We start from the raw sequence: 72,089 nt of genomic DNA, 5'->3' as shown, positions 1-72,089 counted from the left end.
TTGGGGTGTGACTGTCACTTCTAATTTCTCTGCAATTAAGCGGACAACAGCACATGGTTAAATAAACAGTGTGTCATTAAAACCACCCATATGCACATATGCACCAAGACAAATGTAATAGTGAACTGGAACATGCTGGTTCTTAAGAAAAAGGAAATCAGCTGTCTTAACTATCAAAGCAGTGCCAATCTTGTTTCCCTTTGTTTTTTATCTCTTCCTATACTTACTGCTTACTGCTGCTGCTGATGTGCATCTTCCTATGATGCATCCGTGTTTGGTTGCTGTAGGCTCCCTGCTCTTTCAAAGAAGAGAAGTAGCTACTATCCAAGGGCAATTCTGGCTCTGGCGGTGTCACTTGGAGTTCCTCTCTCTCTTCTTCTGTAGATGAAGACTAGAATGACCAAGTTTCCAACGTAAGGGATGTCATTTAGATAGGATGAATCTAGATGATCCTTTGTCGTATTTCATAAGAGCTAAGAGAAGAAGGACTGTTTCCCCATACTTGTTAGCGCTACCCAGCCCCTAGAGAACTGTTGCCTATTCTGTGTTTTGAACAGTTGGCAGACTGGGAAACACCAAGTATTAGGATTTTGAGAAGTTCCTTAATCTGGCTGGGAAGTTCACAGAATCACAGAATGGCAGAATCACAGGGTGGTTGAGGTTAGAAGGGACCTCTGGAGATCATCTAGTCCAACCCCCCTGCTCAAGCAGGGTCACCTAGAGCATGTTAGACAGGGTTGCATCCAGGCAGGCCTTGAAGATCTCCAGAGAAGGAGACTCCACAACCTGTGCCAGTGCTCCGTCACTCTCATAGTAAAGAAGTTCTTCCTCATATTCAGGCGGAACGTCCTGTGGTTCAGTTTGTACCTGTTGCTTCTTGTCCTGTCACTTGGCATCACTGAGAAGAGTCAGCCCCATGCTCTTGACACCCTCCCTTAAGATATTTGTAGACACTGATAAGATCCCACCTCAATCTTCTCTTCTCCAGGCTAAACAGRCCCAGCTCTCACAGCTGTTCCTCACATTAGAGATGCTCCAGTCCCCCGATCATCTTCATAGCCCCACACTGGACTATCTCCAGTAGCTTCATGTCTCTCTTGTACTGGGATACCATTTGCCTTCTTGGCTGCAAGAGCACGTTGCTGGCTCATGACCAGCTTGCTGAGAAGACACTTTGTCCCTTCAACTAGCTCACTGATAAGTAAGTTTAACAAGACTGGACCCAGTTTTAGCTATACATTAAGATTCTTTGTTTGCTTTTCAGTGGAAGTAGCTGAGAGCAAGTATCTGTGAGATGAAATAGAGTTTAGGCTACTCTCTCTCTGTGGTTAGAAAAGGAAGCCAGGTTGAAGGAGAGGCCACTGTCATCCTCATCGAGCTGACTTAGCCCCTGCTCCTGTCCTTTGCTCTGGTTAGGCAGACTGAGCCAAAATAACCCCTGGGGTGTCAAAGCCCCCAGGCTGATGAAATACCCAAAGCACTCTTCTTGACTGCTCGGTGAGTCATTTATGCAGGGAGATTAGGAGCACAAAGTGAAGGTTGACAGCAAACTAGCCAGATAAGACAGCATTTATTAACTATTTAAAATACAGAATCATAGAATAATTGAGATTGGGAGTGATCTCTGAAGACCACCTAGTCCCRCAGCCTGCTAAAAGCAAGGTCAAATTCAAAGTTAGAGCACATTGCTGATATATGGGTAAATATGGGTCTAAGTATGGATAAATGACTACAAAATATGTGGGTCAGTGGAGACTTAGCCTTAGGTTAGTTGATACCAGGCTCTTGGTCTGGGRAAAAAAAAACTTTATAAACCAACAAAGATGTTTAAAACTTTTGTGCTGAAAGTTGCCTTTCCTCTTTTCTCAGTGAAAGCTCTGTATGTCTGTTCCATGCTGGCAAAACCTGGACTTYTTTGCTACCAAAGTAACACTGCCTCCCCTAATAAAACACATCCTCAGTGACCAGGCTTCCTCTGGGATGATGCCAGTGTATGCTGCTGTCTCTGTCCTACTAACTGTCCTCCACAGTCCCCAAACACGCCTGTGTCTCTGTCAATCAGTCTGAATATAATTTTGAACTCTGCTGCACAGAAGCCACAATGTCCCAGAAGCGGCTGCTCCTGCTCTTAAAACTTGCTAATTATGGAAGCGTCCCTTTTCCATTAGCTCCCAGCCACAAGCAAAAAGCACAAAAAATTAGGCTAAAATATAAAGCAGGGGAGGGGGTGCTGGGTCCTCATGACGCCGGAGGGGAAGGAAAGGAGATAAGAGAAGTCCTGCATCACTTGAGAGGTGGAAAAGAAATGGTGCTGAGGGTCCCAGGTTTCCCACACGGCTTGGGCTCGTGTGCAGGGTGCAYAGGGATCGACTGTCCCAGATCACTCAGCCTGACAGAGAAGGTGAGAGATGCCACCAAGAAAGGCATGAGCTGGTGAGTGTATCTGCTGTACCACTYGAGGGTATGCTTAACAGCTTTTCCTCTTCTGATTTCCTTATAAGTAACTACATTTTTGGCCTCAATGTTTAATAGTCAGCATGTTATACAGGGGACTTGATGTCAGCATGTCAGCTGAGCTCAGAGGAGATATTTTAGCATTTTCACTGTAAGCCCTATGTTGAACTCAGGCTGAACATTTTTCTGATGTAAGTACAGTCTTTATCTGATTTTAAGGGCTCAGACTGTTTTAATGGCATCCTGCTGGTGACTCCTGGTCAAAAATGAAACATACACCTTGGGCAATTCTGTTGTACCCAATTTTTGTGCAGCATCACAGCAGGATGGAATCAAAACCAGGATGAAAGAGTCGCAGAAGAATTTCCTTCTCATAAAGAGAGTTTTCCATACCATAAAGAGACTCCCTTTTTGACTCAGAACAGGCAGAACAACTTTATATTCCCTTGTCACAGGGCTGCTATCACGGGTATGCAATCAGGGAGCCGAGGAGCAGCCGGGTGTGCGTCATCCCTACTATTTTTGACTGCAGAAGGATCGCTAGTGGCCCAGCATGGCTAAACCTATGTTAGAGCCGCCTGGAGACGGTGTTTGATTCAACCATCACACTGTTTTATTTAGCTGAGGGGTCCCCTCACCTTCCCCCTGTGGGGGGAGTTTGGACATCCCAAGCTCAGCCCTGATCCAGCCCAGCTGTGCAACCTTGGCTCAGGCACCCGAGGACCTCGCTAGCCTRTGAGAAAGAGCTGTGGGAAGGTCTGTGGAGTAAAAGCGAGCAAGATAAGAAAGGCAAAATTGCAGACGGAGGTAGGATTACTGAGACAGAGCTCATTAGCGCTTCAAGAGGAAAAAGGCCGACGTGGAAAGATCCTAAAGGAAGACTGGAGAGCGAGGAGATGGGAGGATCATTTGGAGAAGCAGCAGGGCCTGACCCTTCCCCACCTGCCTGACAGCAAAGGCTCTTTAAATGCCTTATTGGGGTGGTGGATGCACTAACGCCTAGCTTGGCAACTCATTAAATCCCAGCTATCTGGCAGGTATTTTGATCAAGAAATGCCTACTTTGTATATACAGAAGTTATATATATCATATTTGCCGAGCCTTTTTGCCTATGGTAGATGTTGGCTGAATAAAATGAGTCAACATGTGATGGCTGAACCCTAAAGAATGACAAATAGATTCCACAAATACACGTGAAACCAGAAATGCTTTTGCATGCCTGAGGCTCTCGGATGAGCATGAAGGCTAATGCAGAGTGAGATACAAGCCTGCCCTCTTGAGCCACCAGCAAACTGTCCCTGGTGCACAGCTGGACTTTCAAGATACAGTTAAGAGTACAAGAACTGAGATGCTCTTAAAGCCAAGGGAGAAAAGTGTTAGAAATGGAGCAATATCCATCTTGCAGTAGTTCCCAGTTTAGAGGCTGCTGATAATTCCATATTGACCATTGCTTTTAGTAGTGATGAACACTTAAAAATCCACAAACTCCTCAAAATGAGAGATTTATCCCCCATTAATTTTTTTTAGTAGTCAGGTCTGTTATCACTTTTTGAATTCATTTTATTTTGGCCTTTGTAACAATCCTTAGCACTACGTTCTGTGGTTTAATGACACACGCATGGAAAGTGCTTCCTCTGCTTTGTTTAGATCAGCTTCCTAATCACTTCACTGGGCTGCTCCAAAACTCTTGCACCGAGAGGCAATCCAAAAATTTTCTGTCTTCACCTCCTTTATACTGTTTGTGATAGCAGAACTCTCCAGTCTTCCTTCTAGCATATGCCTTAACTTTATTTTTCCAAGCAGTAGTAAAAATTCATAAAAATTCCATCTTTATAATGTCACACTGTCTAAAGAAGAAGGAAAGGATTGAAACTCATGGTTCTGCTTATATGATGATCTCCATGTAGTTTAATATGATAACTACTGCAGCTACCGCTACTGATGAGAAACCAAGATACTTCACTTAAGAAAAAGATACCTGTTTCAAATTAGGTGAAGACACTTGTAGAAGGTTTGTTGGGCAAGATACTTTATTGTAAGAAAAAGCCCCCCTACATTCCTTCCTTCCTTCCTTCCTTTATTTTGCTCTTTTTTTCTTTCGTTCTTTTTCTTTCTCTTTTGCTTTTTCTTTCTTTCTCTCACTCTCCTTTTTCTTCCTTCCTTCCTGTCCTTCCATCTGTCTTACTGTCTTTCTTAGCTTTTCTTCCACTTTTACAGTATGGAGACTTTCAGAACTGATCCTCAATGTCACAGGTCATGAGAAAACAGGAGTGGGCTTTGTACGATAAAAAGAAATGCACAACCACTAAACGTATAAAAAATGGTCCTGAAATGTGTCCAAAGAGTATTTGTATAGGCATGCAGTCTTCTCAATACAGATAAAAAACAAAGAATAGATAACAGGGCTGAACAATATTATATAATTCAAGGCCACCTCCTTGAGAATACATCGGCTGGATTCATGTAAAGTTTCAGAAAAAGAAGCAAGTCTTCCCATTCTTTAAGTTGATTAAAAAACAATGAAACAAAAATGTTGCACTGAGCAGGAATTAAAGTGCTTTCTCACGAGTTATAAGTTCCTCATGGAAAGATTAAAGACAAATTCAATTTTGCTTGTAGCTATAGACACCTTAGCACGACTTAAGCAGTTCTCTAGTGACAGAAAGAGTCTGCTAAAGTATCCAACTGAGAAACTACGGTTTCTCTTACTTTCACTTTCTCTACTGATACTATATATAAGATTAGCTGGAAGATTATGTTCCACTCCCACCTACTGGCCAATAAAATGTGCACACTATAATTCTTTTTTTTTTTTTTTTTTTTTTTTTTAAGGACTAGGTGAATTTGTGCTGCCCTTCCTAGAAATGACTGTGAGGAGAAACTGGTTTTACTGATATTTTGCTTACTGAGAGATCAGCTCTGAGGAGCTTAAAAATTAAATATCATAAAATCATAGAACTGGTAAGGTTGGAAGGGACCTCCGGAGATCATCTAGTCCAACCCCGCTGATCAGCAGGCTTACTTAGAGTATGGTAGATGGGGAAATATAAACAACTTCTAAATTAAAGTAAATCTATTTGAGTCACTGAAGACCGGAAACAAATACAGCCGTAGGTAGGCTTTTATTCTAGAAAAGAAAATGAAGACAAATTTCGGCCAGGGTTTTAAGACCTAGCTTTACTTTTTCATTTTTATAGATATGCAGTTAATAGTAGGATCACACTGTAAGATGACAGGTCATGTACACTAAAAATTGTGAGCTTTCTGTAGACGGACAGCTTTTGTTGGCTTTTAAATAGCCCATGTGGAGAGTGGCCCACTAGCAGCATCTTGTGGGATCCCAAGCTGGCCACAGCTACCAGGAGCTGTCCGGGTCCTTGCTCCACAGTCAGGTCTGGTTCAGGTCCCTGTCCCTGGAGTTTACTAGCTACCATGGGAGCAAATTCAGCTACAGCTTGGATGGGGCTGGCACAGCCCTGAAGGCACTGTGGATGTGATTTAGATCTAGGTTAAGATGCCTTAGTGTTGGCATCTCCAGTCTTCCCATTTGCCTGCAGAACTGGTAGAGATCAGTGCTGCAGAATTAGCGTATATTAAAGGCTATTATGGTTGCAAAAAAAATCTACTGGAATTGATTTCCTAGAAAGAGCCTGATGCAACTCTGAGATCAGAATTAAGAAGTATAAAGTCATGTTAATTAACTTGTTTGATTAGCCACATCATCTTGGAAGCACATCATCCTGCAATCACATGTCTGGGAGAGGCTCCAAAAGGTTGCATAGCCTATTTCTGTGCCCAAAGGCAGAATCACCTATTTCAGCAACATTCCTCGACAAGTATTAATACAGTCTGTTCTTAAATATCACAAAAGTTTGATCTTCCATGTTCCTGCTACAGTTTATTCCGGGCTTCTATATCCTCAGTGTTAGATTTTTTTTCCTAATATCCGGTCTTAATCCTCTTTGTTGCACCTAAATGCCATTTTTTCTTGTATTCCTTATACASAGCCCTGTTTCCATCTTGGAATATTCCTGGGTGCATATTGTCTTCCCCAGTCTCCTCCCCAGACTGAATAACTTCAGTTTGTTCAGTCTTCCCTCTTAGTCATGTTTTCTATACCTCTGCTAATTCTGATTGCCCACATCTGGTCTTTCTTCAATATTTTTCCTGAAAAGCAGAGTTGAAAATATAATGCTACTTCTTCTGAGAGCTAACCAGGGTGAGTAAACATGCTGGGTCGATCATTTAATATTTTCTCTGGGATATCTGATTTTTGGCAATAACATGATACTGTTGACAACTGTTCTGCTCATGACCCACTGAAGTTTCAGATCTTTTTCTGTAGACTTGCTACCTAGTCCATTATTTTCCTTCCCCTTTTCCTGCAACTGCTTGTTCCTACTCAGGCTTAGAATCTGATATTTGCTCTTGCTGAATCCTATGCTACTTTTTCTAACTATTTCTTCAGTTTATCTATTACTTTGAATTATAACCCTGTCCTAAAGCTTACTTTCCTCTTTTCATTATTTGGATATTTAATAGGAATATTCTCTTTTTCCATCACCCATTGGACTAGGTCCAGGACAGCCCCACAGAGACGTTATTTGTATTCACATTCACTGGGAGACCATGATAGTTCCTTCTTGAACAGTTTTCCAATTACTTTTGGTCTTATCCTATTCTAATTTCAAAAAGGGCAAGGAGGAGGACCCAGGGAACCACAGGCCAGTCTGCCTCACCTCAGTCGATGGAGCTCGATGGAGCAGCTCATCCTGGATGCCACCTCCAAGCATAGCAAGAGTAAGAAGGTGGCAGGTATAGTCAGCATGGATTCACAAAGAGGAAATCCTGCTTAATCGACCTCACAGCCTTCTGTGATGGAATGACTGGCTGGATAGATGAGGGGAGAGCAGTGGATGTTGTTTGCATTGACTTCAGGAAGGCTTTTGACACCGTCTCCCAGAACATCCTCCTAAGTAAGCTCAGGAAGTGTGGGATAAGTAAGTGGACAGTGAAGTGGGTGGAGAACCAGCTGAACGGCAAAGCTCAGAGGGTTGTGATCAGTGGCGCAAAGTCTAGCTGGAGGCCTGTAGCTAGTGGTGTCCCCCAGGGTCAACAGTGGGTCCAGTTTTGTGCAACTTATTCATCAGTGACCTGGAWGAAGGGATGGGGTGCACCTTCAGCAAGTGTGCAGATGACTCCAAACTGGGAGGAGTGGCTGATACACCAGAGGGCTCTGCTGCCATTCAGAGGGACCTGGACAGGCTGGAGAGCTGGGCAGAGAGGAACCTCATGAAGCTCAACAAAGGGAAGCGCAGAGGCCTGCCCCTGGGGAGGAAGAACCTCAGGCAGCAGAACAGGCTGGGGGCTACCTGCTGGGGAGCAGCTGTGCAAAGAAGGACCTTGGGGTCCTGGTGGACAACAAGTAGACTATGAATCAGCCATGTGCCCCTGTGGCCAAGAAGGCCAACAACATCCTGGGGCTGCATTGGGAAGAATGTTGCCAGCAGGTCAAGGGATGTCCATTCCAAACTCAACCCTTCCTTGATTTTGTGATTTCATCATGACTTTGTCTGTAGTTTACTTATCAGAATTGTATGTGTGTCARTGTCAACGTTTTCCAAGTCAAGGTATGTGATTATCAACTATTTCTCCTCTATGCACAGAAGGAAACTATGTCAGTTTAGGATGATTTGTGCTTGCTAAATCCACCTTYGCTGTTATTTATCTTCTTTTTTTATAGATGCTTAAATTTATTTGATTAATTGTTTCAGTTTTTTGGGGAGAGGAACTCAAGATAGCTAGCTATCATTCCATATTTAAATTTTTTGACTCCTTTTAAAGCTAAGTACCACAGCCTCCTTTCTTAGGTTATAAAGTACCTCGTCTGTCTTCCAAGTGTTCTCAAAGATTGCTACTGTCATTTTTTTTAAATCCACTAGGATAATATTCATGAGGCCTGCTGATTTGAAAAAAATGCCTAGCTGATTTAAGTGTTTTCTAATATGTCTTTTCTCTATTCTGAACTGTGAYTTTATCCCTCTGTCACTGTTTTTTCCTGTATCAGCTGACTGCTTGCTTTTTCTTGTGTAAAGACAAATACAGAAAGGGATTTGCTCTCTTCTGGTGTCATCTGTCAGTAGATTTTATTTTTAATCAAGCAACAGTTCAACATTCTTGTTGGTCATCTTCTTGTTACTTAATATTCCCACAGAAAAATTTCTTGTTACCTTTGAAATCACTCATCTCCTTGAATCTTTTTTTTTCTTTCTTTTTTTTTTTAACCTGGGCATTTCTGATTTTCCCYCTAATTCATTATGCTATTATCCTTAGACATCATAACCAATGCAACCTGGTTTCCACTGCTGTRTGCTTACTTCCTGCATCTGAAGTCATTGGGAAGCCCATTAGTCAGCCAAACTGGTTTCTCATTGCACTTTCTGTTCTTCCTCTCCCTTGGGAAAGCTACCACTTGCAAACTAGCATCTGTACTCTAACAGTGTTTCTGAAGAGCCCTTAACTATTTTTTTTTCTTTCTATTTGTGACCTGTGAGATTTTACCCACRAATTTTCTGCATATATCATAGAATTGGTAAGGTTGGAAGGGACCTCTGGAGATCATCTAGTCCAACCCCCAAACAAGTGGCCCATATGGGGATCGGACCCACGACCTTGGCATTATTAGCACCACACTCTAACCAACAGAGCTAAACCTAACCCCCATCGAAGCCCACCTTCTTGAAATCCTGTGACTTATTATGTTGCTCTCATTCTTGCCTTAAGGAACGTGAATATTGTCTTTATGCAGGTAGTCTTGTGTTCTCAATTACTTGCTGCCTCCAGTCAGGATAAAATCTCTTTCTCTAGCAGCTTCTTGTACCCTTCATTAAAAAATAAAACAAAACAAAACAAAACMAAAAATAAAACAAGACTTCTCAGGAGCTCTGCACTACTATATTCTTTTTTTGAAACAATTTTTGGCTGTTTGACACCTTCACTAGCACTGAGTCTCAAACAGTTGCAAGTAAATGGTGGTTTTCACAAAAAAATTGCATCTGGTTTGGTAACCTACAGTCACCTCACTCACAATGTCAGTGCACGTTCTTCTTCCCATTGCTTCCCACCAAGGGTTTTACAAAAAGTCTTTTTTCCTCTGCAATTTGGACTATGAGCATGATGTTCACAGGGAGCAATGCAGTCTGAAATAGACTAAAGGTATGCCCAGTCAACAGCTTTTGCAGCGCTAAAAGCACAACTTAAACAATTCTGTTATGGAACATTAGGTTCACTGGCCACCACAACTGGGTCTGACACTGAGACAGAGATTCAAAGCCAAAACAGAGGGAAATAAATTTTAATGACACATATGCAGTAATAACAGCTTGAGCTAGGTGCCTCTGAAGTGGGAACGTGTTTGAACAAATCCCTGGATAATCATACCCTTCCAGTCTWGTATCCACCCCATAGTTCTGAGTTTGGGGTCTTCCAGCTCCCAGTTGGTCCTTTCCTTGGTTTCCAGGTGTGTTCTTTACTTCTTATCTCACTTCCTTGTGGGTGTCAATGGGTCTTTTACTTCCTTATCTTGTCCCTGGAACCAGTGTTCAYGGTTAGCTCTTTCTTGCGTAGTTTTCTGGCTCTTCTACTCGCTTATCTTGTCCTCCGAATCAGTCTTGTGGTTCCTTTATTTCTTTCTTCTGTGTCCTAGGTTAAAATCCATCTCCCTGCCAGTGCTCATTAATGCTAAACTGCTTATTTCTCTCAAATTCCCACGTTCTACAATATAGTCTTCTATCCAGAATTCTGCAGCACATTAATTAAAATTTTAAGGATGTTATGACATTAATTGAAAGTAATATCGAAGATAAATAAAATGAATAGGACTGCAATAACCCTATTCATTGCTGTATTTTATGGACTAAAAGCATCTGTTCTTCTGTTCATTGAACTCGGAAGTATCTCAGATCTATTGCACCAGACTTTTGAGGGTCCAGATGCTTTGATGTACAGCTTAAGATGATTTTGCCACAAAGTACACAGACCCTGATTATAGTTTATTTTATCTAGCTTATGTTCTCAACATACCCATTGGCAAGACATTACAGACAGGACCATTCAAACAAGCAACATCTTTGAAGATACCTTTCAAAATTATATTCAGTTCCTTTTTAAAAACATTATACTGACATTTCACTTTGAAATACTTGGCTAGTGAGGTGAGAGAGAAACTTACCACGTTAGATGGATAGATGGAATTTTTAGCTTTCTTGAAAGGATGATTTGTTTTCTTGGATGCTTCTATCAATTACTTATAATATTTAAAGCTTTAGTTCAATTCTGATATCAGCTCTCAGAAAAGATAACACAAAGCATTTCTAAATAGTCATATGGGTACGCAGATAGATGTAGAATCAGTGCAGCTGAAGAGAGCATCTAAGTTTTTGCTTGGAGGCATTGACTTTCTTGTATTTTAATAGGCAAGCTGTTCGGTAAACAGAAGGGAGATCTATAATCCCTCTAGGAGCCTATGGAGAGAGTTAAGCCCTGTATATTCTGTTTACAAATACTTCTGATCACTCAGATGTGTAGTTATGTTCTTGCTTTTCTAATTACTGAAAATATGAAAGCCTGTTTTTGATGCTTAAATGCTTTCACTTCCCACAGAGTATTCTTCCCATGAAGYTATATTCTTCTTGACATCATGATTGTCTATAGTGAATATTGATGTCATTTATGAAGGATTACAATCTATTTCACCAAGAGAAGAAGGAAAAGCAGATGAATTTCTGAGTCAAATATCCAATTGTCCTCAACCAAAGTAAAAAAGAAATAAGAAAAAAGATTAAGAAAAAAGAAGAGAAAGACTTCAGTTGAAAAGACTGACTATGTTGTATCAATAGAACTGTCTACTCTTGAGCATTTGCTGAAATCTCCAGTAGGATATCAATGGATCTTTGAAAGGAAAAAGCACGTCAGTCCACTTCAGAAAAGCAGAATTGTGGAAGCTATGAACGCTCCTCTAAAAATTCATTTCATGCAGCAGCACCTTAGGGGCAAATCATTTCTCTACATGCTTTCCTAAGCTTGAGAGTCGGAGAGCACAGATTTTTTTCTGTGAAAAGTCTGCCATACCATGAGTTGTCATGCTTCAGAGCTGTTACGGTAGTTTCCCTCTTTGAGATCTGCTTTCAGTAGATGATTTACTGGTGGGTAGATTATTTTTCCTTATAGAAAGGTATTTTTCTCTGGGATTCAAGCTCTGCTGAACACCATCAGCCCTCTGCATAGTGGCAGCGAACATCTCAGCACAGAGGCATGCTCCTGGGATAGAAACCTCCAAACCTTCCCCTGGAGTCCTGGGAAGGGGATCTGAATGGTATTTTTCYTCTATCTGAAACTTCTATTATAAAAAAAGAGCAGAATTTATCTGCAGGTGAAGAGGTGTCCTAATTTATCCTAAAGTGGGAACAACAGCAACAACATGTGTCCTTCCTGGTTTCCTGTAACTTTTAGTACTGTTATTTTCAAGACAGCATATAAGAGAATGCACTTCTACTCTACATTGTTTGCATTGTGGAATAAAAAGAATATTAAATGATGAAAAGTAAGTGTGAAGTATGTTCTGTGAATACAGTAGAGATTGGTCTTCTTGATTTTCGAAAACAGATTGGGAGGTCTACCAACAACTCTTAGGAGGAAAAAAAAGTCTTTGGGTCTCATAAATGATTGAAATGATTTGTTTTACCGGTTCCCCATGTGGTCTGAATTGTGAGAGACATTTTTTAAATCATAATTTTAGTCAGAGATGATACTGAGGTCTTGAAAAAAAACATATTCTCCTAATATTTACATGTCTGCTCTGAGTGTTGAGGGATTTTAGAGTGGATTTATGAATTCACTTTTCTGTCAAACATTCAAACCTAGTATTCAGAAGTAAAATAAATCATTGAAGAAGAAAGCTAGGCTTCCAAGAGGTAAATTAAARTGGTAAATGCAAGTAGGTGCTACTCAGCTTCTCACAAATAAAGCTCCAAAACTGCACCCGTTCATTTTGGATGCTAATCCAGACACTTAAACTGGACTTTTTCAGGTATTTCTGGTTCTTCTAATAATGACTGTATTTCAGTGGTTTTTGCTTTTGGACAGTATTGAAATGGAAACAGAGAAGGCCATAACAATAGGTGATGTAAAAATGAAAATAARCGTTCTCAGCTTTCACTGTATGGATATACTACTTGAACATCAGACTTGTTGGGTTACTCACTGGTAGTCTGATCAGTCAYTTGTTGGCGACTGTTGGATCCTGAGGATGGAAAAGAAACCTTGTGCTGTCTCTATCTTCACAACAATTGAATACAGAGTTATAATGTAGCCAGAAAAAAAAAATCTTTTCCTTAGGAAAAAAATACATTTTGTTATTCCATGGAATCATTTAGCTAGTTACAGAATGTAATGAAGTGGGCTGCAGGGACACCTGGGCCGGCATTGGCCATCCTAACTCTAGACTTGCTAATGAGTCAGATTTGCGCAGACGAGTGACTGGTAATACACAGAAAGCTTCAAATGAGATACTGATCCAAGACCGAGAAACTCTTGTGGGATTATTCCATCAGACAGATAGGTGTTGAACAGAGGCTGCTTATCTAAAAGCATTTTCTGAGAGAAATCCAGAGGGATCAAGATCACAGTTACTGTGCTTATGACTGCCCATTATTTCTATATGACTGGATCCATGGATATAGCTCTACTAGTAGGTTGCATAGGGTTATTATGACCATAATTATCAATTATATGAACAAAAATTCATGACACTAGTGAGATGATGATGTGAGGTGCAATGTGAAGGTCTCAGCTGCCTCAGGGTYGGTAAGCAAATGCCACGGTGCACACAGAGAATTGTTACTTAAAATTGATGAAATTTCAAAAATCTAGATATAGGACAGCTGAAGAGAGGATGATACGGAACTATGTTAAAAAAAAGCCATTAAAGTTAAAAAAAAGACTAAAAAGAAGTTATCAGTATTTTAAATTTGTCTGTAGTATACAAATAAAACTTGCTGTTCACATACAAGTGAGGGGTATTCTTGATATAAAGGGGAATCAGAATACCCAATGTTTCATGAGTTTCCAGATCTGACTTCCCAAACTGCTTCCCAAACAGCAATAGGAAAGGGATAAAGTGGAACAGTACAAAGTAGAAGGTCATTGACTAAATAGAAATTCATATTGTGGGCCCCCAAACCTGTGAATGCATCATCTGGAAATGGCAGAAAAGTAGAAGAACTTTCTGTGTTAGTTGAATGTAGGTTATGTACGAGGGTGGTWGGAAGACAGGGAGACAGTGGAGCAGCAAATGTGATCTTGGGACCTGTAGAGCAAAGTTATTTCCAGTGGTGATAAAGCAGCCTGTGCCCCTGGTGCGGTTCCTGCAGGATCTCATCTGGACTGCTGTGCCCAACTCCTATTAACCAGGACCCATCCGACTGAATGACTTGTGTGGGATAAAGACGGCTGAAACTGCTGTCCGGACCATGATCTCCAACTTCTTAAGAAGCAATTGAGAAAACTTTGCTTGCTTAGTCTGTTTAAACAACCTGAGAGTAGGAACAAAACTGGTTTGAAAGGTTGTATTCAGAGATTATTATCCACGTTACAGTGCCAGCAGGGAAAGGTGCAGTGCTGAAACTTCGCCAGGTGCCTGTCCTTGGGGCCTTTAGACTCAGGGTTTTTATTAAAGACTTGGCTGGTGAAAGAAGATATACTTACTGCATTTGCYGATGACTGAAACTTGAGCAAAATTGCCATTGGAGAGATGATTTGAAAACAAGCCAATCTACAGAGCTATGGATTTATTTCCTATATCTGCACCTACCTTGCACATTAGGTAGATATTCAATAACTCTTTCCTTTGTACCCTGTGTCCTCCCCTCCGGATCCCTTCTCCTCTTCCTACATTTCCTCTYGGAGCTTCATGCTGCCCTGTGGCTGCATCCTCCTCGTGGTCCCCATCGCTGAGCTGGGTGAGAGGCAGCCCACGACGGGGCTCGCCCTGAGCTTCTGCTGACAGCTGACAGTCYGGACAAAATAAATGTGCTTGCACTGCAGCTCTTCCCTCTACAGAGACTATAATTTTGACATTTCTTCTCTGATGAGCTGTCTGTTTTCATAGCACTTGGAAGAACTTAACACCTTTTCAGCCAAATTAGACAGAGAGGCAAATGGAAGAAAACAGAAGGAAATGAGGAGAAGTATCAGGTAAATAGATTAAGCAACTGCCTGAATGCATGAGTTTTGTTTTCTTAGGAATAAGGTGGAAAACAGCATGTAGCTCAATTTGCATTAACTCTCTTAAGTCAGACAGAGAAGAGTCGCTGTATAGGAGCTCTTTAGAAAATGACACAGAAGCTAAAGTGGATCCCAAAGTAATCAAGATTCAGACATTCAAACATCATATTAGAACATATAAGAAAAGGAATATGGTCTTTCAAACTACTCAGCATGGTAAGGTCTTGGTTGCAGTACTGCATCCRTGCTTGGATACCACAGTTGTAAGAGTGTGGACTGGCTAGAAACAGCCCAGAAAGAGTAGATGTCTAAAATGTGGTTTATGGGAAAAGATTGAAAGAATTTATGACTTACTCCAGAGAAAAGAGGGCAAGCATACTAACAATTTTCAAAGAAAGACTGTTTTTAAACAGAAGATTTCCATGAATATTTCCATATCCATAGCAGATAGGACAAGAAGAAATGGACCTAATTTTTCAGAAGGGAAGATGCAGATTAAACATTTTTTAAAAAATAATCTAGTGGAATCTGGAATAGGCTGCTGAAGTAGTTTTTGTACTTACCATTACTGAAGGCCTTTAGTTACTGATAGGACAAACATTTGCCAAAGATAATATAGATATATGTAGTTGATCCTGCCTTGGTGCAAGGTAATGGCTTACAAGGCTATTGAATTTCCTCCAGGTTTATTATTCTAATATTCCATTGTATGTTAAAAATGAATAGAAAAGACAAATTGTTAAGAACAACATTAACAAAAGTRCCATTGAATTCAGGCTCTACACACATTAGTCTGGAAGTTAGAAGAAAGTTTTCTATAAGAAATAAAATCTAACTAGTTTTAAGCTGGAATATGATCGGTTTAAGAATGTATGCTGCATGTTTTCTTGCGATACTGGGGGACTCAGCTTGAGGATCTGGAAAGTCCCTTCCAGGAACCTTATGCACAYATCACCTTTGGATCCTGAAACCAGACAGCTGAAAGTTTAAAGCCTATGGGATTAGGCTTGTGAATAAGGCAAGTAAATGTGACTCACAATATCGTGCAAACTCGCCCTTCCCTCCTTTTCATGCACTTTTCAGTGCATTCTTTCTCAAACTTTTATTTTATCAGGTTCTACCCTCTCCTGAAATATATCAGGGCTGTTCCAGTTCAATATTCAGGGTTTTATAATCATTGCAATGACAGTATAGCATCATGAACACTGGATGGTGGCATTGCTGAATGAATCAGGCATGCAAAACAAGCAGCTTCTATTTATACATAGAGATATCCTAGTAATCAAGGAAAAGATTTGCAGAGTAAAATGTGTTGTAAAATATATTATACATAATTTGCTTTTGGCAAAGGAGCTATAACTACCACATAAGCACTCCCAGTAGCTCAGATTTTGTCTAAATAAAAAGCTGAACAATTCTGGAAAAAAATGCAGCATAATTTATAGCATTTGTTTCTCACAGAATAATTCTTGATTACTTAGCTTTAAGAATACAGCCTCTGCAATAAACAATAGAGAGCAGATAGAGAGGTTATGTGGGAGTTAATCCTGAATGGAAGAAAGGCAGAAATACATTTGTTGCAGGCTTTTTCATTTTCTTTTGTTTTATTGCAGTTGTTTTATTCAGGCTCTGCCATGATGAGAGACAACTTGGATTCCTAGATGTTCAGATGGGATACCCGTGCTCTCGGGCCTCATTTCAGCCTAGGACTAAGCATCTGGGAACAGAAAGCTATTAGTGGGATAAAAAACTGTATTTCAAGCACTGCCTTCCTGAAATATGGATCATTTTTTTTAGAATAATTTTAAATTATTTAATGCAAAGGAATCAATCGGTCCAGCTCCTGGACATTCCTATCTTTAACTAGGCAAGTTCAGGTGCAGACCTTGGATGAAGACAGCACAGAGGCAAAGAGAAAGAGAGGACATGAGTCCTGGCTTGCTTAAATTTCCCTGAAGTGAAATGTTTCCTTGTTTTGAAGATCAGTTTTGTGCCTGTCAATGAAAAAGCAGACATTATATCTGCTGCTTGAGGGATTTCTCTTTTTGGTTTAGGATGCTATTGAGAGACACTAGATGGCACCTTTTGTTTGCTGGGTGCCCCGGCCTGAAACAGGGCCCATTTGAATGCTGGTGAAAGCTGACAATTATTTTTGAAGCAACTGGTGCATCCATATGGATCCTTGCTGACGAAAGAGACAAAAATATCCCAGTGCTCCCTATCTAGAAAACAGGGAGAACAGAGCACCTTTTAACTACCTTGTTTCTTCTTTTTATGTCTTCTCTGCACTGGACTTGCATTGAAACACCCCGTTTATTTAAGGAGCAGGCTGAGAATGGTTGTGCTCAAGAAGCATTTTAAGATGATAGCTTTGGTGAAAGCCAAACATGACACAGGTGACTAGAGTGGGATTTAGGCCAATATAGTATAACATATTACTTTGTGAACGTACACGGGCGTGTGAGCGCATCGCACTGTTCAGCTGCCTTTTCCTAGGCACGTGGTGCTGTTTGGGGTGTCGTAAGAGATCCCACGTCACGTCCAGCCACTGCTCCGGACCGGCAGGGGTAATATCTGCCCAGTATCATCCGGCTACCCCAGGGCGTCTTGGGCAGTGCTGGACTGTGCGGGGCAGAGACCTGAGCTTTCATCACATGCAGTGGGAGTCTGGTCAACAGAGGCAGTGGAGCCGTGCGCCTTGCCCTAGCAGAGGTGCCCCTCAGCCCAGCTCCCTGCACCTTGCGCAGACTGTGCTGCCGAGGTTACTGCTGATCAGGCACCTGACCCCTAGGTAGATACCTCGATTTAGATGGCTGCGAACAGTGAGCAAGTGCACTCTGCTTTTCTCTCCCGCCAGTCTCAGACTCCTGTAACTTGGTGGCACAGGTGCTGTGAGCAGAGAGCATGGGATGTCCCAGCCTCTTGACTCCAACAAGKTACTGCGAGGGACTAGCCAGGGATCATGGATACGGTTTGCTAGGGACATGAAGGAGCATAAATGTAATGCTGCAATGACTCCTTTGCAGGAAGGAAATCTGGCTTGAGGCAAACCTAATTTTTTTCAGTCCGATGCTGAGAAATCTGTGACTGTTCCCCCCAACGTGTTTCTACAGGTGTATATTTTTTAGAAAGTATTTTGATTAATGGTTTTTGAAAATATTTACCCTGAGCTAATTGTCCAGTTTCTACTGGGAAGAGAAGATTGGCTCTGTGGTTATCATGGTACTCCTCATTCTCCGCTTCTGCAAACATGGTGCCTTTACTGTTTTGTAGGATTTCACAGGGAGAGAGGACCAGGAGGGACCCCCTAAATCATCAGTCCAGTGCCTTGACATCAGAAGACCCCTTGTAGTAGATGTTTGATCTGTGAGGGTAGACAGATTCTCCGTTCAACACAGAACAGATACCACAAGCAACAGAACGTTCCTTTTGCCTCTCACAAGTGAACCTAATAATTTTAATACAAAAGCTGAACATACCAGAAGTTCAAYGAAGTGTAACAAAAAACAGCAAGGAAGGATCTAGATCCAGTGACTTGGACTGCTGTAATGGGAGGTCGTTCGTAAGGAATAAAAGCCCAGATGATGCTGGAGACTGGACCAGGTCCACAGTGCAGAGAGAAGCAATGACTCTTTCCCCCAGCAGTTCTGTCACTGGCTAAGGGAGCAAATTCCTTCCTACCCTCGAATCTGGCCACCAGTTAAAGCCTGAGCCTGTGAGCAAGGCAGGCATAAACCACCGTGGTAGAGATTTCCAATACTGCTATCAATGCCAGTGTGATTGTCCTCCCATTTCCAGAGCTAGACAACGTCTCCAGCTTTCAAAGGATGAGAAAAAAAAAAAAAAAAAGAAAGAAGAAGAAGTCAAGTTACACATCATCAAGAGAAAACAACCTTCCTGGTCATTACAAGTGACTAGTACAAACAAGCTAATTAAAGACTGTAAAAAGCATGCAAATTTACTCTTTCAACAAATAGTCATCCAATCTCCTTTTAGAGTCCTTGCAATTTCTGTATTTTCTCTTACCATCTGCATCTTACATGCATTACTTAAATCTAAACAGATTAAATCTAGTATGTTACCTTTACCTAAGAAATTGATCTCCCCYCCCCCCCCCCCAAAAAAAAAAAAAAGAATTTAAACTTATACAATTAAATGCTTGCAGACACAATTAAACTACTGAGGTCTTTCTCATGAGGAGAGAGATCAAAACATCTCCATTTAACTGCCTACTGTGTGTGTATGTCTATATGCGAACTAGAAGTGTCAGTGCCCTTTATAGTCAGYCAAGACCTAGAGCTCAATTTAGTTGCCTGCATATAGACTTCTGGTGCCATCTGAGACATCCAGATAGGGCTGAGAGACACAACATAGGATTTGTTCCCTTCCAGACAAGCATTTGGAGACCATTCAGGATACTTTAGGAAAGCATCAACAGCACTAGATGCCTATCTTTAGACATCTCAGTCAAGTCCTTAGTCAATACAAGCAGAGCTATTCAGCTTGTGCTAAGTTCACCTGTATTTTCTCAGCTGAGTAACTCCACGCTCCCCTAATTACCCTGACTGACTATAACAAGACCATAGACATCTATATGTGTAGACATAGATGTCTACACATAAACACCAACACTAAGCGTTGCGCATTTGCTGGGTCAGAGCCTGAAGAGGCGCGAATCCTATTTAGTTTCTCAGATATAATAAGAGGCAGGTGTATTGGCCAGGCAGAGGGGAGAAACCTACCACGCTTTCACTATGGTTAGTACATAGTGCCATCTGCAACAACTCATTGGAATTAAGTTCATTCTTCCAGAGAGAGAAAAAAGAGTCATATTCATGTTCTGTTACAGGCCTGAGCCACATGCTAATGATTACAGTGAGTATCATTGTAATAGGAGGATGACAGTAGGCTTTTCAAGCCAAATGACTTGCATTTATAAAACAAAGCCCAGTGAGACAGCTACAAACGCCTGATACTCATTTGCCTCATTGAAGCATCTCCATTCATACATCCATACATCACATTTCATGCTTTTTGCTCTCTTTGCATCTTTTGTTTTAGTGCACACAAACAAAAGACATGGAGCAAAACGTGCCACTGCATGGAGAATTGAATATGCAGAGGGCTTGCACCAGGACTCTCRTCACTCCAATACATCTCTTAAAAGAGATAATCAAAGTTATCATCTTCACAGACCCAAACATCCCAAATTACGGTGCTGTTGTTCTGCAGCTGGGGGAAAAAGGCTGAAGTCAGAGGACCACCCTCAAGGGGAGCATCTCCCCCACTGAGAAATAGCCCTCCTAAATGAGTGGCTTCATTGCGGAAACGTGTGTAAGTGATGGCAGTAGCCAGCAGGTAGATCTGCACGTAGGAACCAGGCCTCCTTTGCTAGTGGCAAGCTGAAATAGCTTGCCTTAGACCACATACACCTGCACAGAGCCCTCTTAACTGCTTGGACAAACCTGATTGTGCCCTGCTGGGACTGCCCCAATATAAATTAAGTACTAGCATGCTCAGGGAGGCAGCATACAGGTGCGCAAACCRTGGGTGCTCCTTCACTCACTGAGGGCCTAATATAATCAAGCAGTGAAACCATGATAAAAGCTTTCATTTAGTGCTACAGCGTGTGGGTCCAAGTCGTTTTGATGGCAGAAGCTTGGTTTTAAGAGACACAATCCTTGTACAGAAGACTTGTGCTGATTTCTTTTTATTACTGTATTTCACTTGGAACCCTTCACTGGCAAAGCCTTAGCATTGATTACTAGGTGCCTGGTCTTTTATTTCGCTTTGTTCTCAGATACTCGTATGTACGTAAGCAAATCACTCAGAATATTTTCCCCTGAGCAGGGCATGGTTACAACGACTGGCTGCAATAAAATAAGAAACACAAGGGTTTTGTGGCTTGAGCACAGCCGTTTCAAAGCACAAGTGAAGTTCTTCATTATTTCCTATCAGCATTAACATAAAATAAGTAACTCTGACTATAGTAAAGTTCCATCGAGCTAAATAGACATCTTTTTCATCTTATTAGTAAGTTATTGATTGTTAAAGGAAAACGAATACAACAGTATTTCATTTTTCATTCTGTACAAATGTATTAGGCAGAAATATCTCTTTGCCACAGGCCCACACAACTGCCTTGCTCTGCAGATAYGCCACGAGTGAGTGCTTGGCTTCTCTGCCGTCTGAGCAGCAGTGCCTGGCATCCTCACTTCAGTAAGTAAATGCRGCTGAAGAACCAGTTGAATAATTTATTGTGTTTTTAGGACCTCACTGGCCAGACCAATTAATATTCAATGACTTGGAAAACCTCCTGACTTGGAAAGCCAGAATATTAACAGGATATAAACTACTGCGGGCAGCGAGGACCACAGGTCTCTTACAGGTGCTTGACCAACAGGTAAGCAGAGGGAGGCTGATCCATCCCGGGCTTTCATGGATCAGGAGCTATTTTTGGTAGAAGCAAGCATAAGCATTTAAGTTTAGACCCCTAAGGCATATTTCAGTGGATCTCCAGCCCAAGGGATTGGGACCCAAGGTATGCTGCAGAACATTTCCACAACAAAATTTGGATGGATGGAGCACACCTGTGGAGACAGGTAGAGGTCCRTACCGAGTTGTTGTATATTGCATACCTTGCACACCTGTTTTCCCTATTTTTGGTCAAAAAAAGCAAAAAAGGATGAAGTGTGAGTGRAGAATTTGTATCTCAGGTGGAAGATGATGAGTCTGGCCTTCTGGTTCTAGGAGGTGTTCTCATGATCCCTGTTTCATAGAACCATAGAAAGGTAAGGTTGGAAGGGACCTCTGGAGATCATCTAGTCTAACCCTCAGCATAGGGCACACAGGGGTTGAACYCACAACCTTGGCATTAKCAGCASCATGCTCTAACGAACTGAGCTAAAGCTGCCACTTGCTCARTAATACTGTTTCCSTTCAGTTTCTGATTTTTCCCCTTGCTTCTTATTTTGCATTTTATGTTGAAAACATTTTGTATGTGTGTTATATACTATTAGGGACTAAAATCTATGGCATGAATTGATGATACCTTAGCAGGGTTGGGTTGCACTGCRGTTCAATATTTTAAGAATTTGATTAATCAACTTGCAGTCAGCAGATGAATCCAGCCAAGAAAGACAGAATAATATCTCAGTGAGATGCCAAGGACTGGCCTAGAATTGCCTCTTCTTTTTCCAAATTCTCTCAGGCTTCCCCTGTTGAAAATTACAATAAGAGCTTTTGTAATCACATCTTACACCTCTAGAAAAAGAAGTATTAAAAAAAAGATATTAAAAGGGAAGTACTAAGGGGAAAAGGCAGTCCACCAAATTCTGCAATTGTGTCTTGCCAGTACTGACAGAATTCTTTGAATCAGACAGGAAAGCAATGTAAAGATGTAAAGCAGCGTGAAAAAATGTAAAAATAACTTATTTTGAGTCTTCAAAGGGGATTGAAATGATTCTTTAGAAGAAGCTGTAAAGACACGTCTTGTTTCTGTTCAGAGAAGCAATGCATTTTCTGGGACCAAAGGCCAAGAAATAGGAGATGAACAATCTAATTAATCCATTTCCAAYATAGCAAAAGATTAAGAGCAGAGTACTCGAGTTCTGATTTATTGGATAATATTCTTGGAGTGCATCACGAGTGGGGAATGTTGTCTGGAACTCCAGAGACTGAACAAAGGCGAACAAAGTCACAGCCTAAGCTCAGTGTCAACACATGCAAAATGATATTAATTGGAGAGGGAAACATGATTTGCTCATTAACCTTTCACGGTTCTGGCAGCAGTAAATCAGGAAAGGGACCTCGATGCGGTAGTGGACAGCWGTGTATAGCCACAGTCAAAAAGGAAATAAGATCATAGCCTGTGATGGTATGATTATGGARAATATCACAGAAAAAAATGGCAATGCTTGTATCTGATCAGTGGTGTGATGCCATCTGGAAGACCACGTGAAGGGCTGGTTACTCAGTCTCTTGATGGCAATGCAAAACTATGTCAGCTTCAGCATCAGGTATCAGGACTGTCGGAAACCATGTTTTAAAAGACCARGATCATTTGCCTTTGAAGCAAGAAGTGGGAGTATGGTAGCAAAATATAAAACAGCATATGATCCAGAGAAGTGAGCTAGGGAACTTCTGCTGAAACTTTCTTGTAGCATAAGAATATGGGAAAATCAGTGGTATAGCTAAAAGCAAATGTAGCTAATTGGAATTAGCTCGCATCTAATTTGGGTGATACAGTATGTTCCTAGCTTTCATTCCCCAGCCTGGGACACAAACTGTTTGGGTTTACCCACTTTTTATGTCCTGTTACATTACTGAGGGACAGTCAATGAGTCCAGCAGAGAAAATAATTGCAAAGTGATAGGAAGGAGTCTTGTTGTCACAAAAAAAATAATTAGACTGTAAAAAACAGAGTTGTTTTTTTAACCCAGAGTTGTGTTTACCATTAATACACTATCAAATGTTGATTGTGTGACTAAACTGCAAAGTAAAAGAGCAGCCACAACCACTACCCAGCAATATAAACAAGGGCATCATTGCTGTGAAAGGAAGCATCAGACAGATGAAAAGTATCCTAGGGATACTTTCATCTGCAAATGATGAAACTGAGGAGGTTTTTAGATCTAAATCTTTGAATAGTTTTTCCTAATTTTCTGATACAAAAGTATAAAAAATCAGTGTCTTTTAAAAAGTTCCTGTACAGAGAGAAAATTGCAAAGATTCAGAAGCTGTTTGTGCACATTTAGTTTGAACTCACCTTGATATTTTCTGGAAACAGTAGCAGTCAGCTTGATGTGAACACACCTGCCTAGTACATCCATGTGAAATATCTGCTCTCTACTATCCAGTAGTCTACCTTCAACTTTCTTCAATGTTGTCATGGCAATAAGACTGTTTTTGACACTGCCATTAATGAAGTCTGAGGGTGAGAAAGGTCCTTTTCCAACAAAGAGAGACACCACCACAAAGCAAATTAAATTGCTCTGACAACATATCTATTGAGAGTGAGTTCACATGTCACAGGAGCTTTTAGGATCTTATTGATGACTTTGTGGCTGCCAAAAGTCATAAAGTACTGCTGTTGTAACCGGTTTATGTTTATAGACTGTGTTTGCCTGTGTTGTTTGATCACGCTAGTGCTGATATATTCTGTCATTTTACCTTGACAGTTGTATTCACTATTACTCCTCTGTCAGTGAATTAATGAAGATGTGTGTGTCAGTAATCATTTCTTATCTCTAAAACAGTATCATGTATATGCTATAAACACGTAACTAGGTGACAACTGATTACTATACAGTTAAGTGATAAGAGCATTTGACAGGAGTAGTTGCAGATCACAGAGCAGACATAGGCCAGCACAGTCTTCTGGATGACAAAAGCTGAGAGAAAGGTGCCCCAAACCATATGTGTGTAGGGCCTTTTACAGTCATTTTGCAGACTGATCAGAAGATTTGTCACCTGCAGAGGTTATAAAAAACTTTGAGCAGACTTCTGTTGGATGCCATACATGAATTTACACGGTGCTTTATGTCCAGAGAAGGTCACTGTCCTGGCACAAATGGCTCACTATTTCAGTGGAAACCTGTGGCAATGGTTTCTAAATCTTTAGTGCTGTCAGCTCAGGACTTTTCAGCAGCATAGAAACACAGGAATTTTACTTCCCCCCAGATAGGGGACTGAAATCAAGCTGTGGTTTATTTTCCAACAGAAGGAGAGGACAAGGTGAGCTCTGACAGATAGCTCGACTTGCTGCAATCACTGCTCATGGTGCCATAGGGTGATGGAGGGGAGGGATGATGTGGGCTCGGGGCGATGGAGATGACAGATGCTGTGGGCTCGGGGTGAYGGATGGGATGTATGCTGTGGGCTTGGCGCAATGGAGAGGATGGATGCTGTGGGACAGTAGCATGGAGGGGACAGGTACTGCGGGCTTGGTGCCCCAGGGCAGCAGCAGCTGGCTTTCCAGGACACTGTACAGTTCTCCCCATACCATATAGGCAGCTGAATCTAGCTGGCTTTGCACTCCTGGCACATTTCTGCCCTAAGCGACCACTTCCCTCTGCTCAGGGCCAGCCTGTCCTACAGGCAGCCGTGTTGGCTGAGGGTGCCTCTCTCGTACACCAGTTAGAACTGTTTCAAAAGGGAAACCTTATCCTGCCCTGACAGAGCACACATGACCTGTTTTGGGGTTAGCTACTGCACAGCGGTGCAAGAGCTTCAGGCCTTTGTGCCAATAAATCTTATACCTGATGATGTAACTTGATCAAAAATATCTCCATGAATTTTTTTTTCTTTCTCAGTCAGGGAAAGCCTTGTAAAGCATAGGAAAATGTAATCTGGAGGCATTTCTGAGGAGATTAATGGATAGCAGGGTACATGGAGCCATATGTTTGCAGCAAGGTCTTGGTGCCCCAAAGTCCCTACTACTTGGTAACTCACCAGTGCTCTGAGATGGAAACAGCTACTTCAGGTTGACTGTGGCACAGCACCATAGGATCTTGCTTCCATGGGAAGACACCAAATGCTGGAGCTAAACTAAAATGTGCTTTTGTATCTGGACAGGGAGAAGCCTGCACCATTGCTGTCCAGGCTTCATTGCTACTACAGACCACCACAGGCAGTAAAACCGTGAGAGATGTACGTCCGCTAAGCTGTTTTAGGGTAGCCAAAAGGAGTGGGAAGGCACGCATGTGAATGACTTAGATACCTGTCTGTGATGAACTGTATAAACTGGCTGGCTAATTAACCGGTTAGCCRTTGCTGTGTCCTGTAGAGAAAATCATGCCCCATGGATTGAACTGCGAGATGTCACTAAAATTAAATCCTCCATTTTCTTGGTAACCTTGTTTCCACTCTTCCTACTGCCTGCTCCCACRTAATAAAGACCCACTCTGTCCTCAGCATTTCTCTGATGTGAACCAACTCACCAAAATCCTCTGAGGGCTGTCTAAGAGCAGTCAGATATGTAGGCATCCTACTGTTTTATCCCTCTTCAGTCATGTCACTTAGATACTCCCAATGTTTCCATACTCTACCTTGTAGCAGCTTCATAATATCGTGACTGGTGCTTAAAAAAAGATCAATAACTTTTGAGCCATGGATTCCAGGCACTATGAAATCAAGAGCAGGTCCTTCATCTTTATTGAGCTTCATTGAAACTAAAAAAAAAAAAATAAAGAATGGAAAGAAATACTGCTCTGATGACTAGCTACTGCACCTGACAAATCGTTTTATTAAAATATCTAATGCAGAACACCTTATGTGGGCTTATGGATGGATCTCAAATTAAAAGGATTTAAATATCCTTCAGTGCTTTTCTATAACTTTATTTTTACAAAGAAAATACACAGAAAGTCTCACAGATTAAAGATTGCACAGTACCTAACTAAATAATAYCATTGCAGACATCAAGAATAAATTMTTGTTGTTAAAGAAATATCATGACTCATAACTAGAGTTGCTTTTCATTATTTGCTTTAGGGCTAGAGAGTACAAAAGATAAAYGCATGACATATTTCATGCTTATTCATTTTCTCTTTGACCAACTTCAGCAAAACTAATCTTTTCCAGTGCAACTTACTTGCCCTTGGTCTTTGAGTATGTCTGACACCATTGGTAACTCCCATTTCAAAAAGTAARCCTCCTATCAGCACAGCCAGGAGGWGGCATCTTAAAGCTCGTCTTTTTGTCTTTATATTAGGAATTCCAGTCAGGCTGCTTTGCTCACACAGGGATTCACTGAGTTTAGCATCCTTCCAGGGACTGGTAACATGCTCTGCCACATGCGTCTTATGTAAAGCTCCATTTAATGACTTGGTTCCACCCTAAATGCAAGGGTAGTGAGATTCAGTATGAAAAAGGGTGATAGAAAAACAAAACACAGTCTGTAGTGCTTTTAGCACAATGTGGATTTTCTATTTGGGACCATTATATCAGAAAGCACACCTCTACGCTAATTTGCTGTTTCTTTGGCATTAAAAAAAAATTGAACTGCAAAGTAAATAATAAACCCTTCATCRGGACTGCATTTTTTCTTTATGACAGAAAGGCTCTTTGTACACCAAATTTAATCTTCTGAATTCAAATTGTGGAGGGAAATTAAAAAGAAAGGTCATACCRGAGCTATAGAAAATACGAAATTGTTTCTTGTAGCCTCAAATATTACACAAGCTTATTTTTATATAATGATGAAATAAAATCAAATCAGTCAGGGTGCTACAAGTGTTGCCTGTCATTGGGACTTCAGTAACAAAAGTTTAAGTGAAGAGATAATGGAAGTTAGCAATCCTACAGGATAAGATTTGGGGTGGCTGTAGATAGTAAGCTGAATATTAGGAGACAATGTAATGCTGCTAAAGTAAAAGCTACTAGAGGGTGAAAGTCCTACCAGAATGTCTAATCAGAAGCATAGCCTGCAAGATACATGAAATAATTCTCTACTCAGGACAGGAAAGGTCTMATGGATGGTCAGTTTATGGGATACATTTGATATCTGGGAACTGTAGATCTGGAAGGATCGTGGTTTTCTACGGGTTCATCATAGACAGGGGAGAAGAGAAGAACAGGCACCATCAGGGTTTCAGAAAACGTGAAGTGGTGCGGTCCAGCCCAGAGCAGAAGGGGTGGCGGGGACACGTAATGCACACTTCAGCTCTGTAAGAGGCTTCCACAAAGAAGACGGGATCCATGACTCAGGACRTATTTGGAGCTCATCCTCTCCCCAAAACTGTGGGAACTGATGAAGAAGCCTCTGTGTCCCACAACCTGCCCTGCTCAGGGGAATTACTTGGTTTCCTCTTCACATACATGTTTACATCATGACATGGCCCAAGATACTGAGAGAGGAGGCCCATGCTTTTGCTGTTGCCAGGCCCAAGGGGTGGCCCCTAGTGAGCCTGCCCACCCACCCACCTCCTCCTACAGCTTTCAGGGGTCCCCCCAGGGGAYGGCACGGTTTCTTGCACAGTCCCAGCTTCACCAGCTCTTGCACAACCACGATACACTGTTCAGTCTTCCAAGGCTCATCCATCATGYTCATATCTCCTCCTACTTCTGCGCTGCCCATCATAGATCAGCTATCTTCTTGACAYAACCCTTCCAAATATTGAAATCAGCTTAAAAATCCCCAAGTCTTTGAAGTAATACATTTAGGTTCTTTGCCTTTTGTTCTTTAAGTGTTATGGGCAAGGTATACACTGTCAACTCAGAGCATGCAAGCCTGGGGCAAACATTCTCAATTAATAAGTATGTCAAGTTTTCTAGCTTTTTTCCATCATCATGAGAAACTTTTTTGTCCTTTTTTTAAAGGTAGCTAGGATTCATCTGTCTCRGTGAAGATCTCAAATCTACAGTTCTGTGATTTGGAAACTCTGTTTCTGAAGTCCCCAAGCGCTATATCCAGCATGCTTCATTTAAGGAGGAGTTCTCCTACTGACTTCAGTCTGAACAGTGCGAAACCTCAGCTCAGCAAATAAGACAGTTATGAGCATAAGTTCATTCGTATTTAATAAAAGTCTCACCTTGTGCTAAGATACAGTCTGTGCTTGAGAGGTTTGTTGAATATGAAGGAATTTTGGAACTGAAGCCTTTTCAGAAACACCCTCCTGGCTACAGTGAAATAAATTGCATTGTATGGTGACTGTATTTTTGTTTTCCTCATTTTAACCTCCATTTATTTCTTTGTCTGCCCTTAGGTTGGAGCCTTTCAGAGCAGAGATCATCTTTGACGGAAGGTGCTTTGCACAGAAATGCTAGCAGTGAACAACATGGCAAGTGCAGCAGCAATAGCTTTAACTAAAGACAACAGAAAGAATTTTTAGCCTCYTTAAAAAGCTGTATCTGTCTCCTATGTCTTAGAGATAGGAAAAAGGGAGACATTGGCCATTAATGAGAAAAGGTAAAGCTTATCTTTAAAATTACTTCAATATTTCAAGAGAAATSTGTCTTTAATTAAAAAAATCAAGTATGTACAATTAGGAAGTAATGTAAACCTCCTAAGTAAACACTTAGGTTCAAAGAAAGAGGTATGACRTGAGTCAGAAAATTTTAATTTATGCAAATCAGCAAGACCAGATTATAGCATCCTAAATTGTAAATGGAAGTAGTTAATGAGTTTAATGAATCACTAAATTATTTCTGAGGTGTTCTGGTGRGCCCAGAAAGTAATGAGCACTGGGCAGTTTTGAAGAATGTGGGAGCTGTCTATACTAATTTTATAGCTGTTGATATATCTATGAGGTGGAGGCTGTTGTGTTGTTAGTAGCCAGACAGTTAACAGATGTGCTAATTTCTTTGATGTTTGTCTTGTTAAAGTGAAGCCTGCTTTTCCCATACATCCAGATAAAATCACTCAGGGACACTGAGGCAGGAGTCCTTTAAGACAAAAGCTCTTAAAAGMCAGAGCAGCTGTCACGTATGGAATGAAATCATGCTGGCATGCCTTGGTAATGTGAAAGAAATGCCTGGAAATGTGAAAAAGGGCCTCCCAAGCACCTTCCCCAAACCAACAATGTAATTCCAGAAAACCCACTGGGGTAAGATCAGCAATACCAATATGGTGGCTTGTGTGGGCCTGGAGGGTCGTGTGTAGGACCTCTTGTTCCCACGGACTGTAGACCAGCACAGGCTTTGCAAGGTGGAGGTGACATGTGCGACAGGCCAAAGGCACAATCTGCCCTGAAACAAAACTTTTAGGGGTGAATTTCAAGGGCAGAAGGTCCTGAAGGATGCTGGTTGCCTTGAAAAAACTCTTTTGCAGGCAGCACAATAGGAAAGAGGACAAAACTCTCATCTCTTCTCTATCACAGCAGTTAGTGTCCCTTTATTTAGGCTGGCAGGTTGTTCTTTATTGCCAGAGCCTGTGCTCATGGAGGCTGACTCTGTAATGATATGTTTGTGATTCATTATATAAGTGATAGTGACTAATGTCATTTTGCATGTCATCAGGGGATTAAACACAATCCACTTAATGCACAGAAGAAACGCCACTATAAAAATGTATTTTTGATTGTTGCTGATGACAAACATCAGCTTCTAAAGTCTGAGCTAGTGTCACACAAATCTGAGGGCTTCCTGGAGGCCTGCCTATTCCCTTAAAATACTCAGTTAATTAACATTTTACCTGCAATGGGTAGTTCACAAAAGTAAGTCTCAGACAGGCATTGTTGCCTATGTTAAATAATTCGCTGTTCCTACTTCATACCTCACCATGTTATGAAAATAAATGTGTGTGTCACTTTTCAATGTAGTAGTCTTTCTGAATTCTATTAGTGTGAAAGTTCTCAAAATCAAGGAAAAAGATACAGAAAATATGTCTGGGAAGTACAGCAAGATGCCCCAGCAATATCTGAGCCCARTGTTCATGTTGGTGTTGATTGGTATCAAAGAAGATCCTGAAGGAGATCTAAAGTACTTCTAAAATGCCTTGGTTTTGTCCCCATCTACTTTTCCTTTTATAAAACTACTACGTGATTTTGGCTCCATTGTAATATAAAGAAGCTTCAGAGCTGGTTTGTCATTAGCAGTATGGAGTGGTTTCTGAAGGCAGGAGYGGGACCAGGATCAGATGGTGGCTACGTTCCTCTTACTGTGATGTCCCTTCCTGATCTGCTGCTCTTTGGCTGGTGAAGAAGTAGTACCCATTTCTGAACTTCACACAGATGTTCACTCCAAGTAGAGGGCTTCATTTTCCTGCCATATTAGAGTCAGTCTGAGGGAACAAATTCCACTGAAGTCAAAAAAGAACCAGGCCAAAGACTTTCAGGAAAAATGGACTTTTCCGTTCTTATTAAACAGGAATTGTTGTAGAAGGGTTGGAAGAAGAGGCTTCAGCTGCAAATACATAACATGAGCTGACTGATCAAATATGAGGTAGTAGCTGCTAAATATGGTTCTTGTCAAAAAAATGCCTGTTTACCAGAACTCTTGAGATTACAGACRAGTCATGAAAGGGGTGGTGTGGAGGGGAAGCGAGCACACCCAATGTTCAGCAACATACTCAGGGTTTTGAAAAGCCTGARAGGAATCTTTGAGTGATGTTTACTCTTACCTGGATTTTTGATAGAAAAGCATTTACTCCCCGGAAGAATGTGCTGCAGATGGAGACTGCTCTTTGGCCGTGCTCCTGCAGTGCTCCCTTTGAATGTGGGGCAGCGTCAGGGGGAGAGTATCTTTAAGGTTTTCGGGACAAGAGGACCTCACTCCACTCTGGAGCCATGCTGCACTGAGATACAGGGGTCTGGCAAACAAGGGGTGGTTTGGATGCACAGAAGAGTRTGGTTCACACAGCAAACACTCACTAGACCGTGTTTCTTGGGGAAGCAGGGACGAAGGTTTGCATATTCTGTTACCAGCCACTGGCTTCCAGGAAAGGGAAGGTTTTTTCCCAGATGTGCACTAAGCAACCTTTAGGAATCAGACACCTAAATCCGTAACTAGGCACCTAATGATCTGCTTTAATTCCAGCAAGGATTAACAGACTGTGCTAAATGGGAAATTCAGAATAGATAGCTGTGATCAGACTGTTCTTCTCTGACCTTATTGTCAAAGAATGAATATATGATTTGTATATTCATTTATTCTTCATAAAAAATTTAAGCCCAGGCATTCGATGTCTATTTTTCTTGATGAAAACAAACCCAATATATAAATTAATATTACTGCATTTCAGAATTCCCGCAACATCTATCCCGTCGATTTATTGAGAAATCCCTTTCTCCTGATATTTGTAAATGCCTTTTTTATTTCCCTTCACTCCTTTGGACAGAACTGATCTGGCCTTTTTTGTCTCTCTTTTCCCTAGCTTCCTGACAACTGACTCTGCACGTTCTAGATTTGCTGCCTTTTCCCCCCTTCATCTCTATTACAGCTTTTTCCTTTAAACTCATGGTTAAAGGTAACCTCTGGGTAGCTATCTGCATTGCACGTTAGCAAATCGCTGTCCTCCTTTAGCAGGGGAGCTGAGAGGCCAAGTTCAAGTATGGCTTCTCATTTAAAACCCCCTATTTACATGCTCATTCAGTTCTTCTCTATCAATAAGAATTTTAGTTCCAAGAAGGCTTTTGTTCAAGCCTGGGCAGCTGCTGGCTGGAAGGGGCATTTCTGAGCAGCTGACCTGCTTGTGCCTGTTGCTTGCTTAAAAATGTCCGTTTTTGTATGGGTGGAACCAGAGAGAAAACAATTTTGGCTCCATAAGGAAATTCAAGAGTTCAGGATTTTTCTTCACCCGAATCAGAAAATAAAGCTAAAAAACAAAGTAGAAGCCTGCCAGTTCCCGAGATGTGAAATCTCATGCTACTCTGTATCCAGATACACCAAGCAAATTATTCTTGCTCAAATAAAACACATTCACAGTGCAGCTATTGAGGAAAACAGATGTAACGCTGGMGAGCTGAGTGCTGCAGTCTAGTGCTGAACAGAGCAGTAACCGGGGGCTTTCCGGAGGGCAAGGTTTCATGCTGCAGGGCTGGCACCCCCCTGAGCAGGGGGGCATTGGATGCCTGGTCCTGGGGGAGGCAGAAGCCCGCGGCAGCGTGCACTGGGAGCCTGCCAAGCTGAGGGTTTGGGGATCCCACTCACGATGGACCTGCCTGGGGAGCATTTTGGGAGTGGGCTTTTTTCTGAAGATTTGAGCAGCAGCGCATCTTTCCACAAAATGCGATGGACCAAAAGCCCTGGGCTGAGCAGSGGTTGCTCTGTACTCCCTGATTTGTAGCACATCCTGAATTGGTCCACAGCATTTTTCCATTCTTAACCTCCTCCCTATTCTGATGGCATGTGGCAAATGAGAAGAGACACTCCTCRTAAGCCTTCCTCCTTTGAGACACCTCACAACCCAGTTCTCCCAGCAATATAATGGTTTTCCCCCAAATTAGACCGGTATGAATATATTGCCACCAGTGGGTACCTCAAAATGATATCCAGTAGCACAGGGTAAATAAAAGAGTGTCTCTGTAGGAAATTAAAAAAAGAAAAAAGAAAAACACCTCGCCCTCTGTAGTTCTGTATATTGTGTACGTGCTTGGTTTCCTTGGAGCCCAGAAGTCTGATGTTAAAAAGACGTCATATAGGCATGTGTGTGCTTCTGTTTCAAACTACTTATTCACATCAGAAGAAAAATGTGCTTTGGAAAGATTTATTCTCATTAAAAAAAATAAGTTTTATCTGGGGAAAAAAATTTATTTGGCAGTCTGCAGCATTTGATTGCCATAATGTTAGTGACGGCAGTAATCTATTTTTTTTGCCTTGCTGGTAAATGGAAGTATCCAGCAAAGATAAAAGGTTACCAGCTGGGATAACTATTCTCTAATTAATACTGCTGATTTTTTTTTTTTTTTGAATTTAGGAGTAATGATGTGATGCAGCCCCTTAAATTTGTTGTAAATAAGACCAAATACAACAAGCAAAGTACTCAACATAGGAACAGTGGCACCTAATAGGAGAGGACTAACCAACCATTCAGAGTAAAATGCTGTTAGATTTGTTGTACCGGAAAGAGGAGAAAGTTATTCTGAGAGCCACCATTCACAAAACTCTGTGCTGAGCTGCTTATTCACATCAGGTGCTCCTGAAATCATTACTCAGGGTACATGGCCATTATAGTCATGTAGTACAGAAATATCAAAGCTAATTTTCAGTTAGGTAACTCAAGGACTGATAGCAGTTTAKGTAGAGCAGGACAGAAGTCAACAGTCTTGGTCCTTAAACAAAAGTCCCTGATTTAATCAAAAGTCTTAGAGACTAAAGGTTATAAATACGAGGTAAAAGAAACATCCTCAGGGGAACATCACTACTCTGGGAGAGATGATAAGAAAAACTGAAGCAGTTCAGCTTAATTCTGGATTTAAAACTATGGCAGTTCAGGAGCTGGGACGTAGTAGATCAGATGACTCTTCTTTGAGTGGGCAGAGTCCAGTAATGGGTCGGTGATAGCTTCAGCTGTTTAATTTTAATGCCTGTGAGAGCCCCCTCTGGCTATTGGTGGCACAATTGCCTTAGTCCCTGTCTCCCATGAGCTGCTGCCAATCTTTTGTTAGAGTTTTCTTACACCTTTTCCAATGCCATCGGCTGGTGACAAAAGCCAAGCGCCCAGGGCTCTCTGTTCCCTAAGWGGAGACACCGAGCAATGGGAAACGTTTTCTCAGTTTTTGCACTGGAGTCAAGTGGCTTCATTGGGCAGACATACTTAGAAGGACAAGGATTTCAGGAGGGCTGAGGCCCGTATTTTTCTCTTCCTCTGTCCTCCTCCTTTGTCCATCTGTTTTTCTGGAGCCTTGTTTGAAGCTGAGAGCAAATTGGCCCATTTACAGACAGCAAGTTTCTCTTCAGAAGAACTTCAGGAGGACAAGGAGTCATTGTTTGGTAGGAAGGTTGAGTGATATTCAGAGTAGGATGAACTACCAAAGAATCGTTTCCAATTTGGACACTTCTTCAGAGTTCTTGGGTTCAAAGTGGGTGATTAAGGTGTTTAGAGCCCGACAGCAGCCCCCAAAGTTTGTGACTGCCCTCTTCTTGCATCAGTTCAAAGCTAACTTTAGTCAAAAGCTRTGGGGGAGCGAAGTGGGGCAGCAGATCACGCAGGGCAGCAAGGTGCAGCTGTGGCTCAGTTACCCCCTTGGGTACTGACAAAGCCATGGGCACCAAGACCTGCAAGAGAGGAGAAGGGGGTCCCCAGATGGGGACTGCTCCAGAGGAGGAGAAACTGCCTCTACCGGCAGCCGAGATCACAACTTTTGTGTCCTTCCCTTTGCATTTGCGCAGCAGCAGCCCAGAGGGCTTGGAAACGTGTTGGGAGCAGGAGTAGTGTTTGGGGAACAGTCGGCACTACACTGCAAAGAAATCTTGAGCTTGCTCATCACTAGACTATCAAAACATCATCATTTAGGTTCTTCTATCTAGTATTTATAGACTATAAGTAAGATAAGACAGACTTTGCTTTWGGTCAGATAAATAGGAAAAATGCTTCCAAAAACCAGCATGGCAGAGAGGGGATTCTTGTCCCCACGTCTAGACTGGGGATCTCAAAGTTTTGTCCAATGTGCGCCACTCAGGAAGGGAGCCCACAGGCTAGGAGCTGAGTTATAAAGTATGTTGGGCTTTAGAGGATGGAGAAGGCTGGAAAAATACTTTGTTTAGGAATGCCTTGCCCTAGCAGCACAACTACCTTCTGAGTAATACCATCTTCACCTTAAAGTCTGCACCCCTCAAGTCCTCAGAGAGGCAAGGTGGTCTTACAATTCCAGCAACTCCAGCTCCCTTCTCCTTGCCCAATACTTGTTTSCTTACCTCCTCAGGGAGTGCTAAAATTTAGTATATTTGTGACGTAAACATAGGGAATGATCCAACTGGTTGTTCTTATGCAGCCAGGTTTCACTCCCCTTGTGCAGTACTATTAAAACAAACAAAAAAATGAAGTGCTCAAGATGGAGRTTAAAATGCTCAGGAGCTTAAAAGCCATGGAGGGGCAGAGGGGGGCTGAGGTACAGAAGACAAGAGAACGTGTTTTGGGGTTGATGACCGCTCTCCATGGCCARCTGGTCTCCTGGGGAGACCCAGGAGATTTGGGTTTCTTTTTGTGCTAGCAGCATTCCCACATGAAGCCAGGCAGATTARAAACTTCAAACTATTTAGGATTTATGGGTAGCTTGACATCCTTAAGTCAATCCAGGAATTAAATGACATTTAGATCATACTGCCTAACAACAGAGTGATATGGTTGCTGCCCAGTGGGCTATTTATTAAGAAGACAGTGGCTTTTTGCACTTTTCTGCAGCAGTGTCAGCATGAATACAATCCCTATGGAGACTGCAYTGCTAGCCCGTGGTGAAGGGATTGGGTTTGCATTGTCTTTTTCTGAAAATGTCCCCCATATCTACTGGGAAATGAGGGTTCTTGGCTACTCCTGCAGCAGGAACAGCCTGGGATCTAGCAGGACACCCACGTTGTGCTGAAAAGCGGTATCAGTCGCTGTACAGGAGCTTGCTGAAGCAGTGCCAGGTGGTCGTATTGCACAGAAGGGCTACTCCGCTCTTGTGCCTCAGCTGCTCCAAAGCATCTCCGCCTCCYGCTTCCCCGACTCTACCCGGCGGCGTGCACGCAATGGGGCTGGCACGCGTTTGCAGAAAAGGGGAGYGTCATGAGAAGCCGTCACTACCCAATTCTGCAAATTTTGAGACCTTTGAGGCTGTTTTCCTGAAGCAGGAGAAACTGGTCCTTTGGCTGCATTAGGGGCACACGACAAATGTTGAATGAATCTTACTGATGCTGTTAGGAGACACTTGCGGCTTCTCCCTGTTGACCTCCTCAGGCAGGAGGTTAATTTTTCCTTTTTGGCCCAAGAGGACACCCAAAAAAGAACACAATAATTACGACCCAGAACAAGACAGACTGGGTACTGCTGTGATTAAATGCAGTGAAGACACTGATTTTGCTTCAGGAAAGGACTATTTCAGCCTGCAACAAAACTGTGGAATAGTCAAGACTTCTCTTTTTGAGACATTTTGAGTAATAAGTCACTCATGATAAATAGCTATTGTGGTTTCCTACTGCAAAATAATATTGATAAACTGAGAAGAGCTAGCCATGGCACATTTGTTTCTTACTTTGATCCACAGAAATAATCTTAGCATGACAGCCAAAACTTGTKTCTGGCAAGCAGGACAGAAGGGTGCTGCATTCACCAAAGCAGAAGGAATTTGCTCTCAGGATTCTCTATACTGCACGTTTTGTGTGTTTAGCCCCATATTAGAAGAGCATATGCATCCRGAGTTATATCTCTGCAGAGGAAAAAACATGCTAGTGAAAGCAYGTATCGGGAATATATGAGATTTCTGTGGCTTGTCAGGCAGTTCCTGGCACATTTTTCTTCCCAGTGAAGTATAATATTCCTGGGATGCGAGGCATTAGCATCTCTGCAAGATGCGTCTCTACCTATGTACAKGCCAACACAGCATCGCAAACCCATGTCCAGTTTGTGTTTTGTTCTGTCATGCATATGGGTCAGATTACTGCTGTCATTCCAAATATATTTCATGTAAGATTATATATGTATACACAATTTTAAGTAATACATTGCAACATTTATTTATATAACTCATAGGAACAATAGCTTGACTGACATACAGTGTATTCTGGAACTTGATATTTATAGCTGAAAATAAACAAGTGAGAGTAGTTATCGGAGAAGAAAAATTGCTGTGTTTTTTTCTAAAGGAAAATCTGTTTTGCTCAGGACTTTTTCTGCTGTTTGCCGTGCTAGAAAAGTAAAGATTTCTTCCCTTCCTTTTACTGTCTGCATTAAATACATTATTACAATATTTATGTTGTTTCAGTTACAGTGCCACCATTGAAAGYTATTTAATATATGTCACCTGCAAATATTTTTAATTAATTTTCACTTGTTATTTAAGAAAATGAAATTGGAACTCTAGCCACTTCAATCCTAATTTCTTCTTGTCTTTTGTTATTAATCCGAACAAATTTAAAAACTAGTGCTTAGAACTGGACTTCAAGCAGAGTACTGTTCAGACTCATAGGGTTTCGGGATACTTTGGGCAGTGTCCAGTAAACACTACACAAACTGCATTTTATTGTAGTCATGTACTGCATCTCAGTCACTGCTAAGATGGACTTGCCTGTCTATTCAGTGTCAATCTCACCTTAGCAATGGCAGACTAACCAACCTGAGGAGTTGGTTTCACCACTGGAAGAGACTTACCATAATTGTTTAAGCTGACATGATTATTTTAATGATGCATAGGCGATTYTCTTTTCTGGGATTTTCACCAAAAACACTAATACTTGTTTCCCAAGTCTAGCTAGACATTATGGAGAGAGAAGAATGTTCCACTGCTTGATAAGATTCCCCCAGAAGGAAACAGAAGGAAGAAGGTGCTAAAATATAACAGGATTTGCAGGACTATGTGTAACAGCACCCACCAGAATACTGTGTCCTTTTCCTGCGTACACAGGGGCATGTACGCAAGTGCACATTTGCACATATGTACCTACTGATGCTCAAATATCCTTAATGCCATGTTTTGTGGTACAGCTTCTGCATCACCAGTAGATGAGAAGCACACTGTAACTGCTAGGTTACTGCACATATTTTTTGCCTGTCAGCTTYCTGTGATTCGCTCTAGGTTGCTGCTGTTTTTGATGGGGGAGCCCATTCGTACACAGAGGCACCTTTTGCACAGTAAAGCCCAACAGTTCATCACACTGTTATATTTAAAGGAAAGATTTTGTGCATTGCTGGAACACAGCCAGCTTGTGAGTCAAGATTAGCATCCTGGAAACAGCAGACGTTGGCAGCTGCATGTTCCTGAATTCAGCAGCTTCATGCAAAGCCGACAGTAGGCTCCTAGGCTCTGTTTGCACCCCTGAACAAGGCAGAYCAGGGCCTAAATGCTGACAAAATGATATGGCACACTTCGTGTCTGAACTACTGAGGGAAATACTCTAGGGCATGCCCATGCCCATACCTGGGCATCATCTGGGAGACTGCTGGTTGGCAGAGACCAAAACAGGGGCAGAAAGTGTATTATCAAACAGTACAGATAACTGAAAGCCAGTGCTAAGGCTGAGTCTTGACCATAATTTTTTACTAGCATAGATGAAGCCAAKGAAAACTGTGGCCAAGAGTCATCAGATCTGGCCTACTGCAATGTAGCTTGGCGAGGCTGAAGTTAGTGGGTTGCTCACTGTAAAATGGGCTCCAGATTTCTCTTTTAAGGGTTAATACAGCCAGTGTTGCTCCTAGAACTGCCCCTTATTGCTAATGTACATCCYACTGAGGGAGCCAAGAGGAACTGGCTCCAGGGCTGTGCTTTGCTATACGTTCCCCCACGATGGCCAGCTGGAATCGTAAATGTGACGAATATATCACCTCCCTGCTTGTGACAGGGCCCCTCCGCCAYGTTGGTGACATGGGGAAAACACTGCAGAGGAAACATCTGACCTTGCATTTTTTGTGCAGGAAGGATGAAGAGCTTGTTTGTGTGGAGATGTCCCACCATTGCCAAAACCTAGGAGGCCACAGGTTGCATGAATAAGGAGAAAGGCAACAGGGAAGAGGTCAGTTTTGTGAGGTGGTGATTAAGATCTGCAGCACTGTTGTTGGAAAGGCTTAAGAACCACCCAATAGACCATTTATTGTAAGAGYGAATCCTAAGCTTATGAGACAACATTAAAAAAAAAGAGTAGGGGTAACGATTTTTTTCAGAGCAAGAGAAAATATCTGCTGATGAGTGGTTATTGTCAAATTAAAATATTCATTAACAAAAGCCCATGTACTATACTATTCCTTGTGTTTAAATTCAGTGTGCCTTGTCAAATACATTTAACTACTTTATTTTATCAGCCCAAACAGAGGTCAGGTTCTCCAAAGGTTTTACACTCAGACTTACTGACTTTATCAGCTGAATACTAGTTGCAGTTCTCCAAAGTTGCATAAAGAGTATTTAATGCTCAGAGTTTATTACTGATCAGCCAACAGCTGAGACGTGTGGGACACCGGGCACCTAGAGCTCCCAGGGCCACCGCTGGGGCTGACCCAGCCTCGGCCAACCAGCGGCAGGGAGAAGGAAGAGAAACTGCCTGTAAAAAGCCGGAAGGGCTCATACAAAAGTTTGCTTGGGAGAAGATTTACATGCTGTTTCTAAGAACCAGGGAACACATCAGCTTTCACTGAAAGACTCTGGATGCAGTGAAAATTATTCTGTTTTCTTGACTCATCTCCACTTTCCTCTGCAGTGGAATGAAACTTTCAGTGGGGGAAAAGCAATTCTCACTTTATAGAATTCTAACTTACGGAAGTGTTATTGCCCTTAGAAAAGGTTTTAGCCTATTGAGCTTTATGTCTTACAAAAGCTAACATTTGTATTAAAAGAGAGTCATTGATACGACACAAATGTATCACATACTAAAACGTGTTATAAATCTCTGGTCAGTGACTGCAGAAAACAAGCAGACAGGCAGCATACATATAGGCTATTTCTGAATGTAATTTAGATACCGTAAATTGTCTATTTTAAAAAATGTATTTTGTTATAAAAGCGCTAGTATGGTCCAGTATGGGTAATATTCTATTACCTGACCAGCAGAACAAAAGTTATGAATAATCATCATCATGGCAAAGAGACAAAATTTAGCACCAGTTTCACCCTATGTGAAATTCAAGCTATTCTGCTAATCTATAGAATTAGATTCTTATGCTTTCAAAACAGATTMCAGAAACACTATGCATTCAGCCATATAGGGAAAAGAAAGAAAGATCATCTTTATGTATGTGACAGCACTGCTTTCGTGGATGACTAGCGCCTGTTGTGCGTAGAAATGGCTGCCATGCCAGCTCAGAGCTGCTGTGGAGCATGGGTGAAAACCTAGCCATATTAGCACGTCCAGACTACTCTAAATTTCAGTTCCAGATCACTAATAATGCTAAATTACTCTTTTCCCAAAATAGGAAACTATTCTCTATCTGTGCAGCGGCACTGGCAGCTCCGACTCAGAGTTTCGTTGAGAAATACCAAACCCTTTCGGTCCACCTCACTGCTTCGAGTCCAGACCGCGCCGACAGGGACCAAACCCGTTCRTTGCTCCTGCTCAGGACGGTGACTCAGGGGAAGAGGTTTTAGCTCACATCCCYGCTCAGCCCAAAGGGGCTGGGGGGACCAGCAGCTACTCACCGTTGCAGAAGGCACTGTGCTGAGCTCTGCCTCCTCACCAGCAAGCATCCTGCCATCGCCTGCAAGCAGTACATCAACAGGTAGGGCACAACGCCTCAGAGGAGATTTTTTCCTCTTCCACCCGCCAAATATTGGCAAAATCCCACATGCACTTAAAAGAAGTCATAGGCAAAAAGGGAGCATCGCTGATTCATATTCTAGCAAAATCAGCATAATGTAAAACTGAAAACTAGATACTCTGCTATCAAAGACTATAATTTAAAACATTATTAAATTCATTGATGTGACTTTTTTGGTACAAAATTGCAGTCTGGTTTATATCAGATTAGAAATTTAATACATCTGCTGTTAAGTATCTAGAAAGCATTGCATAACTTTCATCCATGAAGAAGAGAGCAGGAGTAAAAGCCCTAAAGGATGAAGGGAAACATGCTACAGTGGTGTTGCATAGCAACTGAAAGCTTGGTTCTGCAATTTAGCTGCCATTCTTTGTACTTTAAACTCTATGGTAGGGAAATTAGTCATTAAAGCAGATCTCAGATGGATGACTCTTAATTTTTGAAATACAGCTGAAGCACTGCTGTACACAAAAGCTTGCTTATGAAAACATCTCTTTTTATTCTGTGAAGAGCCAGAGATTTTTTTTAAAAAAAAAAAAAAAGTCTCGCATACCTTAGTCAGAAAAGGAAAGGCCTGTTACTCTCTCTTGCTAACCACAGCCGATCTAACATTCAGTCCTCTTTGGACATYACACAACATCCAATCTGTCCTTAATTTTAGAGAAACAASTCTTTTTCTGTTTGGAAAACAAAATATACTAAATAAAATTGCTTGGCCCCAAAATGATGCTTTTTCTAAAAAAAAATTGTTCCAGTAATTCGTCAGTCCCATGGAACATGACAGATTAGTTACATATGTATTTACTTAAGTTTTTTCACAAAAGTTGCATGGGCTGCAATCTGCTAAAGCTTGTAAACATCTTTTCTGAGCAGTGGCTGATATGTATTTGCCAAAGGCTTAGAGGTACCACAGAGAAAGGCCTTTTTAAGGACTAGCTCCTTACTGCTTTTGCCCCTGATTAATGAAACCTGGAGCCACATTATATTTTCCATGTCTATCCAGGCTGGGGGCACAGTTGTTAGGGGGCAGGAGGGCTGRGATCTGCTGGGGACAGATGTGCTTGGCTCGGAAGGTTCCCCCRTGCCAGGTCTTCTCCTGCATGGGTGGATGAAGGCAAATCCCCACCAAGAAGAAATCGTGTAGAAGTGGCTGCATCTCAAGTGTTTCTCTAGGATGTGAAAATGCCCCTTGTGTAACAATAAAAACTAAAAAAAAAATGAGGGTGGCATAATCATTCCTGCTCAAAAGCCAAGCCCGGGCGTACTCTTTCTCCTATTTTTGTCATGGGTTTCATGGCATTTGCTGTGTGATTTCAACACCGAGCTCCTGACGTCTTGCAATCTGTCCAAATCATGTTTATGGTAACGTTTTTAGACACAGATGTGGAGATGTGGCTGCAGATACAATCACAGGCTTAAGRCGTATATGATAAATTAAAGGAGACAAAATATCCATTTTCTTAAAGCCTGCTGAATTTCTTGAGCTGGAGGAGAAATGCTGGTGCGCGATCTTCCAGGTCTGCAGTTGATAGCTCTGTGATGGAAAGAGTTGTAAGGCATGGTTACCTGTGATAGCTGGGCCTGGCTTAGGCCAAAATATTTAATTCAGTCACTGACACCTTCCCTCGTCGGTCTCCAAAAGGCACGTCCAGGGGCTCCAGGCCCTGTGAAAGTCTTGGCTTGTGGCTCCTAGGCTGCAAGCGCTGGGTATCAACAGGCCACTGTATGAAAGAAATTTCCTTTTCCTTGCTCTCCTCCTCTGTGAGCTGTTTTAAGGAGTGGTGATTGCCATCATCTAATGGGGTCTGATGGATCTGTGGACGCATTAGTGGATCCAGGTCCTCAGGGCATGGGTAGAAAAATGARTATCATTTTGGGGGATCCTGATGAGACCAGGAAGGAGTTAGCAACATGTGCCTGGCAGCAAACGTACGGTAGCTACCGTGGAGGTGGCTGCTGCACAGCAAGTGTCGTGGTCTGCTTTGGTCGTATAGACCAAGTTGCTATTTCAGGCACRCAATCTTTTTTTGGAGCTAATTAAAAAAACTTCAATTTGATGTCTTCCYAAAGCAGAAGTCAGTAGAGGGAGCTAGAGAAGAAGCTAGATGGTCAGGTGAGGCCTGGGGAAGGGATCTGGGGAGCTCTGCCTGGAGAAAGCCAGGAGCTGGAGGCAGAACTCTCAGAAAAGGCCCGGAGATTAAGGAAYGAGCGTAGTGAGAGCAGAAAAAATGATTTGTGAAAGATTTAATTTTTATTTACTGATTAAGCCTTTTGGAAGCTGAAATGCACAYAAACGTTCACACTCTGTCATCTTAAATTTCAAAGGTGGAAGCCCCATGGTCATGTTTTCATTTCGTTTCCTCTTAGAATTTCRCATTTCGAAGAGGAATGACCTTGCCCTCAGAAATCTCCAGCTGAAAACGCGCACACATGCTGTAACAGAAGAGATCCTGAGTCCATGCCAGGGTTTCACCAACATCCTTTCTATAAGAAAGCCATGTATTTGTACAAAAATAGGAAGGCAAGTCTTTGCAAAGGCAGCTTCCACTGTGTTGCATTTCCTCCCACCAAGAAGACTGAGAAGTGAAACCCAGCAGGGCCCAAGGCTCTCCTCCAGGAGTCCTGGCTGCTGCATTGAGTCATCCAGGTGCCTTCGAAACGCCTTCCCTAGGGTGCCTAGATATAAGTGCAGGAAACTAATTCTCAGTTTGGATCTTGGCAGCCTTTTTGAAACAAAATGATCTGCACTGATTCAGTGCATTGAAATCTGAGTAGTTTTTTGTTTGTTGTCGCTTCAAAGCGAAACTGCATCCTCATTAAGTTTTGTCACTAAAAGTTTTTCTAAAATAAAGATAAAATGTAAGATGCTAGTGATGCATACTCACTTTTGTACGTGCTTAGCTTTAATGTTAAATGTAGCACTCAGTGAGAATATTATCCAGGTAAAGATACATATGTATTACTCAATTGTGCTTTTGCCTGTAGCTATTTTCTCAAATTCAGATAAGGCATCTGATCAGCAACAGTTTTCTTTTAAATGATTTTAAAGTTCATTTTTAATTAAATTAAGAAAACCTCTCTCTTATGAGTTTCAAACAGCATAAATTTGATTTTAAGCAGAAGTCTGATTTTAAGCAAATAGTTGCAATTTGGCATCTGTAAAACCCAGAAAATAGCTTTAACACGGGGAATTTTTCATGTGACTGAATCATTTTTTGCAGCATTTTTGCAAATCTAAAAGCCAAGTCATTTTCTGAGCAGCAGAGTTTCCTGTAGACTTGCGTCCCTTCCCATCTAACCTGTCTCTTTGCAATTATTTGAGCTTTTCCTTATGTCTCAAAGATAATCCTGCTAGGCAAGAATCAGCATGCACTCTAGCCAGTCTGGAGCTGTGTGCCTGCCAGCCGCTCCAAACAATACATAATGAGTGAATTTTGCCTGTTTTTCTGCCTGTGAGAGCACAGATTTGGGTCTCTTTTCCTGGGCATGGACTTCCTCAGAATCTGTAGGAATTCAGCCATCCTTGGCCCCTTCGAATTTGGTTGAAATGGCACAGCAGGAGGATGACAGGCAACAGTCGAGAGCTGCACCAAAGAAAATACTAGCTAGAGATATGAAAAAAAATCTTCTCATGAGGATGGTCAAGCACTGAAACACAGCCCAGAGAGGTCATGGATCTTCGCTCCATGGAGTTATTCAACACTTGAAGSGGCAAGACCATAAGCAATGTGATTTAACTTTGAAGTAGCTTTCCCTGCCCTTGTTAGGTGGCCAGCAAGTCAGGCTGGCCAGGCAGTCAAAGTATCCTCCATCGTGCTTGCATATTTACTTCTCTTCGGGAATTAAGATTTGAAAAGCATTTTCATCTTGGACAATATGATATYGGTCAATTGTCATTTAGACAAAAGTATTATCTAAAAGGGGTATCCACAGGAATCGAGGRTCCTCACTTTTTGCAGCCCCTTTATTGTGACTTCTTGTAACTCCAGCTCACTACCAGAACACARAGCAGACACGCATAGAATACTCTAAATATCAGATCTCCAAATGTCCAAAACATCAAACCAAATCTGCARGCTGAGCCCTAAGGGGCCCCCAGCCTGTCACACATGCCAAAATCAGGCAGGTGAAGGCTTACGATTCAGCGGAGCAGTGAACCAGCTGAGAAACCCGCTTGTCAGTGAATTAAGGAGTTGATTAGGGAATCACTTAGGGAAAAAGTTGCACAATTAAACTGATAAATTTGGCAGCACTACGAAAAGCAGAAGCAGACAGTGAATGCAACAACCAGTCAATAAGGTAGCAAATCCACTGTCTTGTTAATAAGATAGTTAATTATGCAGAACAGAGCAGGCGAGGCACTGTACTTGGTCAGTTTAGTTCAAACAATTCTCCGCAGTATATTTGAATCAATGTATCGTTTACTTTGCCTAATTTTTGTTAATGTAAGTCCCAAATGTTTGACCTTTAATGGTCAAACATTATGTTTTCTTTCATGTGGTAATCTTTGAAGACTGTAGCTGCTGGCTTTATATTGTTTCAGAAAGTCAGTAACTAGCTTATGATCCAGGAGAACTAGATGAAAAAGCAGGACTAAACAGTTGGCACATTATTATTTTTATTATTATATATCCAATTTTATTATTTTCTTTTAGGGAGGGTGAATATCCTGCTTTGTGTTATTATAGTATTTTTCTGTCTTTTCACTGTTAATACTAATACGCTAAGCACTTTCCAAACTTAAAGACATAAACTTTTCCCCAAAATGATTTCTATTATTATATTACATTTTCTATGTTGTTGAAACAGCCCTCTTTGTCTTCCCTGCATTGTGCAACATATAAAAATAGGTAAACAAATAACAAGTCAGTGTCCTTGCACCCTAAGTGATACAAGTTCTAATAACTGGCTCCATGACTTGGACATGAGTTTGACTTGGCCTTCGGAGGCACTGTTGGGACTGGACATCAATAAACCCTGAAGTGCTTAAACCCCATAAGCACTTTAGTTGTTTATTCTGATGTTCTAAGGCCTCTTAAGCTGTATCTCTGGCCATGTCCATGTCTGCCCACCACTAGAAAGAGCTAAGCTGCTTGGTATCTGTCTCACACCTCAGCCCARGTGAGGATTGTGACTAAGCTTTCTTGTCCAAGTCCCCAGAGGTCCCAGGCCCAGGCCAGTCACTTGCCCCACAACTGAGGCCAGCARAATACGCAACTGAAATAGCTGCTCACTTTTCGGATCAGCAGTAGTGGTGTGCTGTCCATCCTCATCAGTGTAAAATACGAAAATAACACTGTCAGCAAGCTTCTATGGAAAGATTAACTGAAATTTGAAGTGTTGCAAAAGCAGTATCCTTCTGGAGTCTACAATTTCTAGTGCTCAGCCAAGTCACGATTGGTAGTTTCCAGGGCTGTTTATTGAAGGGGTTTTGTAGATACTTCTTAAGGATGAAGACTGAGAAGTTGAAGATAGGTCGGCCGTTTCATGAAAAAAATGGTTTTGGAGGTTGGATAGTTCTGTTCTTGAGTGTGTGAATTCATTCAGGTTTGAGGGGCTTGTTTGGCTTCACTCTCATATTTCTAGGGGCACCAGATAGCACGTGTTTGCATTCTGAGATGTGCGTGGCCCCTAGACTGGGATGGCTCTATTGCAAGGGATGTTTATTTACTGCTGATTCTGAAGTCATGTTGTCAGGTTTTATATCTGCTGCTCTGACCTGGTCCTGTTCAGTCCAGGAAAACTGCGTCTCTTTGTCTTGCCGTATTAATGTGGTAGAAGAACATACTCTTATTGCAAAATCTAGGCTGAGATCTGGTTTGTTTAGGAAGTAAATGTGGTGATCTCTTCCTGAAACTTAAGACAGCTGTTAATGTTTAGTAGCCTATTCATTACTTCTAATTGTCCCATCAGCTGTGGGCTTTTGAGCAGCTCTTCTTGTGGTTTTGCTAATGATTTCCCCTTGCTGTTTTACACAGCCTGATACTGTTTTCATAGAAACACCTCATGTGCAGATAGCAACTTCTAGGGAGAAGTGGGAGCAAAAAAAAAAAAGGAAAGAAAACAAAAAGGAGAAAAAAGGATCCAGAAGAACAAATACTGCTCTCTGCTCTTCTAACTCTTGCTAATTCATTGTCCTCCTTGCTGAGGTGTCAAACACGCTGAAAGCATTAAGTGGATATTAAGATTTCCGTAAGAATTCCTGTGACTGTGCTTGAATGCTGCTTTCCGATATTGTATGTGACAGGTCGGAGCGGGCCCACAGCGCGCTGTCAGATGCTTACACATGTGGAACGTACTGGGTAAGTGCTTCATGTCTCCTTCCATGAGCCRATCTACATAAAAGGAGAAGGGTTATTACTCTTAGCAGACAGGACATTCACTTTTCTAGCTCAGGAAGTCAATGCTTGGGGATTTAAGCTTTTTTTTGTGCTTAACTCCTCCTAGTTACATATTGAGCACTGCAAGACCTGTAACATGTGGAAACAGAGCCAGTGAGCCCCATTCGTCATGCCATAGGAGAAACACTGCGAACAGGATCTTGAAGAAGCCAACCAGTATCTTGTGCAGAGCAGCAAGGAGCGTAATGGGCTTTATCCAGACCATGTACAATATTCTCTGTAGTCACTTTCACTATTTAAAGCAAATAAAAACATGCAGAAATACAAAATAGTGTGAAAGCATACTAACAGCTTAATCAGAACATGATTTATTACAGTAGAGTGCAGATCTACAAAGAACTGCTTGGTAATATCAGCTTCCTGTTAATCCCATAACAATCAGCTAATGGTGAAATGTTGATTTATTCACTGATTTACTCTTAGCTAGATTGAAATAATAGAGTAAAATGAGCCCATTTAGACTGGTTCTTAAATTGAATGCTCCTAATTGCATTTGAAAGAATAGACCATAATGCATTTGAGTATCCCAATGACCCAGCTAATCTATGCAATTACTTAACTATTTTGCAAATGGGACTACCTTACATGTAGTTTTGTGTTAGAGCCTAGAATATATTTTTCATACATTCTATACATGATTCTGTACTAGAAGTTATTGCCTGTGTAGAATCTTCAATTTTACCTCAATGCCAATAGCTATCTGTGTAAGCTTGCAATAGAATGGCTCAATTAGTTTACTACATTTCTGTGTAATTATTGAACTAGAATTCTGAAATCTGCATGTATTCATACTGGGTCACAGAGTTCAGCATAGGAAGGAATCCCAGATTACACATTCCATTAGAAATTATCAAAAGACCATCTGTCTTTTTTTAGTGGGTTTCAGTCATTCAAGAGCTTGATGATATTTAGGCAGGAGAAGAGAAGAGAGAAAAACTGACAGTGAAAATCCGAGTAGGTGACTTGCAAGTTTTGAATATTTCTAGAAAGGTAGAAGTTTTCTAAATAAAATATTTTTGCCAGGGAGAGAGGAAAAGGTGTGAGCACGTACACAAAACTGGTGACATGTTACCACCCCAGTTACACATTCACTTAAACTTCTGTCTTAAGTAGCTTTCTTTCATGATGGTTTAAGTGGATGTGCTTTACTTTGCAATTAGTGTGGGCTAAAGTGCATATGAATGGTCTGTTGTTTTAGATTGAGAACAAGTTGTTGTCCGGTATCTCGTAGCACTTGATCGCTTTTGATCATATGCTCCCAGGAGGATGGCAGAGGCTCACACTCAACCTTTGCTTTTCCACAATACTTGTTTTCTTCTGGAATAAATTCCAGACCAACTTTAACTCCCCTCTTATCCTTATTCTTTGCAAAGAACTTATATAGACTAGATAGGCTAGGCTAGATATAGGCTTTTTATTGTTTCCTTTCCAGGACTCACTTTTTTTAGCCTTATTCTTTTGGAGTGGCCATCAGAGAGCCTCAGTCAGCTGTCTAGTGTTGCAAAGATAATTTCCTAGATGCCTTGGTGTTGGCGTTCTGTATGTTTCTTCATTAGCTTCCTCTTTTCAGTATATCACATTATGAAGAAAATGTCTTTTTTTTTTTTTTTTTTTTTTTTTTTTAAAAAAAGTCCTTCAGGGCCTATCCTCACGTGACATATCTTTCATACAATATCAAAGTGTCAGTCTCCGTCTCCTTGGCCTATGGTGCAAGCTTCTACCTTCCTTGTAGAACATTTTCAAGAAAAGCATCTTTATGGGATTGGTGGGTGGACAGCCCTCAGAGTAGAATAAGCTCCCTCCAGGTATATGCTAAGTCATTGGGACTTGCTCAGGGAAACAGAGAAGGAAATAACTAGGAGATGTTGCTGGTAGGTGGAAAAGTAGGTCAGAAAGGGAGGCTTCGATGGGATAAGAGTGGGTTTGCCAGAATGTGGCTCTACAGAGGCATGAGTGAGAGGGCAGAATGGGTTCCTAGTTGGAAGCATGACTTGAGGAGCTCCATGGTCCACGTGAGCCACCCAATCTCCCTCTGACAATTTACCTCCTTAACCTGCTTTTCTGCCTCAAAATTTAAATCTGTTCTCCAAATGTACATGGAATGATGGAATGATGAAATTCAGCATGAGCTTTAGAGCCACGTGTTACAGCTACCCAATTTGCTATCATCTTGTCCCTCAGAACACTCTGTCCTGCTGCTACTGAAAGTATTATTTATAGTATGCTTGCTTGTATGATGAAACCACTACCTGTCAGGCACACCAATATCCACTGCACTGAAAAGCAGATGTGAGGTAAATCTTTGGACAATAGTCTTGAAATTTCATAGAGACATAGTTAAAAATACCTTGTCACATGGCCTGTTGGAACTAAGGGTGAGAYTGTCAAAGGGATTATGATTTTAACATGGAAAGGTAAAGACTGGGAATAATAGCACTATTGCACATTGTCAGAAATTTCCCTTCCAGAAGGAAGCACCTTTGGGTGCTTCGCAGCTATGTGAAGGCCATAAGCTCACTCCTCTTTCCAAGGGCATGGGSACTGTCTTGCCTTGGCTACTGCCAGATAACCCCCTGCTTTGCCCCCCCCACCAACCCCTTGTTGCCTGAGCCCCCATCCCAGGCTTAGGCATAGATGTCTGAGACCCATGGGAACACCTTTTCTCATTTTCTCCATGAGAAACCTTGTAGTAATGAGGCTAAACTTTCCCTGGGGTCCGTTTTCCAGGAATACATGACTCACCCTCCACAGCATCTGCTTCCTAACCCCGAGGCAGTCCCTTGGATTGATTGCCCTTGACTCCCTGGTATCCCACCACACGACATTCCTTCCCCTCTCTCMGTAGCCCAGTGCCTATAGTCCAAGACTGGCTTGCTAACTCCTTGCCACTGCTGTGCCCTGCTGTGCTTGGTGGCTTTCCCCAAACCCCAGCCTGCAGGCGGCTCAGTTGTAGCTTCAGGGAATAACTCCCCCAGATTTCTCCCCGGGAAGCCAAATGGCTGTTTCACTCACTTGATGTTGTGGGCTGCTTCCCAGTGGCTCTGTTCCTGTCACCAGCACCCAAGAGCATGTGCAGAGTGGTTCCTTATTTCATGACAAGGCCCCTCAAATGCACATAGTCTCTGTTTCCCCAGATCTTGCTTCACTTTCAGCAAAACTGGCATGGAATTATAGGCTTCAATCAGGCTCAGTGATGGTGTACAGCACCACAGGACGGGCTGTCCCTGGCACCTTTCACGCCCAAAAGCAAGCCTGCAGTCATTCTCCAAATATATATTTCCTCTCCCTTGAGAGTACTTCCTGCTGAGCCCTACCTCAAAGCCTAAGCTGTGGGGACTCAGCCCTATCTGACCCCTTCTCACGAAGCGCCTTTTGGATCATGTGTCCAGAAACCTCATGGCTTCTCTTCTTGGATCCTTTGGGATCTTATTCCAGAGAATCCAGGAAATACTCTTTCTGTCCCTCCAGAGCTTTTCCATTCCTCAAGCCTGGGCACAGCTAGATCCTCATCCCCATCACCCTTTGGAGAACTACAGAGGTCTTGGGTTTCTGCCCAGAAACCAAGTAGCCACTCTGCAGATGTCCCTGGGATGCAGGAAATTGAATGTTACTGCCGGAAACTGGAACCCAGTGTCAGGCAACTGGACAACCCAGGTAGTGCCACAGGAAGGACTTCGGAAGGGTCTCTCCCGACATGATGGCTGAGTCGAGTGCAACATCTCTTCCACATAGAAGAGTCCTGTAGCTACTGGCTAACACCGAGGCTAGGCCTTTTCTTATCTAATCCAAAGTTAGAACAAACAAATCCAAAGTTAGAAACATGAAGCAGAAGTCAGGAGCAAAGTTGAAGGGTGTCACTGGGAAGCAAAAACAAGGTTAGCACAGCGGCCATCCAGTTTCTGAGGGAGGAAAGGGGGGAACATCGTGAAAGAAGCTTTTAGAGCATAACCTAGTGYGTAGAGTTTGTTCAAGTATGAGGTGCAGGCTGAGAGTAATCATGCTTTCGGGAATCCAGCTTTCTATACTGAAGGAAGAACTCTCCTTTTCGTCTTCTACCTTTGACTTACCACTGTCACGGCGCAGATTTGAGCAAAACTTCCACACTTGGAGGCCACTTGCTTCCTCCGTGCACTAGCCAGAAGTCTTCAGTCCTCTAGCCCTTGCTGAGCAACTCCCGTTTGGTTTAACAATAAATAACAGTGTTTATTGGGGCAAGATGTGGATGGCTGCTAATAATCTCACATCTAGTTTGTACAAATCTACCAGAGTACTGTAGAAGCTGCTAGGAGGTCTTYTCATGTAAATTCATTGTCTGTACTTCCACAGCTGAATGCCAGATATGAAAGTTTTCTTTAAAARAAGAGTAGATGTCCAAGCCTCTGGTCATCTGTGCTACATCTGAGCACAGTGAGACAAGAGGTCTCCAAATAGTTTACTATGTGTAAAAGTCCCTTTATCCTTTCACTGACCTCTTATTTTTTTGTTTCAGTATTTCTAGAACAAAATACTCCCCTCTAAACCTCACATGGGTCACTGTTTGGCAGTAGGGTTTGTCCAGAGGACACAGGGATTCATGTCCTGCTGCAGAGAAGAAACCATGATACTGCGCTGCAGCAAGCACAAGCCACATAGCAAGAACCCCTATATCATAGATATGGGGTGAGTTGACAGTCACATATCTGGTGTGCCATGGGGGACACAGAGCCTGTTTTGGGGAATCACTCCTCAACTGCATCCTGCTCCTCTTATGCCTTATGGCCAATTTCTTGACCTTAATGGCCTTACAGRACAGTAATTCTCAGCTGCTTCTACAGACCCGAGGACCCTTCAAGGAAGAGCAGAAATGCTCTTTTTTTTCCTTTCTTTCTTTTTTTCCCCCAGAATAAACAAAGCTTTCTGCAGATCATTACTGCCTGTCTATTGCCAATTAATTATTAATCTGTTTAGAGCCATAGGTATGTGCGAATAACATATTTAAGCATGGAAATACAGGATGGCTAAATTTTAAGGTAGAATTGCAAAGACCAAATACTTGGCACCCCTGAAAATCATCACCCTTGCCATAAAGCTGGGAGGGGGCTCCTGGGGCCTGCACCAGGCTGTGGGGCCAGCAGTGCACTGCCACAAATCATTTATTTTGCAGATATTTAAAACAACTAAAACCCCAAGATGTGCAAGAGCCCCTTTATTCTTCCACGAAGGCTCATGGAGTTTTCAATCCAGCATCTCCTTGAATGCTTAACCTGATATAAATTATTCAGGCTGCCTTGGCCTCTGTGCGTGCTGAGGCCCAGAGAGCAGGACAGCGGCTGAGGAGGAGGCAGGCAGAGGTCAGGGAAGGTGAGGAAGGCTTTCCTGCAGTGTGGCAATTGAAACCCCCACTCAGGGAGGGGAGGATGTGGAAATGTTTAGCAGAAGAAGCCAGGAAACAACTCTAGGAATAAAAAAACTGCAAGGGGCATCTCAGGACCATGGAGGAAAAGTAAGAAAAGCATTAGAGGAMTGAAACATCTGCCTTTCATTTACCTGAATGGCTCCTGTGGCCAATTTCTTCATCTAGAACCTGTTGGCAGCAACTTTAGGCTGTTTTTCTTATGCACTTAATTGACTTGAAAAATACAAACAGATCAGCATTGGCGTGTGACTGGAATTTTATTGCCAATGTTCAAAAAGCAAACAACTGATTAAGGAGAAATAGGTTTTCCAGCTCCTCGGTGTTTCTCAAAGCATGTCATGAGTTGGGGGACACAGTGGTAATGGACAGGTTAAAATGTTGAGAAAGAATTAAAGAATCACAGGCTTGATATAGATCAAATTATGTCTGAGGTGGACTAAGATGTGTGATTCTAATATACCATGGCAAACAACAAGCTCATCTGAGAATTAAATACTAACAGGAGGAAAAAGAAAGTCACATTTCCGTGATACTGAGGCTCTCCAGGAGGAGAGAGAGTGCCTGGGAACAGCATGTTAAGGGGAATTCACGTCTGTAAGGAAGCAGTGCTAATGATTTCCTAGTGGGTGGAACGGGAGAGGAAGCCTCATCTCCAGACTCCTCAGGGAGAGTCAGTGGGAAACCACCAACTCCAGAGCTAATTTTCCTGCCTGACTAATAGAAGTGCAGAAGTCACAGCTAGGGCATGTGTTATGTGTCAAAGTTGAAACAGTTTTTGCCAAGCCGGAATCATGATTACATTTAGTCAGGCAAAAACCTTATAGAGAATGTAAGGATAATGATAAAAATAATAGAGGAATAAAAGATGTAATCCGAGGAGTCACCCAACCATCTGAAATCCTACTATATTTTATTTGCTTCTGAGAATAATGTTCTGCTATGTGAGACAGTGAGGGATATATCATTGGTTGAAGTAAATCAGCGTGGCTCCTCTGAAGCCAGTAAAGATGTATTGATTTACATTACTTGAGGAGCTCTACTTGAAAATTTATCATTATAACAAATACTATAAAATTCCGGGTTTATCACTGGATGATGGGAGGGAATCATCCTTCCTGGCTGAACAAAAAGCTTACTCAAATGGGAAACGATCTTACACCAGTATYGCTTCAGGATATGATGCCACAGTGTTATGAAGAACAGCAGTTTGAGCAACAATCCTGAAAAACAGCTGAGAGGCCAAAAAGCAGGAATGCCTGGCAGCTGGGAACACTAAACAGGAAGGGATGTAAAAAAGAGGGGTTGTAAACAGGACAAGTGTATGGGTGTTTTACTGGCTGTGTGCTCATTGCCGAATAGCCGTGTGGATGGGTATCTGCTCCATAAACTTTCCTACAGGGACAACGAAAGCCAGTTGGATGATCTTCATGGAGTTTGAGGAACGCAGCGAGGCTTCAGACTCGTCTGGAAAAGCCAGTGAAGGGCTAGATGCTTTCTTTAAGGTCTGTTCCAGGCTGCAAGAGGCAGGTTGATCAGACTTCGGAGAGCTAACTGGAGTTTGTGGCCTGTTTACAGACCTAACACACTCGTAGGGTAGGGACTGCACATGGGTTTGGGAATGCCATGTGCTTGGCCCTGGCAGGGGCACACCGTACTCGGGAGCCCGCTGAGTTATCAGCTCTCTAGGACATGTGTCCTGATACGTGTCCGGTGTCTATCCGTAGTTCCTCTGTCTTTGCAAATGGCGTTCAGTTATTCCCTTAATTCGTTGTCTGAGTAGGATCTGTAAATAAATACCATCTTTATACATTTTCTCAGCTGCGCAGGAGGCTGCTTTATACAATGGTGCAATTATACACAATGGAGGGAGTACAAAAGCTAAGCGTCCAAAATCATATAGGAACCCACAGAGCTCGCCTTCGCTGTGATAAACAAACACTAAACCCAGCAAGCTCATAATCAACATTGTTTGTTATTCAAAAGATCTAGCAAGCCATTTCCATCAGCTCTACTGCTTTCGGGGGAGGAGGATCTGCTCTTATCTTTTAAGGCATATAGCAGAAGGCTCCTGTTCAGTGAAGGGATAAGATGCTACGTGCACCTCTTCATGCACACACACATATCCAACACATGTCCACATGCCCAAGCAGAAGCACTGCATGTGCTTCAGACAGGGGATTTGGGTCTGCTGTGTGTTACAAACTTTGCCAAGCTGTTTTTTTCATCTCTCTTCTCTTGCTTTAGTGGCAGTAATAATTGCACACTATATACCCTTTAAAATACACATGGCACTTGGTCCATGCTCAATCTCAACTACCCCCTGTCCTTTTATGTTCCTCTAGGAATTTGGTTGCGTTTTTAAAAGCAGAGAATAAACTATAGCATGTGATCTGGTCTGGAGCCTTTGTAGCAGTCTTGACTCTTGACACAGACTGTCTTTATTTTCCCACTTGTAAAATGAAGATTCAAAATTTCTTTTATTTTGCTGCAAGATCTATTTCTCAACTTTGATTAAGTCCTTGGAGTGGGAGAGTACTGTGAAGTGTACAGAAGGGTCTGTAAATTAGTCTGGGCAGAAGAAACATGCAGCAGTGCGGCCAGACAGATTGCACTGATTGCACCTGAGGTTGCACAGGTATTTGAGACAATACTGGGCTTTTCACCCAGACCCTTAGTACTAGAGGATTTCCCCTGAACTACGAGCATTGGGACACTATCTGCTCAGCTGGCTGACTACCAGACTTAACTGAACACCCACATTGGCTTAATTATCTTTGCTGCAACAACCATCTTATTAAACGCACAAATGCAATGATGTTAGACAGCTGTGCACCCAAAGGTGGAATTCTCACTTGTTGTTAACTAAGCAGACACACATGCAGTCCTCTTGCACATGTTTTTTGAGCAGCACTGTTACAATAAGCGTTATATATTCAACCCTGAAAATGAAACTGGAATCCTTGGAGAGTTTCGGAGTGACTCAGCCAGTGTATGGGATTTGTCATGTTGTCCTGAGGATATGACAGTAATTTATACTGATATGGTCTTGATGACAGTGAACCACATCCCGCAGACCTTCCTGAGATGATTCGCCCGCTTTGCCGGGGGAGGTCTGCAAGAGAGATAATGATAGCCTTAGCATACTGCTGCGTAACAAATTGGCATGAGCCCAAAACAAGTCCATAGATGCTTCCTTTACAAACCCTTGTATCAAATTGGATCTGTGGGTGGAAGAGAACATTGGCTAGATTTTAATCCAGAAGACATGACCGTGCCTGACTGCAGCAACAGTTTTGAACTCAGAGTTTCTTGGGCCTGCAGGGTAATCACACGATGAGGGAGTCYCCCTGCCTCTGGGCTTCCTCCCATGAGGTGCTGCACATGGGGCAACACAGATCCCAGCCTTAAGCTGAAAGCTTCTTGGATGTCCACTGCTCTGCAGYGCTGCTTGCGGTCAACCCCTTTGCAGGCTCAGCCTGACAGCTAGTTCTCATTTTGTCTCAGGTTTCCAGGGTTTCAGCATTCTCATCCTTCCACAGGGATGTCCCAGACACTGGGAGGATTTTGTGCCTGCCAGCTCACTTTTCATTTTTRCTCTTTTCTTTAGGGCTTCTCCCTGGAGTTCCTCAGTAAGACTGCAGCGAAGTCCTGAGCAAGCCAAATGTTACTTAAATGACTTCCTGCTCTTTGGGCTCCAAGCAGCATGCTGGGCGTTCACTTACTTAACAGCATGGCTGTGGCCTCAGTTATCTATCTGACGGGCTTCACAGTCAGCCATAAGGATGAACGTAGCATAGACTGGTAACCCTGCCTATGCCACTGTACTATTTATAAACTATCTATATGTGAAATAAAAGTGCGCCTGCAGAGAGAACTAACAAATGAGGAATTTACCCAAACTTCATGCAAATGTATACATGTATGTGCATGTGTGTGTTGAGGCAGGTGAAGACATAAACCCACAGCATATAGCAAAGTTTTGGGCCTCACCGGAAGGAAGGGAAAGGAAGCCATGCCCTCTTCTGGAAACTTCGTCATACACTGTGGTTGGAAGAGAAAGCGGGATGATTCAATCCAAGTTTGGTGAACGTACTGACACTTGTTATCTAGAAAAGTGATGCTTGAGCACATTCTCACTCTTTCTGTGGTTTTAGTTCTAACAGAAAGTTTCTTTCCAATATGTTATCCCATGCAATAACCCRAATCCTGCTGTACGAGCAAGACCTCCACCATCCCTACTTATTATTTAGTTTAAAGAAGTGGCTGCTTTCCTGTCTTTCCCACCCTATTCAGTTTCCTATCTGAGGCTTTTATTTAGTCCAGTCAGGCCTGGGTAGCCCTGTCAAGAGTTAAACACCCCCCAGCACACACTTGCAAAGCTCTCAGGGTCACTGAAATATGCAAGCTTTCCCACCACCTCTAGGTGCCATCCCCTGGGAAGCATCATCCTATACACACATACATATATATATATATATATATATATATATATATATATATGGAGAGAGAGAGAAAGGGAGCATCTATATAAAATCTGGAAACTCTGGGAAGGCAATGGACTCTTGACCTTGCAGGCACCGAGCATGTGATGTAAGTGGGAATTTTTCCTGAATGATCACTGTGGGACTTGTCCCATGTGGATTACATGACATGATTATATACATTAAAGTGCTCCAGATTTAAAACACACTCCAGCTGCCTTTTCCTGCCCTTTGTTCTGACTTAAGTTTACTTCTCTTCACTTGATTTTTTCTCACATTTTATATTCAGAAACTCAGTATTTTGCTTACTTATCAGATTAGTCTTTGTCAACACACCAGAAATTGTCTTATCAGCCTGTGGTATGCAATGTCATACACTGAGAAGCAGTTGTATATCAGAATAGGATGACCAATCAGAGCCTGAGTGTTCAACAGTATTCAGTGTTGGACAAGCTCTGGCTTTGGTGAAGTCATTGGGAGTTTTCCCAGCAATCCTAAAATGCAGAATCAGGCAACGTTGGGAAGCAGTAACAAATGCAATCTATCAAAGAACCAGAAATTATTCCTTTTGTTAGGACCTTGATTTTGTTTCTTTTTGCATGTTTTTCCATGTTTCCTAAAAGAAGACAATCTCAGGAYGCATTTGGTAGCAGGCCACCTTCTTGATTTTCTTCTTTTTTTCTCATTTCTTTGATAGGCTGGTAACAATCCCCCCTCCGTGTTTTGCCTTATGCCTTTGTACTGCAGTTCACACCTTTCCTGATCCTCACTGGGGGAAGTAGCAGAGTCCTATTCTGGAGAGAAGGCACCACAAAGACGGACTCTTCGCTAGCCACCAATTCTGTGTAGAGTATATAAATATGGAAGAAAGAAGCAAACACAGCTGGGATGTGACCCATRGAGGGGTGATGGTTAAGAACTTCCTTGGACGCAGCATGAATTGAGGTTCCTAATGCCCATTAGCCACAGCGTTTTGGTTGCGCTCAGTAGCAGCAACAGCTTTCAGTGGCAGAGAGATCTCAAGCAAGTTTTGGGAGCTCTGGGCTCCCTTTAGCTCCGGGAGCTGAAGCTTCGGGGCGGTGTTACGGGATCTGCTCCATACATGCTGAATACTCTCCTACTTTAGCATCAAGTGCTGTATGGTCCCATCCCAGAGTTTCTTGCCTGACCAGGCCCTTTGCTTGTCCTGCCGTATTGCAGAGTCACCAGTATCTCAGAGTAATGATGAAGGAAAATATCCGTACAGCAAATAGCATTCAAGCAAGTATGCAGGGAAGTGCTGATGTAAAGAGGGAGCAGAGCTGACAGGCAGCTCCCTGTTCAGAGTGGTTGCAAACAGCCTCATCAGCCCCCAATTCTTTTGGCTGATTCATTCAAGTAGTTGTTCATACATYGAGCTCCTTTCATGTTAAGATGAATGATGCCATTCATACCAATATGTGTTTGGTTACCCAGAACATGTACTAAGATAAAAGAACTTTTCTTCTGATSCTTTCAGATAAGAACTATTTATGTACATATATTCCCAGCCTCAAACATAGCTGATTACAAACACTGCATATAAAACATCATCCCTTAAGGACCGAAGCACACTGCAAAGTTGGATTTGCCTGCCTTGTCCTGCCTTACCTTGCTTGCCTTGTCTTTCATCAGCTGGTGGCAACCACTTGTCTAAGCGCCAGTGTAACGTTGGCCTTTGAAACTGATTCTTGACAGCTCTGCAAGCAGAGAAGTCTGTTTATTGCTKTGTAGGATCACTGGTGAAATCACAGCTCAAGATGCCTTGAGATCGACTCAGTATCTCTTAACTGTCATCTCATGTGGGATCTCTCTCATGAGATTTCTTTCGCAGTCCCCAGCCCATCTACAGAGACGTTCCTAGCCTCCGCACCAGATAGCAGGCATATCTGTTTGTCAGTATATCCCCTGAAAACACCACTGGCTTCTCAGTGAACCACATGCACTAATGCTGTTCTTATTAGTTTTGTGATGTCTGATTTTTCTGAGTTTCGAAGAACTGTTTTAYTTGTTTCTAGGACAGATTAAACAGCACAACTCTACTGGACTTATGCAACTGACTGGCACAGTAAGCCGAAATAAAATACAAATTGCAATGCATAGGACAAAGAGAACTCCAAAATCATCGGCTCTAGTCCACCTATTATAGGTCCCATGTTATATGTTTCCTCTCATAAACCTAACAAAGTCCAGTTTAAATCTCCTATTGGACAGTTGCTTTAGAAATTGGCTGCTCTTGAGAGTCAGAAACTACTTCTGATTTCTAACTTGACTTTTTTCCTTGCCCGTTTAGCCCTACTTGCTAATGTGTCGATATAGTTTTTTCTATTCTCTCTGCCTCGGTTCACTGCTCCTGCGTATCCACTTTGAGCCTGCTGTTACCGAGGCTGAGCAAACCGTGGTCCTAAAGACTCCTCTTATCATACAGTCTCTTCGTTTCTTTTACCTTCCCCAAGACTTTTCTTTCTGCTTGCATTCATCTTTCTTGACCTTATTAGCTCCTACTGTACACAGTACTACAGACAATGTCTCACTGATGTCTAATGCCATGGCATTAATATTTCTCCATTKCTGCTAGACATACCAGTGTTTAAGGATTGCATTTGCCTTTTTCATGGTTTCCTCAAATTGGTAACTCATCATAATCAAGAGGATAAGTAATACCATCAGCTCTTTTTCTTCCTTTGCCTTATCTACATAATAATCTTTCCCATCCCAGTTCTCTGAGTTTTTTAGCAGAAATTCTTGTTATTAATGTGGATGTACCTGATTCCTGCCTATTGACTTCACATTTAATTCCCTTTCTACCAYGGCAGTCTGCAAAGTCATTCAGTTTTTCCTGTATGGTATTTAAAACCTTGCACCTAAGTGTCTTTAGCACATTTCATTAGAACACTCTGACTCATAACTCTACTCATAACCTCTCTCCTGCCAACAGCTCTCATTTCAATAGTTTGCTCTCATCTTCTGTTTATCTGGTCTCTTCTATCTTACATTTCCAACCCAAATTCCACCTTTACTGATGATTTCCAATGCACAGTACCAAAGGCTTTATGAAACAAAGGATAGATAGAACAATAGATTTTCTTTGTCCGAAAAATCAATCCTATCTAGGAAAGATAGCAGGTATAATCTATCTTTGGAAAACCTACGTTGTTTTTATCTCATTTTTCACTCTCCTCCGTATTTTTTCATCATTCCTACCTTTAGAATCCATTTTAAAGCCTTGGCTGAGACCACAGCAATGGTCCACCAGGGCTACTGAGACCAGAGCACAGACTGTTTTACTATTTTCACAGGAAATGTGGGATAAAAGGCCCCGTATCYTACTCTGTACTCAAATAGCACCACCTCCAAACTCGCAAATGTCCTGAAGACACTAGTGCCTCCACTTGCACGTGCCTGTTCTTTCTGAATGATGGGCTAGAGTCCCTCTGTCCTTTTTGACTTGAGCACYTTCAGTTCTCTGAGTTTTGTTTTTCTTGTTGTTGTTGCAACACTCTCATTCTAACTGGTGGCACTGCCTTTACCTCCAAGTTTTACGTCTTCCTCCTTGTTGAAAACACAAGGAAAACAATCCCTGAGTCTGTGCCTGGTACGGATAGTATCTTAGACTCCTGYCCATTCCCTCCCCCTCCGGCTGCACAGTTATGATCCGAATACCCAAGGGCAGCTCAGAGTGGGATTTGGATTCCTGGACTTCCAGACCACATTTCTGGAGAGATCACTAACTCTTGAGGTTTTTTTCCATACTTGGAATATATTCATAATCCTAGACTGAGTCATTCACTGTCTGCGGTTCTGATAGAAATCCCCCAGCCCACAGAAAAAGTGTTAAATTTCTCCACAGAGGCTGTCAGATAGCCTCAGGCATGATTCTTAATATGTCTCATCTCTTCCCAGATAAACCATTTGAGATTTCCCAAGTTTAATACTTTTATTTGGAAGAAGAAGAGCAGGCCCCTCTCTAAGATGCAAGAGGAGTGGACCAGCACAGCCCCACCATCCTGATTCCAACTCATATATTTAGCAACAGATTTTTCTGGGACATCTTTGGACACCTTATTTTAAGTGGTAAAATGTTGGTGTCTGCCTCTTGTGGAAAGCAACGGAGATCTGGTCAATAATGCCATCTGAGATGCACAGGGTGTCCCACCTACCCTCCAAGCTACTGATYGACTTCAATAGTAAATACTATTGAACTATGACAGAGGCTGCAAACAAAATTCAGAGGAAAAGCAGCAGGAGAAAGGAGGAAACAGAGAGAAAGTATCCAAAAATTAAAATTTATGGAATATTTTTCTATTAACAAATAAAGTGAACTTTCCATCTTTCTTCTCCAGAATCTTGGGGTCTCTCTCTTTTTTTTTTTTTTTTTTTTTTTTTTTTTGCAAGCCTGTAAATAATTATTCCTATGCCTGGTCTGAGGTCAGGAGGTCTCAGGGAATATAGATAGTTCATGATGTTCATAGTCATACTACAGCACGCTTATATGCTCACTTCTGTTACCAAGAAATACTTGTCCAGGACACTACACTTTTGACCACTTAGATGTTTTGGGTCCATACTTCATCTGCACTTATATTTTCCACACATAAGGCCATCAGGGAAAAATGAAATAAAGAGAGGTCCTGAAATGCAGCTAGTAGAGCATAACTGTGTTTTCCTTATCTTCCAGAATTTACAATTCACTTCATTTTATGATTTTTCTCATTTGTTTTTGTCTTACATTTTTATGCAATTTCCACATCATTCTTTGGCCACATCAAAACAATGGAGATTTGTAGAAGTGAAATGATACACCATTGACTGAAGAGCTGTCAGGCTTTTAAAAAAACGTGTGTTCTGATTCCAAGAGCGAGGCTCTGCTCTACCAGAACTCTTGTCATAAGTTGTGATAGCACATCCTAGTCTCCTCCGAGAGAGAGYAGGGGCTCTTGCAGCCTGCTAACAGGAGAATTTATGTGCACTTGTCTTGGTTTTTCTCTCGTAGGGATCAAGGCAGAAGAACCAGTCAGGAAGTGTTTTGCTCCTACTGAAGGCATAGTTAGTTGTGGAGAAAGAAGTAAGGTACAGACTCCTGTCAGGAGCATTTCAGCTTTTTTTTTTTTTTTTTGGCTTCAGAGGAGGTACTGACCTGGCCATAGCACAGAACAGAGGGACTTTTGCATAACTGAAACCAGTCAGCTCTGGAGCTCTGCACCAAATGCAGAGGCATCGGTCACTGAAAATGCAGAAGGCCTTCCCTCCRCCCTCTGGGAAGACCAGTTAAGATAATTGCAACATGAGGACAGGTTTGAAAAAATAGCAGGCCTATCTAGTTGCAAAATAGGGATAGGATTATAGTGTTCTTGCATTTTACCCACAAAGTCCCAAGGTTTCATTTCAGATGGCATGCGCTTTTTTACTCTAGAGATAAACACGTTAGAAGTCAATGATGAAGCAAAACAGAAAATACTATCAAGGTAACCTTTGTAGGTAGATGTCACACTTCTATTACAATGACTAATATTCACTCTACCTGCCAACCTTGCCTTCCTTATATCCTCACATATAGAGATACAGAACCTGCAACACCTCCTCTAATATTTTAATACACTAATATACATTGTTATATGAATTTTCGAGAATTTCTTYTGTGTGTATTTTCTAGATATGGAAAAAAGGGGGGTTCTCCTTCAATCTCAGTTTGGAGAAAATTTACAATGACCTAGATTCCATACAATAATTCTGAGTTTTACAAACTGACTAAATTTCTTAATAGTATTTTGGTATCTTTTCAAGTGCAAAACTGTTCTACTTCTGACTAACTCATACTGCCATGCCAGTCCTAGAGCTGTGCAGATAAACTGAATGCACCRCACTACAATATCTGTGTTGTAAACCTAAGGGTATTCATGGGCTTTTCAAGTGAATGCACATTCGTACGTGAAGTAGGCAACACAGTGAATGAGCTACATTATGTGAATGTKCTCAGCAGCTGAAAAATGAACTATRTGTCATGGATTTCAGCTTCATAGAGTGAACAGCTGAATTTGATGGTGACACTGAAAGATTGTTCCTCCGTGTTACTAAGTTTGATTCACTGGCCTGACAATGCCCTCTTCTCTGTGGCTCCTTCGCACCTGTAGATGCAAACACTAACAAAGGTCTAATTCTAGCAGTTAGCAAAAATTCAAACTATTAGCATGCAGAAATAAGTGCAGCAATTCTTCTGGCGYTGATGTTATTTGCAATATCCATTATATATTGAAGAATAGCATTAGGCTGATGCATTCGTTGAAAGATCTGTACCAAGATTTTATGTTGGAGAAGTATTCGTGTTGAATTCAATAGACTCCTGAGAAAATTATAGAATATATACCATTTCTAGGCTGTAGTACTGCAAACTTCAGACTAAGCCAAATAGAACAGTAACTGTATTTCCCCTTAGGCCACTTTGTACTAAATTGGTTGCAAGATAAGTAACAGCAAGCCACTAAATAACTACTACAGATTTCTCAGGAAATCTAAGGTGACACTCCAAAGTAAAACCACAAGAAATCTCTGCAGACTTTAACTATGGATTTTCTAATTGATATATCCCCAAATAAATACTAAAACCAAAACCACAAATGACATTTTCCTTGCTGCCTGAGATCTACACTGAACTGTCAGACTATTAAAGCAAGATCTATCCAGGTTGTTCATAAAAAGAACAGTGGCTGTCACTGAGCTAAAGAAAAAAGGGAAATAAATGTCTACCTGAAAGCAAGAGGCTTGTTTCCTACTAACCAACTTTTGTCATCATTCCTAGTTTAATTGTAAATCTGGATTTCAAAGAGGGGAAGGGAAATAAATCTGTCCACATCAGAGAAAAAGCAGCCCAAGTTCATGTTGCAGTAGAAATGCCAATACCATGGAATCCATTTTTTAGTAATAATTACACACAAAAACACCACTAAAAACCCCATAAATCTGCAAACATATCCCTACAAATATGTAAGAATTTCTAGAAAGTCTTTAGAAATCAAATGTGAACTACGAGGCCAAAATACAAATTCGACTGAGATGCTGAAGTGTATCGCTGGATGTATGTTGTTAAATTTCCATTCTACACTCTTATTTGAGATAGGATTATACAGTTCAAACACATAAAAATAAAGATGTGCTGAATTCAATCCGCAGCAATAGCTCAGGTAGTGACCAAGCCAGGAAACTAGGCTCTGTATGTGATCAGTGATGCAGCATAAGATCTAAAATGTCAAATGAAATAGCACATGATTCAGAAAAGTTTCTGGAAAGCATCAGCCAAAAAGAGCAGAGAATCTGAGAGGGGCCAAGGAAAAAGAGAAGGGAGGAGGCTTTTCTTTCTATGTACTACCTGTCCAGGCAATTCTTTTCAATGRAGATTTAAGGTCTCAGGTCTTCTTGAAGTGGAATGAATGTTTTTATACCAGTATTTTCTTTTATATACACTAATTCAGTGGGAGTATTGAGTAAATCACATGCAAAGAATGGGTCATGCTTTGGGTGCCCATTTAGACGTATCATGGAAGGACATTTGAATTCAGTCCATTGGCAACCCATTCCTTGAGCTCTGCTGTTGAATGGGCTGAGGACCACAATCTGTGAAATACTTACTGCCTCCTCTCTACCTATAGAATTCATCTTAAGAGAATACACTTAATTTTTCTCTTTTAAACACAAAGTTTAAGTTTAAAGGAATCCTTTTCAAGGCTGTAAACACATGACAATCATTATGACAGCTTTTAAAGCTGTCTAAAAGTTATATTTGTTACCATTTTTTTTCCTTCCTGTTGTAAGCACCCGCTACCTTGTACAGTTCTTTCATTTGGTCAGTATGTATCTGTATTATATTGGAAGACATTTCTAACTAAAATTATAAGGAATAAAAGCAAGAACAAACTACTAGTATCATCTACTTAATTTAAATTGGGCTATTTTATATATAAAATACCTGTGACAAGGGCACTTAGCAAAGCCATAAAAGAAAGATAAAGTTCATCCTCCTAAAAATCAGACCTGGAACATAAATATATGAGCCCAGTCAGTGTGTGAAAATGGGGAAATAAGGTGGTGAGGGATGGGAAGGCAYGAAGCATTAGCACGGGAGACACAGGGAAGGTGGGAAGGTCTGAGCCCGGGAGACCTGCAGCCRTCTGCTCCCCATCCGCCTACAGCAGAACATACAAGTAACCTCTCTTTTGCCAAAAATACCCTTTTATATGTTTATTTAAGTATAYCAGTTTATATATTTTGCCAAAAATACCCTGACTTTTACCAATGTTTTTTTCTTTTTTTCTGCTCTGCTTTGCTGGCCCAGGGTGCTCRGCTATCTCTTTCTGACCAGTGTCTTCTGAAGTCACTGCTGTAAGAGCAAAGCTAAACAGGACTGCTGAGTCCTAAGCGAGCGCCATGGGACACCAGCCGTGCTAGGAGAAGCTCATGCTCTCGAAGGCATGCACAGCTGAGAGACGTGGTCAGGTGGSAGCACATCGCCTGAATCACATGAAAACAGGACCATCGCTTGTCCAGGAAAATGGCACAATACAGAGGTGCACCAAGACAGCACAAATGGCTCCCTAGGAGAAAAGATTGATAGAAAATGTGCTTGGAAACTCTTCCTACAATAAAAAAAAGGCTTCTAGTCTTTTGTTTTTGCAGAGTTATAGGGGAGGGAAAGAAGCAATCAGCAAGGAGAAGTGAGGAGAAAGAAAGATATGGGGACAAGGTTGGCTCTTTTTAGAGATGAATAAGAGAAAGAATGACAAGACCTCCAAGAACGGTCCTTGAATGCTCTTCCAAGAGCTGGTCCGTGGCTGGTCCTGACCTGCAAGGCTGTGGGCAGGCACCCCAGATGTGCGGCACGGAGCCCCATTTCAGTCCAACCTCTTCCACATTTTACAGTCAGCAGCTAATTTTGCCTTAATGGCAATACAGAAAAGTGCTGAAGATCAGAGGCTACGCAAATGGAGATTAATATACGCTTTAAAAAAAAAGGTTTTAAAAGATTTTTACTGCCCTGAAACTGTAAAGTTTTTGATTCAGAACATTTTCAGGATTATTAGCTGTGCTTAGATTTAATACAAGAAATGTATACTTAGGAAATGGAAAGACAAGCGTGCAAAAATTGTTGCAGGGAAGTGCAATGCAGAGTGAGGACTGTATAGGGATGCTGAAAAATTCCATATATTTGAAGACAAAGTCATTTTGGGGATAATGATGACTGAGTCATCATCACATACTGCGTGTCTGCGTGTCAAAATAGGAGAAATAAATGTAGTCATAAGGCAAATGTGTGTGACTGAATAATGAATGGACTGAAGGAGAAGATTTAATAGCTGGAACAATGATGGCCGGGGGGGTTTTTTGTCATGATAATGTGTGGTTTGCTTAATGGGGAATGGGCATAATAAAAGAGTCAAGATCTTGAGCTGTATATTATAAACCAAGGGACTAATGAAAGATGGCCAACGATGGCACGCAGGCAGGTTTTGCGTAGCTTCCAGTGTGAACTCAGTGCATCGCAGAGAGACAAGCTGCAGCTAGCAAGGTGGCGGGGTGCCTTTCTTCCTGGAGTGCTGTCACCTGTGGCTTCTGCTAAGCCTGTCCAGCACCCTTCATCCTTGGTGWGGGAAAGGGAAATGGGCCCTGGCACGCCACCCTGGAAAAGTTGCTGACAATTGTTATATGCAGCTCGTGGGACAGAGGCAAGTCGTATTGTCCAAGGCAAAAGGCACCAGGGGCCCTGCAGTGGGCCTCTTGGCGTTCCCATCCCCAGGGAAGGTGAGAGGCCAACGGTGAGGTTTGAATCCCAAAGTGCAAAATGGYTTTGGTGGTGCCTTCTGGTACCAAAATTATTTTGGTGGTACCTCGTTTGCAGATATTTCAGTGAGTTTTGCCTGTAGCTTCAGGAGATTTCTCCTGCAGACATTTATGAACTAAAAATGCTCTAATATTGTAAAATGGCTTACCATAGATATCCTAAGGTGTCAGCTGTGAAATAAAATATCAGCCTTAAATTCCTCAGTTAATAGAAGCCATCGCTTCATGGTTCATCAATCACACTGTAAGTTCATTTGTAGTTTTTCCTATATAAGTAAATAATTTCCTTACTGAGTCCAATGAAATCTTTGTTTTTGACATATGATAACAATGTCATGATGTTTTAGAGATTTTTTTCACTTGAATATATTAATAACTGAAGTATTTGTTATTGTTAAATACACTATAATTTAATCAATATGAAATTCAGAGGAATGCCTCAATATCAATTCCCAGTAACAGACTGCCACTCTCCATTACTTGGTATCAACCTACTGTCAAAAATAACTACTGAAGATCGTTAATGCTCAGGAACAGCCCATCCTGTCCACAGTGAGCCTATCCAGTTTTCAAAAGTGTGCTACAGTGGTCAACTGTAGCATCATAGGTTGGTTTTCAGTCTTGCTGGACAACTGACGGGGTCTGTGTTGCCCACGGATCAAATGACAGAGCTGACCATCATCTTCCTCGAAGTCCCCCACAATATTTCTCCAACAGGGACTAGGTTAACGGGTGAGCGCCCTTGCAGGGAGCTGGTGCAAGCAGCATCTCCCCACCAGCCCACCTTTCCCTCGGCTTCRGGCATGCTTCTGCCCAACTGTATCGGTCGTGTTTGCTTCAACGGGGCTGTTAATGAAACCAAAGACACGCTGCGGTGCCTGTGGGTCGGGTGCCTAATGAACAGAATCTCAATTGGCCACAAATCCAATCAAAATTTTCATACAGCGCAAGCAAGCAGCGCAGTTTGTGAACAAGAGCCTCCCTGAAAGCTACTGTTATGCAAATGTCATAACACTCAGGGCATACATTAAGGCAGCCCTGGAACTGCAGCCTTTTGGCTTTAGACAGGAAATAAGACGAGATCAAAACAGGAGGGAATAATACTGGTCGATTTGCAAGATAAAGATTTATAAAAGAACTCATTGTATGCTTTACACAGAAATTTTACAGTTACCTTGCTGTAAATTTTTATTTAAAAGACCTTTTTTTTAACTTTCTGTGCCAGAGCTATGATTCATTCACACAAAAAAGGTTATGTGAGAGGTGCACTTTTTTAGCTCATTCAGACTCCTCTATTGAAAGAAAAGATGCTTTTGTGAGACCCACAGTTGTTCAGAGAAGGAATTAGTTTTATTGGCAGTGTGTCATTCACAATGTGCCTTACACATCTATCAGCTTCCTCATTTCATTTTTTTTCAGTTTGTCAGCGTTGGAGTGGTTTGGGATTGTTGGTATGAATAAAATCCATTGTATGCTTCCTATAGTCTCAGTCCGGGGTAGCATTTCCTTCCGACCAAGGACAAAAAAAAAAAAAAAAAAAAAAAGAAAAAAAAAAAAAAAAAAAAAAAAAAAAAAAAAAAAGAGAGAGAGAGAGAGAGAGAGAAAGAAAAACAGTGCAGTGCTTCCAGGATGTCAACTGATTTAACCACAAAAATCCTACTGCTTCATCCTTTCCTGCATTCTTTGCAGCAGAGTAGCTCAGGAGCTTTTCACAGAGCTTTTATTTTGTCTGTTCAGTGCTGTATGCCTTTGCTAGACTTAATTCCAGCACTTGGGAGAACACGAAGGCCATGCACGATGAAGCAAACCGCTGTTGTTCTCAAGTCCCAGTGCAAAATTGCATGAAATCTGGGGTGTCTCCATGGTCCCTGGCAAGCAGACACAAGCCAGCTCTGTGGGCAGACCCTCCGCCAGCCTTGCCCAGCTCCAGCTCCAGCTCCAGCTCCAGCTCCAGCTCCAGCTCCAGCTCCAGCTCCAGCCAGCTGGAGTGGCAGGACAAGACCTGTGTCTCCCTGCAAAAGGTGCTACCAACATATCACTAGTGCTCAAAATAGGGTGTAAGCAGAATTTAGGTGTCTCGTTCTAAGCAAGCAAGCAAGCCAGCCCCTGCTATAACAGCTGCAAATCAGCAGCTCACGTATAGGTGACAGTTCTGTATTGCATCAAATACATATCTAGCATGTGTAATAATTGRGGTTTTATTCTCATAAATTGTAAGAGGAGAACCACTAGTGACCATCTGACTGTCTGCATATTGCACACCATAAGTTTTATTCAAATTAATTGGAACAAGAGCATCTGTTCTATAAAAAATTCAACTGATTTTAAAATTTCCAGTACTGTAGAACCAACCAGCTAAGCAGACTCAGATAACCCCCACACTYAATGATTTGTGCCCTATTTTTCATCTGAAGTTTTCTATTTTCAACACCAAGCCACTGACTGTCGTTATGCTTTTCTTAGCGGAATAAATAGCCTTCAAACTGCTGTTCCCTGGGTCAGTAAGTTATAGACAGGGATCATATTTTTCCCTCCAGGTTAAGTAAAACTGATGGAGCTCCTGAAGTTTTTCACTTTAGTTAGCATGTTTTTCCGATCACATTCCTTTTTTTGTGGCTCTTTTCTGAACTCTCCTCATATTTTTGATGTCCTTCCTGACCAGAGAATGCAGGTAATGGACAGTGTATTTCCGTGATGGTCATGCTTGATGCAGAGGTGATGAACGCACCCTCCTCCTCCTCATCCTCCTTCTGAAGAGTGTCTTTGGCTCTACAGCCTCTGATCACAGCTCCTTGCAGTGGGTGCCACAAATCCATATTTTAGGATCTTCATGCCTTCTTCRGGGTCTCAGCATACCTACAGGCTTAAGTTCTGACCCTGAAAATGCAGCCTATGTTCTGAAGTCGTACGTTCACAGCTTTATATTTGACTTTGCTAAAAGGCCCATGGGTGGCTTGTGTCYGTGTGCTGCTGAATGATTTTGTGCCACCTTGAAGTTTCTCGATTGATTTCCATTTTTCTCCAAATCACTGATTAAAATGTTCAGTAGAAAAAGAGTCAAGAACCAATCTTTGCGAGACCTCATTAAAAACCAATCCACTCCTGAATACTTCCCCATTTACAAATGCTCTCAGAAAACTGTCAAACAGCTTTTAATCTGTCCTGCTAGGGAACAGCATTAATTTTGACACTATTCATGTCCCAGGGGAAAGGAGCACATTCCCGGACTGCTGTATTTGACCAGAACAAAGTTGAATCTGCAGCTGTATTTGAGTTTTCATAGAATTCAAATAGCAGACAGCTGGCTAGCCATCTCAGCATGTTCCAGCTTAATATTTCCATGGTCTTTTGAAATGGAAAGGCAGATCTCTCTAGTGATGTGTTGCCAATATTTTAAGTCAAAGGTCCCATAAAATGTTCCCAGCTTACTGTGATAAATCTAAATTGGTGGGGGTGCTTTGTTTGTAAAAAAAAAAAAAAAAAAAAAAAAAAAGATGGGAAAGGGGCTGTGGCATCTGTTAATCTATTTTAATTCTTAAAACACTTTTCTGCTATGCAGAAGGACCACATGGCAGAGAAGCTGGTGTTAGATATAATACAAAGAGTTCTACTCCTGGAAAACACTCTGAGGATTTCCACAGATCCCAGTTTGCGCCCTGGTAAATGGGTTTTGGGGGAGAAGAATTGCCGAATACTCTCAGCGTATGGGACACTTTTTGTGCAACCTGAGCTGTTCCAGTGATGGGCAAGTTTGCTCATTAGAAACAACTAGGCTGCACTTCACAGAGCATCTTTTTCTTTTTGGTCAGCGGCGAGTTCTGTGTAGAAGGTGAAACAGACACTTTTAAAAAATAAAACCTCCTAAAGCCTCCCTTCAGTTTGAGGCAGCKTATTAGCAGCTCCCTGTGCTGCCTCCCTCCGTAAGAGGTGACGAGAGGTGAGCGGGAGGTAGGAGATGGGCAGGCAGGGGCCAGGGGAGGCGCTTTGGGGAGCACCAGCTCCTCTAGCACAAGTCGCTTTGGGACGCTGGGAGAAAGCGGCTCTGGGGTTTCCAAGCGTCGTGAGATGATACCTTGTAATGCATTGCTGGGTTAGGTGCAACCACAGTCAGGGAWAAGGGGAGAGATGAAGAAAAGCTGGTTCTCACAGATTCTTCAGCCCATAAATATTGTGTCTGAGGCTCTATTTGCTAAAATAGGCAAATTTTTGTGGGAGGAAACACTAATAGGTGGAAGCAGCCTGTAGGTCTATAAACTCAGTCTAGGAATGAACTGAGTGACTCCAAAACTGTTTATGTGGATAAACATGTTTCTCTCTGGCTAAGAGAATCTAGCTGTGAATTTCAAGAATAATTCCCACCTTGAAGCATAATAACCCATGGACCTTTCACATGCAAAAAAACTGCAGATTTTCCCTGACAATGGAGAATACAGAGGTGCTCTAAACTTCTTGAAAGCAAATGAACATAACACAGGCAAATTGCGTTGTATGTAAAATTCAATATCTAGACATAGATGAGTGAAATTTAAGAAGCTCTTTTCTTTGTCATCCAAATCACCATGTGAGATCACCCATCTTCATTTCGTTACTGTAAGACTAACGGCTACTGACAAGGGCACACAGCAATCGTTTCGTAAGAGAAAACTAACCTCTTCCAGATTTCAGGGGAGCAATAAAGGAAGTACCCTGTCCACTTTGCAGGAAAGACAGCAAAATCAAATACATGTAATGGAGTAGCTGAACATGCCAGGTTTCCCCTGGCCTTTCTAAAATGTAAAAATATCTTTGCTTTTTTCCATGTAAGAACGCAGTCTGGTTCATTTGTGGAACAGATTTCTACACAATTGCAGCTAACAAAAAAAAAATTTACCTCTTTCTCCTCTGTGATGGACAAAATTGTTCTTTCCAGCAAGTAAAAACAAATTTGGCACATCACTCATTTGCACAATGTTTTTCTGCCGCTCACCTATCCCACGCATTGGCTGCATGTGTGTCAGTTGTGCTTGTGTCATCTTTAAAAGCCCTAATGACTGACTCATTTTTGCGCTGCGAGCAGTGAATGTAGGCTGGGCTTCTGCAGCCTTTCAGAGCCAGAGGACAGGAGGAGGCTGTGCTGAAAGGCTGGCTGTAGGGCAACGGGCACTGGGAAGGCAGTGGGATGGACCTGTCTTATCAACATCCTGTTCCACTCTCTCGCTTGCTTGAGCTCCTCCTAGCCTGCAGACAAGCATGCGTTTCGCAGTCAGCCAACCTGGCTGAAAACCATACTGCCTCCTGCTGAATGTCATGACATCTCCAAGGGAAGCCACCACCTCCCCCTTATGCTTCTGCCAGCAAAGCGACAGCAAAAGCACTTCTTCGTGCACCACATGCAAGTCCAAGTTGCCTCCTCCTGGCTGGTTGCCCAGCCGGTC

Source organism: Rhea americana, unplaced genomic scaffold, assembly GCF_003343005.1.
Source record: "Rhea americana isolate MKP2758 unplaced genomic scaffold, rheAme1 scaffold_23, whole genome shotgun sequence".
NCBI lineage: Eukaryota > Metazoa > Chordata > Aves > Rheiformes > Rheidae > Rhea > Rhea americana.
The sequence above is the reverse complement of the archived record's forward strand: the minus strand, read 5'-3'. Positions refer to the sequence as shown.